The 72,089-nt window shown below is 35.6% G+C and overlaps 5 protein-coding genes and 1 long non-coding RNA gene across 7 annotated transcripts; 2 read left to right on the top strand and 4 right to left on the bottom strand.

Annotated features, from left to right (window-relative positions):
- Window positions 1-6,989: 6,989 nt before the first annotated feature.
- Window positions 6,990-10,104, bottom strand: LOC111892982 (probable pectin methylesterase CGR3). Of its 2 annotated transcripts, none has more exons than XM_023889058.3 (8): window positions 9,921-10,104; window positions 9,110-9,252; window positions 8,968-9,007; window positions 8,817-8,858; window positions 8,346-8,720; window positions 7,792-7,847; window positions 7,504-7,692; window positions 6,990-7,172 (listed from the first exon to the last, which is right to left on the bottom strand). In XM_023889058.3, exons 2-7 carry the CDS (start codon window positions 9,230-9,232, stop codon window positions 7,540-7,542), a joined length of 789 nt encoding a protein of 262 aa, XP_023744826.1. In that variant the 5' UTR covers window positions 9,233-9,252; window positions 9,921-10,104; the 3' UTR covers window positions 6,990-7,172; window positions 7,504-7,539. The 2 variants fall into 2 exon arrangements, with proteins under 2 accessions (XP_023744826.1, XP_052623365.1); XM_052767405.1 differs by having other exon boundaries at window positions 6,990-7,175.
- A 2,321-nt stretch (window positions 10,105-12,425) lies between these two features.
- Window positions 12,426-15,207, top strand: LOC128128775 (uncharacterized). The gene is made up of 3 exons (XR_008226807.1): window positions 12,426-12,996; window positions 13,861-13,948; window positions 14,650-15,207. It is a non-coding gene; the product is annotated as an uncharacterized LOC128128775 (long non-coding RNA).
- A 15,332-nt stretch (window positions 15,208-30,539) lies between these two features.
- LOC111892978 (LL-diaminopimelate aminotransferase, chloroplastic) lies at window positions 30,540-33,915 on the top strand. Its single transcript, XM_023889055.1, has 10 exons — window positions 30,540-30,728; window positions 30,870-30,946; window positions 31,196-31,263; window positions 31,391-31,507; window positions 31,705-31,767; window positions 31,933-32,037; window positions 32,174-32,224; window positions 32,544-32,864; window positions 33,171-33,377; window positions 33,482-33,915. The coding sequence occupies exons 1-10, from the start codon at window positions 30,640-30,642 to the stop codon at window positions 33,773-33,775; spliced, it is 1,392 nt and encodes a 463-aa protein (XP_023744823.1). The 5' UTR covers window positions 30,540-30,639; the 3' UTR covers window positions 33,776-33,915.
- A 133-nt stretch (window positions 33,916-34,048) lies between these two features.
- Window positions 34,049-36,537, bottom strand: LOC111892977 (L-type lectin-domain containing receptor kinase IX.1). Its single transcript, XM_023889054.3, has one exon. It carries the CDS (start codon window positions 36,197-36,199, stop codon window positions 34,145-34,147), a length of 2,055 nt encoding a protein of 684 aa, XP_023744822.1. The 5' UTR covers window positions 36,200-36,537; the 3' UTR covers window positions 34,049-34,144.
- An 8,332-nt stretch (window positions 36,538-44,869) lies between these two features.
- Window positions 44,870-50,182, bottom strand: LOC111892994 (uncharacterized). The gene is made up of 8 exons (XM_023889071.3): window positions 49,553-50,182; window positions 49,342-49,467; window positions 49,067-49,246; window positions 48,742-48,969; window positions 47,519-48,655; window positions 47,070-47,363; window positions 46,531-46,960; window positions 44,870-45,933 (listed from the first exon to the last, which is right to left on the bottom strand). The coding sequence occupies exons 1-8, from the start codon at window positions 50,120-50,122 to the stop codon at window positions 45,089-45,091; spliced, it is 3,810 nt and encodes a 1,269-aa protein (XP_023744839.2). The 5' UTR covers window positions 50,123-50,182; the 3' UTR covers window positions 44,870-45,088.
- A 14,242-nt stretch (window positions 50,183-64,424) lies between these two features.
- On the bottom strand, window positions 64,425-68,689 carry LOC111892990 (heat shock 70 kDa protein, mitochondrial). Its single transcript, XM_023889068.3, has 6 exons — window positions 68,457-68,689; window positions 67,750-67,823; window positions 67,595-67,673; window positions 66,940-67,506; window positions 65,995-66,615; window positions 64,425-65,263 (listed from the first exon to the last, which is right to left on the bottom strand). Exons 1-6 carry the CDS (start codon window positions 68,529-68,531, stop codon window positions 64,631-64,633), a joined length of 2,049 nt encoding a protein of 682 aa, XP_023744836.1. The 5' UTR covers window positions 68,532-68,689; the 3' UTR covers window positions 64,425-64,630.
- Between the last annotated feature and the right edge of the window lie 3,400 nt (window positions 68,690-72,089).

Genomic DNA, 72,089 nt, shown 5'->3' on the forward strand with positions numbered 1-72,089 from the left:
TCCAAACCCACATGCTTTCTATGTAATTAATTTCCAGGCCTTTGAATCCCTCCTTTGCACAGACTGAATACAAATTAGGGAGCAATTGAACATCCCTAATACATCCCACAACAACACAGGAAGAATCCGGAATCACCAACAGATCTTGTACCTCCAAAGACACTTATGATCATAAGGCTTATTTATCACCTTCCCTTCACCATTTAGGATAGAAAAAAATGACTTTTTTTTCTTTAACCAACCCCTGTTTTCACTTCTCACGTTATTTGTATTCAAAGGTTTCCTTGTATGCACAAGAATCTTTTCTACTGGAATTTCATGACCATTCTAGTTAAACCTTGCAACATTCGCATACAAATGGAAATTTCCAGTCCACAACGATCTCATATTTTGAATTAAACGATCCTCATCTTGCACAAGTAAAAAATGAATAAAACCAAATCTTTGACCTTGTTCTAAATTTTCCTCGCAATATACACATCAGAAATCGCCCCATAAGGTTCACAAACCTTACACAACTCTTTCGTGCTAGTTGTATAAAGAAAGTTAGTCACATAAATTGAAACTGACATCGATTCCACCTTCTTCTGGTTAGACTTTACACTAGGTTTCTTAGATGATCCAAAAATCCATTGCCAATTTGTATGGTTCATCACTTTTGTCTTTGTCGTTACTCTTCATTAACATATAATCACTAACGGCGCTCAAAGCTCCTCCTTCTCGCCGGAAAAATTCAAGTTATCGACAGTCAACGAGAATCCCCCACAACGCTAGGGTTCTTACAAAATTTATGTAAGGGTGATAAATCGGGCAATCATGTCGTTTGCCTGACACGACACAATACAAATGTTTTATGTAACACGAACACAATACGACACGATGTTGTGTCTTTTTAGCTAAAACGAAAACAAACCGATAAAAATGACAAACACAACATAACATGACAAATATAACATAAAATAATAATTAGTTTATTTAATTAATATTCAATCATACATAACACGAAAAACATGAGAAGCAAATGCTAAATCGCGTTAATTTTGTGTCAAATTTTGAACACAAACACGATACGACATGACATTGTATTTTTTTACACTTGACACAAAAACAAATTCAAATTTCAGTTTTGTTATGTTGGAAAACACATGTGCATTCGTTTCCCATTTCCGCCGGTACAATGGAGGATTTTGTGGCAAAAATAAATGATTGGCTGAGAATGATTCCCCCATTCTCAACCTTTTTTTTTCTCAATTGAACTCTCTCATATATATATATATATATATATATATATATATATATATATATATATATATATATATATATATATATATATATATATATAATCTTTTGAGTAAATTACAATTTTAGTTCTTGTGGGTTGGTAAGATGTAACGTCCCGATTCGCAGGTATTGATTTGAATGAAAGTTTATTTGGTTTTAAGATCTACTCGACGACTTGGTTGCCCTACTCGTCGAGTAGCAGCAGGATGGGATCGCATGTTTAGTGGCTTACTCGCCGAGTCCATGAGGAAACTCGACGAGTAGGAGCTGGTAGAAGAAACCCTAGATCCCGGGGGTTTGCACCCTATTTAAGGAAGCATAAGCCTCCTTTGGCCTCTTTACAGTCCTTTGAGAGCTCAGAAAACCCTAATTCGTGTGGTGCTTCATCCTTGTGTGACTTGGGCTTTAGGAAGGAGGTTTTTGGAAAAGAAGAGCTTGGAGGGCAAGAGACTAGACGCAAGGAGGGCGTGGGAATCAGAAATCTACCTCAGTTAGCATCATTTGGAGGTATCAAGTCGTCACCTTTACTTCATTTTTCTTCTAGACCTCATTTGGTTGAGATTTAGGATTTTTATGGTTTGATTAAGAAGATAGTGTGGGATATGAGCTAGATCTGAAGTTGTAACTTCAGATTTGGACCCTTCTTAAGTTCTAGAGTCATAAAGCTCCGAGTTTGGTCATGTATGAAGCCTCCTTGAGTATGAAACCCCCATTGTGAACTTGGATTTGACATTAAGAGCCTTTTTAGCCATGCATGCACGTAATGTTTGCAACTTTATATGAAAAGCAGGCCTTAGAAGCTTGGATCTGTGATTTGGAGCCACTACATGGCTTAAAGGGGGTCTGTATGGCTTAAGGACTGAAGGAACTCGGCGAGTCGCAAGGTCGACTCGGCGAGTCATATGAAGATAGGCATTGACCCAAAAAGTTGGATGAACAACTCGGCGAATCCGATGAAGATTGCCATAGAACTCGACGAGTTGTATGAACAACTCGGCGAGTCGGTTGAGGTTTCCCCAATTTATGTATGCGTGGGTAACCGCTGAGTTGCAAGAAGGAAACTCGACGAGTGGCCTTAGAGTTCGATTGTAAACCTGTAACAACGTAAATTTAAAACAAATTTTTCATTTTTGAAAACATCAAAAACCATCATTTAATATTCCAAATTCAAACGTAAACAATGTTTCATAACAAAGCACATCCCAATGATCATGAAATAGTTTCCCAGACAATGTGTACGATCATGCCGGCACCTTCCCACGGTCCTCGCTAGTACCTGAAACACATAACACAACAACGGTAAGCATAAATGCTTAGTGAGTTCCCCAAAATACTACTTACGCACATACGCCCTTCCAGGCTCTGACCTTCCAGCCCATGTGTCTCAGGGGACTTCCGTCCCAGCTCGGTAAACCTTCCGGTCCTACCTTACGATACACATCACAATGCCTTCCGGCCCACAACATATATGCCTTCCAGCCCATATCAAGCATATCATACATGGCGTATATAAACGATTAACTTATCACATACAATGCATACAACTCGTAACATATCCGACCTTCCGGTCACACAATAAAACCCTTCTGAGTACAGTATAGTGAGAAAACTCACCTCGTGGAAAGTCTACGATCTCACGTACTCGCTATCTCCAAATCCTGACGACGACTCTACCTCGCCTAATCATAAAAATATCATTTAATAAACAAAGACTTCCACAACTAAAACTTCACCCCTTATCATCATCCCTCAGAGGGTAAAAGACCATTTTACCCTTCCCTGACCCAAAATCTCCATGTTGACCAAAACCCTAAAAGTCAACAAAAGTCAACCCTGTGAGTACGCAGGGCGTACTTCTTGATGTACGCGGGGCGTACATCGCCAACCCATGGATCGGGGTCTCCACCCAGTACGCTGCGCGTATTGGGAGTTACGCCCAGCGTAACCATCAGACTTTAGCATATGTCATTTCTAGTCTTAATCGATTAAGCCATTACTCCAACTTCTAGATCCGGCTCTGTTTATGCGTCTATACCCATAAAGTCGAGACCTTTAAGCCTTGGCATGGCTGTAAAGGCTCCCACACTTCATAACATCATTCTATTCCAACTCAAGGACCTAGATCTTATGCATGGTACAATATTCACGACCAAGATTACATTTTTATGAGTCTATAACTCAAATAGGCCAGAAATATTAAGGATCTAAGCTTATGGAGACCATTTGCTCAAAAAGTCTCTACCTTTGGGACTAAAACCCTAGAAAATGGTACTTGAAGCATATCACAAGAACTACAGGACAAGATCCGAACTTTTTACCTTATAATGAAGCTTCAACCTTTTCAAAGCTCAGATCCACACTTGAATACCACTTCTAGCCTTCCCAATGAGCTCCTCCTTTCCTTTGCTACCTTGAAAAGGGCACCATCAAGCTTAGAATACTCACAAATGGCCTAAGAACTGATGCACACTCTCTTTAGGGTTTCTTTCTGAGGGATGGTGGCTGAGAAGTCGAGCCACACATTCCTTTTATAGCCCTCCGAATGAATTAGGGTTTTTAGGTCTGGACCGGTTACGCCGCGCATACCTTGGGTACGCCCAGCGTACCTGAGGGTGAACGCGTCCAAATGAGGCGCGCGAGTACGCCCAGCGTACTCGCCTATCATGCAAACCCTAAATGGCAACATAACAAAGATGAAGGGCCAAAAAGAAGAATACCTGGATTTCGGGCTGTTACAAAACCGAAGGAACTCGACGAGTCACTCCGTGACTTAGCGAGTGGGCGAGTACTTCAAGGAACTCGGCGAGTAGTCGAAGGTACTCGGCAAGTTAGGGTCAACATGGATTGTTGACCTTGACTAATGACTTTGACTTTGACCAGGGGTTGATTAGTTGGCTTATGGGGTACCTTGAAAGGTTGGGAACTTATGGGTATGATTATATTATGGTAATAGGTGGTGGAGTTGTTGACAACGATCCGAGAGTTGGAGTTCATCTACCGAGTCGACATCTGCAAGGTGAGTTATCCTCACTATATCGATAGGGTCTACGGCACCAAGGTCGGCCCCTTTAGTTGTTATTGTTATGGTATGCTACATGTGGTTATGATCTGTTAGATCGGAATCAGGATAGACAGTATGTTATGCTCTTATGATCCATAGGGATTGGTATGTTAGTGACCTACTAGGTCGGTGCTCTAGTTACGAGAGATTTCTATGATTGATGATCAGATAGATATGTTTGATGTTTGTATATGCCAGGATATGATAGTTATGCACACATGGTTATTTGCTTGTTGGTTGGGTTGAGGCGGTCCTGCTTTGTGCTGAAGGCCAACATACCCTATGAGCGGTCCGGGGAGACTGTAGGCCCACATGGTGGACCAGTCATGCCGAAGGCTCGGGACAGGATCAAATAGACTGTAGGCCCTGCAGGGCGGTCCAGTCAGGCCGATGGCCCAGTATGCATGTTATTGATTGTCTGTTACTGACATGGTATTATCAGTGTGGTATTGGTATTTTGGGGGTAGCACACTAAGCCCTCGGGCTTACAGTTTTTAGTTTATTGTTTCAGGTACTTCAGGAGATCATGGCAAGGCGAAGGCGTGACCGTACTGCTCCTCATCCTTTTGATCTAATTATTGGGACACTCTGATGAATAATGATTTGAAAACATTTTGTAAAAATATATTTGGTTTTTATTTATGATTGGAAAAGTTTAAATTTTGCATAAATTTTTGGGATGTTACATAAGAATTGCACATTTGGTCCAACTTTTGAAATGTTGATATGTTGCATCCATGCGATTTTAACAAATTACATCCTCTTTCTCATCCATCTGTCTATATAAAATACTATTTTAACCTTTCCCTTCTAAAATTTTTTATATTTTTTGTTTTAGTTATTTATATTTTCTAATAATAAAATTCTTAATAAACCTCACCTCATTCACTTTTTTTTTTGCCACTGACTACCATTGCTACCTACCCGTTTTTTTTTTTCTTCTTCATTCTTTCTTCTTCCTCCTTGCAACACATACCATAGTAATCTCTTCTCTGTATATAATGAAACTTCTTCCAACACACACCCCAATCAAAACAAGATAGAGTATTTGAATGGAAGTAACAAAACCTCATATAGTTAATCCATAAGATAGGTTAACAAGAAACAACAATCGAAAGACCAAAATAATCCTAATCATAACCCATCACTAACATTCTTATTTATAGTTAATTAGTTAATGAAGAAAACCAAAAATCAATTTAGTGAGGATATTATAGGCTTTTTATATGGGACAGTGATGGTGGATTGTAATTTTTTGAAACCATACGGATGTGATTTATCAACCTTTTAAATAATGGACCAAACCTACTATTCCACCAAACCATAAGGATCATTTATGTAAGTTCCTCAAACTATTTTGTAAAATTTCTTATCTTAACTAATACATCTATCTCAAATGGAGTTCTAAACCATTCAAGAAGCTGTTCATAATGTTTTTCAGAACACTTCTTCAACTTAAAACGCTTCTCTAATAGGAAATCATTGTCTTCTTGATAATGTTTTCAATTTGTAATTTGATTTCCATTTGGGTTTTAAGGCTAATATGTAAACGGTAAACCTGCCAGAGACCTTAAACAACACTCACAAAATTCTTTACATGTACCATGAAGATAAAAACACATAGGAAGCAAAAGACATTATACATATGAAAAACACATACTAAGGGTGTTTTTTATTGCTAGATCATTAATTGAAGACAAAGCATCACTAACCTTATAAACATTACAAAGAACGTCAAGCACTAAATATGGGATAACCCACCACTACTTCCAAAAACCTAAAAGAGACTAAGGGGTTGTTTGGATTAGCTTATTAGTTTATTACTTATTAGCTTATTTGTGGTGGGAATAAACAATAAGCAATAAGCAAATGGGGAGATGCTTATTAAAATTAGCTTATTTAGTTTATTCTTAACACAATAAACTGATTTTTAAGGATTTTATCCAAACATTTAAACTTAGTTTATTGTGGTGGAAATAAACAATAAGCAATAAACACCCTTTTTTTTTTCCTATTCAAACACTCCCTAAATCAACAAGGTACTAAACTAATAGGACATAAACATGGGAAGACCTTAATGCATAGAAACCGGATGCATAGAGGTGTTGTACTTTCAATAGAATATATTATTTTTATCGTCACCTTTAACCAATATTATGTAAATATTATTTTACAAAATACAATGACCTCATTAGTATAAAACATAATTTTGTTTTTTTGGTTGATTATCATCAAAACAACGAAAGATGTATAGATACACCAAAATATCCATACTAGTCAAATAGGTCGATTTCAAATTGTTTGATCCAACCAAACTCGAATATTTTTGTATCACATTAGTTTTGTGTTTAGATGCAAGTCTGTTAATTCATCTTAGGTTGGTGTATTTTTTGTATAATGCCAATAATTTAGTCTTAATTATATATGTACGTTTATGATAGAAGTTTAAGCATTAAGAATTGATATGAAAAACATTTAATTTGTTTCTAGACTCGTCCATCACCAGTCACCAAATGGATTGTTGATTTCTACTATTGGTAGTCCTCTACACTAGGTTGGATTATGATTTTGGTAAACCATATTTCTTTGAGAAAATATACTATGTTGAGTTATGATTAGGAAACCATTATACATGGGAAAGAACACGTATAGAAATGCTTTTGGTATTACATATATAATGTGATACATGTTTTGTTTTCACAAAGAGACATGAAATACAATAAATGTTTTTCTTTTTCTTATACTTTTGATTGAGTTTCTTTTTCTTTTCTTTTTTGCTTTTGCTTTCTGTTTCTACTATCGATTCTTTTTTATCATATCTTCTTTCCTCCTGCTATTTGAGAAAAAAAAAATCAACCATCGAGAAACACAATTTAGACAAATAGCTATTGAGCATCTTACTCCAAATTACCATAACCAATTATGAGACTCGAACAAACTAGACTTGTTATACAATTGATTTAACGCAATACATTGAAACTAAAAACAGTCTAAAAATAATCATTTGTTCCAACAAAACAATATAACATGAAAATAAGAGTGTAATAATAATATACATCTTCTTCATAACAAAAATAAAAATTCCAAGTTGTAGAACATGGTGTTGTGTATGATTAATTGATTATGCATGGTATTTGAGGTATATAGTTTACCATTTTTACCTTTTCCATATTTCATATTTTCATCAAATATTGAATTCAATGGAGTGATTTGAGATGGAAAATTTGACACGTTGACTGGTATGCCTTCTTGGCTGCAGCCAATTCGAATTTTTTAGTAGCAACTTCATTTTCTTCTAATTTTGTCTGAACAAAAAACCTTATCCACCACGAAGAGCTTCTCAATTTCGCCTATTATAAATATATAAATTCATTTTTTAATATTCAATGTTTCTTTAAATTTCAAATTTGAAGTAATTGGGATCAAGTAAAATATAAAAGAAGACTTACAGGGCGACCAAATTTGGACATTTCAGCCACTTTCACTCTACGTTGACCAGGATAACCTTTATCAAAATAAAATCAACATTACTTTTAGACAAAATTACAAAAATGGTCCCTGTGGTTTGCCAAAAGTCACAAAGTTAGCCCCTGCTAAAAAAAATTTTGATGCAAATGGTCCTTGTGGTTTGCAAAACTTGCACAAATGGCCTTTTTTACTAACTCCATTAGTATTCAGCCATTAGGGACTGAATTTGTAAGGACATTTCGTCTTTTCAAGTATAAAGGGACTGAATTCATGACATTTGGTAAACCACAGGGACCATTTGCATCAAAAAAAGATGAAAATGCCCTTACAAATTCAGTCCCTAACAGCTAAATACTAACTGAGTTAGTAAAAAGGGCCACCTGTGCAAGTTTTGCAAACCACAAGGACCATTTGCATCAAAAAAAATTAGCAAGGGCTGACTTTGTGACTTTTGGCAAACCACAGGGACCATTTTTGTACTTGTGTGTTAGTTTTATATAAAATATAAGTATTCATAAGTGCTAAAAAAACTCACCAGAGAGAATAACAAATCCATCTGAGGATACTCTTGCTAATTCTGGAAGAGTTTTGTTGAGGTACCTTGGTGACAAATAGTCAAGAGCATCCGAAACAATAACAAGAGAAAATGATTTTGATTTATAAGGAAGAGGAAACTTAATATCAGCAACTCTAACAATCCCTTTTCTTATAAGGCTTTTGCAGTTTGCATCACTTTCATCTAAATCATAAGGTTCAAGACCCCATGCTTCTGTATCTTCTTCTTTCAATAATTTGGACACCACTGAACATGAATCGGGACCCACATGTAGAACTTTATGCATGCTGTCACCATATGCTTTTTTTAGATATGGTAATGCTTGATTAATCTCTGCTGAACATGAAACACCACCTGCATATTCAACATATGGGAAAATTCATAATCATTGAATAGCAAGTTAGCAAACATAAAGATAACTAATTGTTATTATTATCTTAAATGGTTTACCTTCAAGCCTACTTAGAGCTACTTTATCAATATTGCTTCCACCTGTTGTTACAAAGATAAGTTTGATATAAGTTTTTGGTTCATGGAGATAGGAGAAGAATAGAAGATAGAATTTTTTTTTTTTAGCCAAAAGAAATTTATATGTACTAACCTGAACCACTATAAACATAGCCAATTATGAGAAAAGCTCCCTGAAAGTTTTGAGAGAAGGAAAAGTCTCACTCAGTATTTGTTTTAAGAAAAGAAGAACATGAGTATACAATAGATGGAAAAGCTTTAAGAGGTGTGATTACCACAAGAACAAGGCCAATGGATAAGAAAGGGGAAGGGCGTGATTTTGGATTCAAGGATCCCATAAAGGGGATGCCAGTTCCATCACCCAAACGCCTTGATAAACTAGCTGGCCTCCTTGACATCTGTATATGTTGTGATTCACCTGCAGAAAAATGTTTAACTCGTTTTATTATGAATTGAATTGAGTTATCTGAACTGAAACAATGGTAACTTCGAATGATCAATGGATCCTATATCAGTGACAAATGGGGTGTTCCACAATTTTAATTCAATAGCTGAGATTTAGTATCCTAAATGGCTAAATCAATCCGTTAATTTTAATTGTTCTGTAGCTGACGAACATTTCACTAATCTAAACTAACACGGTCATTTCCAAAACATGCTGATGGATAATTTTACTCGGGATAAGTATCCAGTTAAAATAAGCGAGACTCAAAATCCTCTTCGAAGAAAAACGGGAGAACGAAAGTGTCCCGAACTAATACATTAAGCGACTTGACCACTTGGTATGAATGTATGACGAAAACCTAACGCGGCATTCTTCAAATCGTTATTAGCCCAGCAAAACAAGCAATCAACCAATTTTCGTTACCACTAAATACAAACAACATCAAATTCACTAGAATCGATCAAGTGAAAAGCATTATTCAACTGATTCTGTCATAATTCGTTGTTCATACTGGTATAGTCCTCAAAATTAACAAGCAGATAGTCAGCAATTGATTAAACAATTCATCGTAATGCGAGAAACAAACAAAAACCACAGTGCGCGAGTGATGATTAGAAAGAGAAAGAGAGTATGTGTGTAACCTGAATGAAGTCGGAGAGAGCTTGGAGCTTGGAGATCTTGAGTTGAGAGTAGTTATTTGGATCTAGATCTGTGTTTTTTTGCAGTAAAATTGTGCTAAAAATCAAGTGGGGTTGTATGTTACTTTATAATTATCTCTCTAGGATTCTCTCTCTCTATCTCTATCGCAAACTGTGATTAAGAAATGTATAAACTTGTACTGTAAATTTCTGCGATTTCTGGTGAAAATGACAGGTAAATGCGCACATCGCGCATGTTAGTAGGGACGGGAACCCGCGTTGTCGGTTTAGGCTTTCATTACGCGTTGAGCGAAATGGGCTTTTTCTTTTCTTTAAAGTTCCTATATTGGGCTGGACGCCTATCTAAGAACCCGGCCCATATATGTATCGAGTTTGAGTTGATGTTTGTTCTACTTATGAGGATGAACACGTATTTGTATAGATGAGAGGAAGAGAGGTCGTCCGTGCAGGAAGTGGATAGACAGTGTGATGCTAGACTTGAAAGACTTAGGTCTTTCTAGAGTACATAACATCTAACAGGAGGATGTGGATACATAGGATTAAGATAGTAGAGTAGTATAGGAATAGTTAAGACTTAGGAAGAGTCATTTAGGTTTAACATTTTCTTCTTCTTGTCTCCTGCCTATGTTTGTGCTAGTAGTCCTAGGATTCTACCTTCATTCCCTCTTTATTTGTTGTTATTAGCTAGTATTAAGCTCCATATGTATGTGCTAATGTTTTTTCCTTACTTTATTAGTTAGTATACTTTATATTAGGGGTGAGCATTGTCTGGTTTTTTAACCAAATCGAATCGTGCATCCAATGGTGGACGCAGAACATTTGAATAGCACTGACACTCATATTACGAAGACGTTACACCTAATAGAAAAAAAAAATACATTGCGGGGCCGAATCATAGTAGCGGCCTGGGACCCCCGGGCTCTACATAGGTCTGCCACTACGCACATTGCAAGGTGCAATTTCTATAAGGTAAAAGCCAATATTTTGTTCTGATGTGGTTTTGCGGTTTTGGTTCCATTGATTTCGATTTCAGTTTTTAATCAAAAAAATTAGCTAGTGCGGTTTTACGGTTATAATGGTGTGGATTTTCATGTCCAAACTTGATTTTTCAGTCGATTTTCCTTTATTTCCAGTAGAGAATCTCATTTAAATATACTTAATATGCATGTGAAATAGTTATATGTTATTTGGTAGATTCCAATCGAAATATACAAACTTCTTTATGATATTAGGATTTTGAGATTTGCATTATATGTTGCTCTGCAAAGGATTTCATTTGTAACACCCTGTTTTTATTTTTCGACATATAAAGATATAAAGTTTGTTTATAAAACACGAAGTAAAAATATATTACCTTTTAGCTAAAATAATCTAAATGAATGTTGTAGTAAACGTGAATACAAACATGTAGATATAAAGAAAGTCGAACATGGAGTTCGTACATGAAAGTTATGATTTTTTTAAGTTTTGGCGGATTTATAAATTTAATGGCACGCTTTAAGGAATCGTGACGCGAGGAGTTAATGCACCGACACCACCTACAGTCGTTTGCGTGCAAGAAATATCAAGGTAGGTATGTCTGTCTCGGAGTTCGCGGCGCGACACAAGAGAAAGCGCAACGCGAATGTTGGTTTCCCAGCCTATAAGTAGAGGTATCAAGCATCTTCCATTATTGCACCTCTTTTAACCTATTTATCCCTCTCGAGCTCTTGGTCCTTCGTGATTCGATTTCTTGTTCTGAAATATCGTTAGTAGAGCATTGAAAGTTTTGAAAGGATCCTTAAGAGAATGATCAAGTGTCGAAGTTACGTTCATCGTTTTCCGAGTTATTTATCAATTGGGTAAGTTACATTTTCACTTAAGTATAACTTAATATAGAGTATACCCATTTGTCGTTATTATGAACCCGTGTATTAGATTAATTGTAACGTCCCAAAATAAGGTACATTTATCACTGTAACACACTGTTTATTTATTAGATAAATAAATAAATTAATGATGGAATAATAGCCCTAAAATAAATAGTTATATATCAAAGGATGGTCTCGAGGAGTTAACTGTCATGATTTTAGAGGTTAGGGGTTAAAAGTGTCAGTTTCGGATTGGTTTCGTAAATATTATTGAAGACAGGGATTAAAGTGTAAGTTCCAGACTCAGTTTGTAAATATTTATAAAGGCAAGGGCTCCGTGATAATTATTGGGACTTAATTCAAAAGAAAAAGAGAAGAGAGGGTTGAAAATGTCATAATTGGGAATTAAGGGTTTAAAAAGATAAATTATGGATTAGTTTTGTAAAGATTTTAGAAGATAGGGGCTGCATTGTAAATCTTGGATCTGATTTGTAATATATTTAGTTGACAGGGGTTGGAAGGGTAAAATATGGGCTGAATTTGAAAAGGAATGTGAAGGGAGGGACTGTTTGTGACATTATGGGGAAAGGTTTAAAGGTATTGGGTATATATTGATCTAACCCTAACCCTAGTCGTCATTCTTACAGCCGCATCCCTCCATCCATAGAACCTCTCGCCGGCGGTCACTTCCACCCTTACAATTCTCGGCGCTGCGCCACCTTGTGGCTCCCCAATCGCCTCCTCCTTTCATTTCGTTTTTTCCGATCAGAGAATGGACAAACATGTAGATATAAAGAAAGTCGATGGATATCCTCTCCTCTCCATTCGGTTTTATTACTACGTCGTCTGTTGCCAACCGCCGGTGTGTCCGTCAGCCTCCTAGTCGCCATAGGAGTCGGAATAATCCGCCACGGTTTCGGATGTTGCTGCTGTGAACCGCCACTGCGCTGCAACCGGGAAGACACGGTCGGAGCTTCTTTGTGTCTCCTTCTTCTTTCGTTCTGCCACCTTGCGAACATCAAGCCGCCGCCTTAAGCCGCCGCTGTTACCACTCGCGTTGTTGCTGTCGTCGTCAGCCGCCACCAGGCGGGTGGCTGGGGTGTTTGTTACAATTAGAAACATGTGTTTGTGTTGTGCGTGACTTTGTTTGACCGGAAAAGCCACTGCCACCACCGTGACGTGGTGGTTGCCGCCGTGTACCACCATGGGTGGGTATATTTTCGTATATATGTGTTTGTAATTAGATTAGGGTGTACGTGTGTTGATCGGATGGGCTTTGTAACTGTAAAAATAATTGATTAATGAAAGAAAACCAAAAAGGTGGTGGCTGCCGCTACCGGCCGCCGTGTCGGGTGGCGGTGTGCTTAGTTGTGTTGGGATTGTTAGTTTGGGGATGTTTGGTCAAGGGACTAAAACCCTAATGGGCCTATTGGGCTAAGATGGGTTGGAAACCGTAATTAGGGTTTAGAAAACTCTAATATTGGATTTATGGGCTTGGACTTATTGAGACCCACTTGTGGGCCATTGGAATAATGGAATTGTGTGATTAAGCCCAATCACACCATATGACTTATTTAGAAGAATGATAGACTTAATGGATTAAGTCCTTAATGGGTTAAGTGAGAAACACTTAACCCTAATCGTCATTTTATGTGAAACCCTAATTTCACATGAGTGTATTGTTGGGCCTTCTATTGGGCCTTGATGATTGTCTTATTAATGGGCCATCCAAAGTCAAGCAAATGGACTAGAATACTTAATGGGCCTAGGGTAAGGCCCATGTAAGGGGTTTGGGCCCAATTTGTAAAATTGGGCCATAGATGGGCCATACTTTGGGCCTTAATGATTATATGATGTTGGGCCTTAGAATAAGACCATGTATAGGCCTGGGCCCAATTTGGATAATTGGGTCATGTGTTGGGCTTGATTCCTAATTGACTTTGGGCCTATGGATTGGGCATTGGGATTGAATGAGCCAAGCTTGGGGGTAATGTAGTAGTTATCCAAAGAATGTACTATTGGTTATGTGTTGGGACCCAATTATTAATTGGGTGATGTTTTGATATTGACAGATCGGGAATCTGTCATCCAGCAGTTGGGGTCGAGTCTGCGGGACTTCAGCAGTATGGGGTTGGGTTTACGGGACTTCAGCAGTGCAAGGTGAGTTACCTTCCAGTAGGAGTGGGTCTACGGCCATAATGCCGACCCACTAGTAGGAGTTATTTGTTAGATGATTGTCTTTATGATAATTATCTGGTGTGTTGTTATCTGATATACTTTATGTGCTAGGATGCTATGACATATGTGTTAGTAGTGGTAGGGGTGATATAGCTCATAGTTACCGGTTAAAAGATACCGAAGGGTTAGATAGTACCCATGCATGCCTAACAGTATGATCATGATATGTTATTATGTGGTAGTGGTAAGGGGTGAAATGGTCCCCGGTTACCGGTTAAAAGATACTGATGGTGGATACTGGTTGAAAGATACAGATGACGGATACTGGTTGAAAGATACCGATGGTGGATACCGGTTGAAAGATACCAAAGGGGGTATACAGAACCCATACAATGCTTATTTGTCTGTTTATGATGTTAGTATGTGATCAACATGTTTATGATGTTAGTATGTGACCAACATGTTTATGATGTTAGTATGTGATCAACATGTTTATGATGATAGTACGTGATCCAATGTTTATGATATATTACTATGCGATAGTGCTAGGGGTGAAATAGTCCCCGGTTACCGGTTGAAAGATACCGATGGTAGTTACCGGTTGAAAGATACCGATGGTATTATGTGGTATGATGGGGGAACTTACTAAGCTTCGTGCTTACGGTTTACAGTTTTGGTTTCAGGTGCTTTGTTTGCAAAGGAAAGGAGCCGACTTGATCGCAGCGCATCACACTGTGTTTTCCGCACACGAGATCCTTGGGATTATACTCTGATATGATTTCATAATATTATATTGTATTATTCGCACTTTGGGTTTATGTAATAACCTAATTAAAAATGATTTTTTTTGGCCTTGAATTTTGGGATGTTACAATCACTCTTGAATCTTTCCCAAAAGTATCAAATTAGTCCCTAAAAGAGAAAAGTTGGCAAGTTAGTACGTCGGACGTACACATGAGTACGCACAACATACTCATGCACCATGCAGAATTGCGGAGGCCAACTAGTACGTTGGGTGTACCAAGGGGTACGTTGGGCATACTAGGCTCATATGCAAAACCCTAATACTTCATTTAACCCTATATAAAGAACATTATGAATCTATTTCTAGCCACCCTTATCAGCCTCCAACCCTCTCTAAAATCCTAATCTCATGTGTTTGGATTATGTATGTGATTTTGCAAGATTTGAGTGATTCTTGGCTCTTGTAGTTGAAGAATAAGCTTAGAGAAGAATAAGAAAGTGCCATCAAGCTAGAGATCCAGAAACTTCCCATCATTGTACATCATTTTTAGGTATAAAGCTTATACCTTGGCTAGTGATCTTCTAGATCTCTTTAGTGTAGGATTTATGAGCTTAAGTCCCCAAGTTTGGACCTCTTTGAGTTTGGGACTCTCCAGGGAGTTTAGGTTGTCCTTTCATGCATCTTATGGCATTTTGGTTGATAAAAATGCTTGCTTGATCTTCCCTTTTGACTCATGCATGAGTAAAGTAGCTTGGAATGGATGAAATGATGTTTTAACCCCCCCATAGCCATGCAAAGGCTTAAAGCCCACGACTTTATGGAATAAGAAGCTTTAAATTAGTCAAATATAAAGTTAGGTTAAATGTCTTAACGGATTAAGACATTTAGTAAAGGATTTGGAGATCTGGGGAGTACGTTGTGCGTACTCCTGACTACGCGCAACGTAGTCTGGTTATTCCTCGTCACATGTTTGATCAGCTGTACGCCCAACGTTAGGTGTAGTACCCCCAACGTACTCACGGGGTGTTGACTTTTGTTGACTTTGACATTTGGTCAAAGTTTGGAGTTTTGGGGTCAAGGGAAGGGCAAAATGGTCCTTTTTGCCCTTAGTAGGTTTAACCGTGGCTTTGGACTCGTGAGTTGTTTGTGTTGGATTAGTGTCTAAGTCCATAACTATTTTGGTATGTACTTGACCTAATGGTGCATGGTCCTTTTGGGTTGCCTTCACCAAAGCAACTTGATTGGAGAAATGAATAAAGAGAGAGAGGATAATATGATTTATTAATATAATATATTAAAGGAGAAATCATATTTGTTTAATTAATATTGGTCAATAATTAATTGAGAATTGATTTTGTGATCAAGTGTAATTAATTAAACTAGAGGGGCTGATTTGTAATTATGTGATAGTTACAAAATAAGGTAAGGGTTATCTTATAAGTATGGTGAACGAATTTAAGGTTGGAAAGTCTTAGAATTCGAGTATGATAAGGATTCAAGGATTATCTTATTGGTTGCTTAATGGATAATCAACTAGATAAGGATAATGACTGAAACCCTATCTCTACACCTATATAAACAACCCCAAGGTCATGAATTCGAGTATCCCTTCCCAAGAAGTCCTAGATACGAATTCTAACCTCCCTCCTCTCTCCTTATACCTTCTCCACTTGCTTATGGTGTTTGTAAGCCATTAGAGGAGTGACACTTGTGACTCTCTGTTTTCCAAGGTCAATTCAAGGAGGAATTAGATTGTTATTGCTATATAACAATCAAGGTATGTTCTTAAACCTATTTACATGTGAATTCTGATTTCCATATGCTAGAATTAGGATTCAAAGTCTTGGATTCAAAGTATGTACAATAGAGAAACCTAGATCCGAGCTTTAGGATTTGTATGAGCACATAGGATGTCTTATGACCAAAACCCATCAGTGGTATCAGAGCCTTGACTGGTTTCTATTGTATTGATGCTTGATATGTTTAAAAAATTCGATTTTTGGTGTTCTGCTTGATGGACTCGGCGAGTCCCACTGTGGACTCGGCGAGTTGACCCTACTCGGCGAGTTACAGAGGGTGACTCGGCGAGTCGGTGCGTCAGACAGTGCTTATCTCGGGATTTCTTGCTGTTTTTGCATTGGGATAGTTACCTTATCATCTTAGATTAATATTAATCCGATTATATGATATATTTGACTATAATTTTAATCTAATTGAAGATATTTAACAATTAATAAGATAATTGTTTCCTTATAAGATAATTGATTAATTATTTTAAGTAAATTGATAAATTGTTTTGCAAGAAATCATCAAATATGGATAATTATGTGATTAAATGTTAATTTGAATTATTTGTTATTTGATCCTTGTTGTTGTGAAAAGTTTCATATTTGGCCCTTTAGGTTTTATAGTTTAAATTTGAACCCCAAAAGTTTTGTTGTTTTGAAATTTAAATAGTTGAAACCCTAATGTTTTGAAAAAGGTTTCAAAACTTGCCCTCAAGTTTTGGAATTTAAATTTTGATTAAATAGTTTAATTTTGATGCATATTTAAATTCTAAACCCTAATGTGTTGAAATGTTTCAAAACTTGCCCTCAAGTTTTGGAATTTAAAAGTTGATTAAAAGTTTAATTAGGAATGTTAAATTCTAAAACTCAAGTATAGTTTTGAAAAAGTTCAAATCACACCCTTATGGTTTTATTAACTAATTAAGGTGTTTAATTAAAGAGGTTTAATAAATCCATAAAAGTTTAGGTTTACAATTTAAGTAAATTAAAAGTATAATTGTTAAATTGAACTGCCTAATATTTTAAAAGTGTAAAATACACCCTATACTATATATAACATTAAAAGTCTAACATTATATATGAGTAAAGGTCAGTCTTACCGTTAGTAGGCCTCATTCACGAAGCTGGTCTATAAGGGGTGTTTAAGGAAATTGCCTATAAAATGGCGATTGAATGGGTATCCACTCTTACCCACCGCACTCTTGACCAGTGGAGAGTCGTTAGCCGAACGGGTAGGATAGGACGAAACCTTCCTTTATAAGAATAATGAATTATAAAAGTAACTAAATGTTTTTCAAAAATTCCCAATCTTAGTTACTTAGGCAAAAGTGAATTGATGCAATTCCATGAAATTACACTTTGTGCCCTTGCGAAGACGTTAGTGGAGCGTGTGTGGTTAACCGGCACACTAAATGGGTCTAAGCAAAGGTAGCAAAGGGTGACTCAATGTTTGTCATAGTTCGGTGGAGCGTGTGTGGTTTACCGGCACATCGAATAGGCGACTGTAACATGTGAGGGCACCATGTAAGTTTGCATGGTTATTCACACCCGCTTTGTGATCCTCGGCATCCCAGTCACAAACAAGAGGGGCATATCGAGATTTAAACATGCCATTGAAAGTTCAATGAATCTCAAAGGATCTAGGAGTTTTCATAGATTTAAAACTTAAATTTAATTTTCGTTTTTCATGGTGGAAATTAGTGAATCGTCATTCACTTACCTTCAAATATTCTGCAATTAGGGTTACGGCATCCCTCTCCCGAGTTGTAGAATATTGTGTTGGGTCCTAGCCTTGGAATTTCATTTGGGTGATTTACCAAGGACTCAATCAATCAACTAACTTGAATTCGCTTTTCTCCCGTATTGTAGATGTCAAAGTTTGACAACTATGGTATTCCCAAATCCCGTGGAACAAGCATTCCACATGAAGATGATATTCCACGATTCGATCAAGGATCAAGAAATCATGCTTCACTTCCTCCTCCTCCTCCAATTATTCTCCCTAACCTACAAGATTGTAAAATTGAAAGGTTCAATATCACTCAAGCCCTTTTGGCAAGTAAACATAAAGAAGGAAAGTCGGTGTGTGTACACATCCTAGGGATGAAGTCGCGCATTGATAGACTAAGAATGATGGGATCCGTTGTTAATGAAGAGATGGTTGTTGATTGGGTTCCTCAGTCACTTCCCAACTCATATAGTGAGTTCGAAAGAGAGTACTATATGACGAACCACAACGTGACCCTTATAGATCTCACCTATATGCTTATTGCTGCCGAATCAGCAATGGTTTGGCGCAATAGAAAAGCAAAGTTGATTGGTGAATCTGCCTTCAAGACCTCTATGGATATAGACAATGGCAATGAAAGACATGCAATGATCGAAAAGTTTGATCATAAGAGAAAGGCGATGTCCGAAGTAGTTCCATGTGTTATTCCAAAAGAGTCAATTTGCTTTTATTGCCAAGAGAAGGGGCATTGGAGACGAAGTTGCCCTAATTACCTAAGAGATCTAAGAGATGGGAGAGTCAAAGATATGACTGCGCTTTAGGTAAAAATCCACTATCTAACTCCATTAAGTTCCTATTCATTGATTCTTAATACATGATGTAATAAGATTACATTTGAGTGTTTTGAAAAGAAAGGAAGCTCGATAAGAGAGCAAGATGAATCTAACCACAAGAGATGGATCTCGATCGCATGGACTTGATGATTAGATTTTGAGCTTAGAAAGTTATGATAGAGTTGTTAGAAATTTTCTTTTGTACATAGTTTTCAATGGATTTTGCATTGTAAGGACAAATTTTTCCGCTGCTTTTATAAATAAAATAAATTTTGTTTGACTTATTTATTTATTTGTTTATTTCCTTACAATGAAATCGTTATGAAAAATTGATGTTCGAATATTTCTACAACGAATGGATATGATTCTTAGTTATGTTATTTATGGAAATGTCAAGAATTTACCAAATAGGGAGAGTTTCTCATCGCCCAAAGTTTCAATTGGACAGAAACTTGGAATCATGCAACGTGGATGCACGATGAATGAGAAACTTCGTATTTGGAAATTAGACTGATTCGTTGACAAAGTGTCAAGTGAAGGACTATGAGATCGAGCACACAAAGTTGCGTGTTGATCAAGTCCACCATAAGAGTAACAAAGATATTCGTCATGATTTACTAAAGGTTTAGTAAATATGATTATACTTACAAGATTAAGTGTAATTCTGAATTGATTAAAGGGTTTAGATCAATAGCAGAACGAATAAGAAGAATCAAGTAGGCAAAAGGATAAAAGTTTCTCCATTCTAAGAAGAAGGGAGAGTAGCTTTTATGTTATGTCTTAATGATTAAGAACCATATCTCAATTGATCCTCTAAGTGAGTCTTAGTACAATTGTATGTCTAAGAAGAGGAATCAAGAATTGAAGAAATGGTTAAATCAATAAGTCAATCATACTTCATTCCAATAACAAGTCTTAAAGTTAAGATTGTGACATTGAGTGAAAGGTATTAAGAAGGTTTGTAACTTTCATTAAATGTGGAAAGTTGTGATGTCTTGGATAAGACAAAGACCAACTAGGACCAATTTATGAAGTGTTTTGATAAAAGCTACACTAACTCTTGAATATTTGTTTGTCAAGAAATGGTTTTTGACAAGAGAATCTTATATGTCAAGGAGTCAGTGGGAGTCTTTATGGTCTTGAAAGGTTTCAAGAACAAATCAAATAAACCTTATCGATCATCACTAGCACACGAGTTGAGGTTTACAACCTATCGTGTTGACATTATTTTGATTCTGTGCCAATCCAATCGAGTTAATTATGCATGTGAGTTCTATGAGTTCTCATTTTGAACGCATAAAAGACAAAGCACCTTAATCAATGAAAGGTACATTGATAGGAAAGGGTGAGCTGCTTAACTACTTGGAAGACATGGTGGGCAGCTGTGCTACCATAAAGGCAAGAAATCGAGATCAAGAAAGTTCGATCCATAAGAGTTTGAATTTGTCGTAAACCTTGGTTTTGTCAAATTCACATGGATAGGAACAAATACACTGTTTAAATCTAAGTGTCATAAGATTTCCTCCTTCATGAAAATGATTGTGAGGAAATGCTTTCACTAAGACAGATTTTAAGAAGATAGTAATTGTAAAATTGCATTCTCGAATTCAATTATGGTTACGGCATCCCTTTCCATAATTTGAATTGTGAGGTTTGGCAATTAGTCTTAATTATTTAGACACACATATGAACTATCGAAGGCAAATGTGTATAATATCAAGAAACGTTGATAAAAGATTATCAAAGCACTAAGTATTAGAAACATGAACTTAAGAAATTCAATAAGCATTGTTTTCTGAAAGTTAAGATGTTTATGAATACATGTCGAAGCTAGTGGGAGCATAAGTGTTATGTTTTATAATAATCATCAAGATAGTGGGAGCATAAAAATTATGATTGTATGATTATTAAGGAAAGTATTGCAAGGTTAGCAATATTAATTATAGAAAACAAGAGTCATACTTTGCAAAGTCGCAATAGTTGAAGAGTTGTTTTGCTATAATTAAGGGAGAGAATATTATGCTTCATTTCAAATCTAAAGGTTTAGGTTGAGAAATGTTAATAAAATTTAGTCAAAGGTACAAAGTGTGTTCTTAAAATTTCGATTATGATTACGGCATCCCTCTTCACAATTCGAATTTTGAGAACATAGCAAATTAAACATTATGCGTCGTGTCCCATACGCTTCGGGTATAGGATCGATTGCAAATGCTTTAATGTTTGACCATTCTAAAATTTTCCAAATGTAGAGCGCATTTAGAGGGAAAAGGGACTAGAATTGGTTTTGACTAAAATAATTAAACAACTATCAAAGGACAATCCAAGTTCGACGAGGATTGGTCGCTTGTGAGTAGTTGGAAGTATAGTATTGGAAAATATGGAAATGTTTCCATATTGGATGAAACATATCGACATCATTACGAATAGATAAGATTCTTTTAAGAATGAGTTGTCATATGGAACATATGGAAGTGTGTCCATATTGGGAATTGAATATTGAGAAATCTATGACTAAGATTAGAAACTTCTATGCAAAAGGATGTTCAAAGAAAGTACTTTGAGTGAGAGACATCACATCTATGGAATTGTCTTGTAACAATCTCCGATAGAAGACTTTGTAATATCATTGACAATAGTCTTTGTGACTTTGGTGCAATGACATTACGAAAGGATAAGTTGCATAGAATGTTAGAATCTAGCATATTTTATAAGTAGCAAGAATTTGATATTCTTTCACTTATGAAAAGGATTTGGAGTTGTGAAATGAGAATGATTGGAAATGTGTTCAATGTGATCTATTTCACAAAGTAAGAACCATAGGTAAACATTGTGTGCATGCTAGGAGCATGGGATAAGTGTGTAATTCAAGTAAGAAGTTGATTACCCGAAACGACAAATAATGAGTAATCGATATGGTGATAAATAAAAGGAGTTTTATTTATACTCAAAGGTTTGAGGCCATATGGGATTAGTATTATTCTTGTGTTTCACATTTGCATGTTTTGACTTCCAGAATAATTGAGTTTATTAAGAATAATCGAATTATTCAAACGGGCCACAGTCGTTCATATGTTGGAAGTAGGTATGAATGAAGACTGTCGTGAATTGGTGTGTGGAATGTCTAGAAAAGTATTAGACATAAGCAAATGTTTGCTGCAACGTTCATGAGTGCTTATGAATGTGATTTGAGCATTGGATTAGACCCACGCTCACTTGGATCACTCCATGGATTGTATCACGAGTGATTGGTGAGACGATAACATCTTATATTCTTGAAACCGAGATGTGTGAGTTGTATCTTGCAAATCGGTTGCACATTGATAATATGTAAACGTACTAGTAACTTGGTGTTATAAAACATATTGTTGTGTGTGATTCGGTGCGTGAGTACAAGCAAGCATTGTATCAAAGTTTATCCGTTCCTTTTATCCAAAGTAGGATAAAAGCGATATCTTTGGGCCCCTCGATGGTTTAGTGATGACAAACGTAAATGCTCGGCCGGGCTAGGGCTAATTTGATCTGTTCAATTAGTCAGTCGTCATAAATCGGGAATCGAGATAGAGTACAAAGAGAATGATTTGAAATCGTTTCTCATATGATATCTAGAATGGAGGAATATATGATCCCTTATCTTAAGGACACGCGTATTTGATATGATCAGAGTTGACAGCGGCTTTGGAAAGCTACGATTGCAGATCGGGATCCGAAGTCATACGCAGAATAGTTGTTAGACTTATCCAAGTGGGAGACTGTTGGATTAGTGTTTAAGTCCATAACTATTTTGGTATGTACTTGACCCAATGGTGCATGGTCCTTTTGGGTTGCCTTCACCAAAGCAACTTGATTGGAGAAATGAATAAAGAGAGAGAGGATAATATGATTTATTAATATAATATATTAAAGGAGAAATCATATTTGTTTAATTAATATTGGTCAATAATTAATTGAGAATTGATTTTGTGATCAAGTGTAATTAATTAAACTAGAGGGGCTGATTTGTAATTATGTGATAGTTACAAAATAAGGTAAGGATTATCTTATAAGTATGGTGAACGAATTTAAGGTTGGAAAGTCTTAGAATTCGAGTATGATAAGGATTCAAGGATTATCTTATTGGTTGCTTAATGGATAATCAACTAGATAAGGATAATGACTGAAACCCTATCTCTACACCTATATAAACAACCCCAAGGTCATGAATTCGAGTATCCCTTCCCAAGAAGTCCTAGATACGAATTCTAACCTCCCTCCTCTCTCCTTATACCTTCTCCACTTGCTTATGGTGTTTGTAAGCCATTAGAGGAGTGACACTTGTGACTCTCTGCTTTCCAAGGTCAATTCAAGGAGGAATTAGATTGTTATTGCTATATAACAATCAAGGTATGTTCTTAAACCTATTTACATGTGAATTCTGATTTCCATATGCTAGAATTAGGATTCAAAGTCTTGGATTCAAAGTATGTACAATAGAGAAACCTAGATCCGAGCTTTAGGGTTTGTATGAGCACATAGGATGTCTTATGACCAAAACCCATCAGTTTGGACCTTAATTTTAATTAAGGATAATTATTTTTCTACAGTTCGGGTGCTATGCTTTCGTGTCATCAGTGTCAGGCGAGTCTCCTCATTTACTTTTACCTGTATGGTAGGCTAGCTGTAATATCTAGACCAACTGAGTCTAGCTGTTATATTATGTTATGTGATGATATTATAATTGTTTGTGACTGGGGCTGTTGATAGACAACTAGGGGTTACAGATAATCTTACGAGTGTGCTGTTAGCTCACTAGGACTACTGATAGTCCTAGTGTTGTAGATAATCCATAATTGTTTACTTATGTTGTGTTGTATGTGGTATCTTAGGGAACTCACTAAGCTTTGTGTTTAAAGTTGATGATTTGTATGTGGCAGGTACTTCGTAGGATCGCGGGAAGGCGAAGGTCTGATTGTACACATGCATTGGGATTTTACTATTGGGACATGATCTCTTATGTACTCTAATAACTATGATATTTGTGGTTTTGATATGGCTTGTAATTGATCTGATTGTGAAACCATGTTTTTGGAAGTTTTAAAAATGAAAAAATTCGTCTAAAATTCGAGGTGTTACATTAATCATTAATCTTAGCTATGAAGTGACTAATCTACTTATGGGAGCGGTGTTTGTGATAGATACGTTGGCCTGGTTGTTGGATTTCAGAAAGACTGTATGCCGAAATAATCATGCCTCCTGACTATCTTGACTGGCTAATCCTTATTTGATAGTCATTTCAATATTAAGGGGATTAGTGAAGAATATAGATATTAGTTACTAGATTTCCTTATATATTCATCAGTTATATTATTATATGTTGATATATGTTTGGTGTGTTTGCTCGCCAGTTAGATTGTTATGACTGTTTGAGTAATTGTTCATGTGAGTTTTCTTACTGTATTACTTATGACATAGTTTTTATAACATTATTGTATGCTTAGCTATACTCGTAGGCTATTATTTGTTTGCTTGCATGCTATGTTGGTTGAAATCACTACTAGAATAAAGGCTTTTAGTGACACGTGAATTATGACATGCATTAGATTTATGACATGCATAAGTAGGTGTCGTAAAAATGTCATATCTTATAAAATTTAAAGGATTTTGGACATGTATTCGCGTGTCCTAAAATTGGTTGTTGTTTTATATTTTTTAGGTAATGCACGTCCTTCCTTCTTAGTAGCTAAGGAGGAAACAAAATCCCAAAAAATTAAAAAGCCTGTCATCCTTTACCTTCGTTTCCACAACCTCTCGACCCTCACCGCCTCTTATGATCTCTCTTCCTTTCTCAATGATGACTTAAGAAAAAAGACTGATGAAAATTGCAGTTGTTACAAGAGAGAAAAAAATTGAACAAGTGTCATATCCAATCATAGCCTGGCTACCAAAAACTCAGAATAAGGGGACACAAACAATAGTCGACTCCAATAGTTTTTATCGTCGCTCTCGACGAGTATCGGAAGAATTTCTGGTCTTAATCAAGAACAACAAGAAGAGAGGTTGTCGAACGAAGCTGATCTTCCTATTCAACAAGTAAACCAAGGGTTTACTGTTTATGTCATCTTTGGGAGAATTCATCTCTAATTTTGAGATTTAGGATTTGATAACTCATCAAATAAGTTATCTTATTGTTATGCTTTGTTGTTGTGATTGTGGCCCGCAACTTTAAGTGATATTGTAATTCTAATTAACAAAAGTTGTTTGAGTTATAGTATAATATAGTTATAATTTATAGGAATTATTCATTGTATTAACTTATAGGAATGATTCATTTGTAACGTTTGAGATCCACGGTTTGATCAGAAAGAATGCCTTTAATGAATATACAATATCAATTAATGTAACTCATGAAGATGATGAAACATTTCAAGATGTTGAAAGGATTGTAACACTTGAAAGAATGGAACTTACAAATAGCATAATTGTTTATTTTATGCAATGGTTCGCGGTATCTTTCCCTCGCACTTCATACACATTTTAGTTTGGAATATATGTTAGTCTTTACTAGCTATGGTTACTATGATTTAACGTTTGTTCACTTATAAACAATCTTTAATATAATTCAATATGGTTTAAGAGATTCACATTTCGGATTAATTGAGTTTTTTAATATGAATTGTTTATTTTTCATTGAATTTGTTTGTCTTTGTTAATGTGAAGATCTTTCATTAAATCTACAAAAATGACTGGTATATCATGTGCTTCAATTCTCTTTACAAGTAACTCATGCTCTTCTTGAAAGTAGGTTTTCACCATTAATATTAAGTTTATAATAAGTTAAAACAAAATAACTTATCAAAAATGTTTATTATCAACGTCACATTGGCATAAAAGATATCTTTTAGTGTCCAAATATTAAAAAAAAAATGCTATTACCGGTATCAAGTCCAAAAAAAAAACACTAATAAACATTTTAAATAGAATAAAATTTCATAGATGGTCCTTAAATTTTTTCGCTTGTCCTTAAAATAATCCTTATGAAACCTTTTTGTATGGATAGTCCCTACAGAGTAAACTTTGCACACAAATGATTTCTACGTGGTTGTTTATTAGATTGATCAGTTAAATTGATTTTTATTTATTTATTTTATTTATTATTATTATTATTATTTTTTGTATCAGCATCATTTCTGCCATTCCTTAAGCATCATTTTTGAAATTTTATATAAGGACCATTTGTGAGATAATTAGCCTCTTATTATTTTTCTTTTTCTTTTTATAGTTTTGGCCCTCTTTTTTACTTTTTTTTTTTAATTCAAATTTCTTTTATTTATTTTGTTTTTAATTTTTTTCACAACTTTGTTATTAAATATTTTTAAAAGTTAAGATTTTAGTAATTAATTTTTATAACAATGTTTTACATGAAATCTTTTTATGAAATATATTTATTTTATGAAATATGTTTTTTTTACATGAAATGTAATATTTATATAAATAAAAAATTAAAACTTAGAATTTTTAATCATCATGTAAATATGTTTTATTTAATATATATATATATATATATATATATATATATATATATATATATATATATATATATATATATATATATATATATAATTGTCTAGACATTATCTAAAATATTCAAACTACAATACATTAATATTTTTGTTTTCTATTTTTTTATCTAAAAAAATTGAAGTATAAAAACATCATTTTATTACTTTTTAATTTTTATATGATCTAATTTTAAGATATATTTCTTCATTTATCTTATAAAAAATATTTATTTTTATGAAAAAATATGATATGTTATTATAAAAAATGCTATTATAGAAATAGCAATATGGTGATATTTTAGTTTAAAATTATGATTATGCGGTATTGATTTAAAGATAAAAATATATTTTGGTTTTCGTTTCGTCATATAAGTACGATAAATTTTATATTTGTTCGATATAAACTTTTGAAATTTAATTTTAAAAAATTATTTAGTTTTATCAAATTTCGAATACATTCCTTAATAAAGACATGAAATTTTGAAAAACTAAATTAAAGAACATTTGTTAGCTAATAGTTATCTACGCTGCTACATATACTAAGATAATTAACCATATGAATAATATAACATTAAGTACGCTTAATTCATTTTATTTAATGCTTAATTATCTTAGCATTTGTAGCAACGTAGTTACTTATTAGTTAACAAATGTGTTTTTTAATTTTGCTTTGAAAACTTTATGTCTTTATTAAGAAATATATTGTAACATCCCGGAATAGCAAGAGTAGAGTTGAAGGGCTAAAAGTGTTATTTGGGAAGGAGTGACTCGGCGAGTCCATGGATGGACTCGACGAGTAGAGTCGCGACTGGGTCGCGTGTTAAGCAGCCGACTCGGCGAGTCAGTAAGATGGACTCGGCGAGTAGGCGCTGAGTGGAGAAAACCCTAATCCTCGGGGTTGAGCCCTATTTAAAGAACATTATACCCTTCCCCTAGCCTCTTTATTCCCCTTTAAAGTCCAGAAACCCTAAAAAGTGCGATTGAAGAAGATTGGAGTGTATTTGGAGCATTTGAGGAGTTTTTTGAAGGAATTTTGTGAGATTGAAGGCTTGGGGCAAGGGGCTTTGCTTGGAATCGAATTTTATAGCAGTTGGGGTGTCCATTGGAGGTAGTATCTCGTTCTTGGACTGATTGTATGTTGTTTCTTCATTTTGGGGTTTGTTGGATCTTGTCTATGGATGCAATTGGAAGTCTAGAGGTTAGATCTGAGGTTGCTACCTCAGATCTGGAATGGAGAAGAATCAGAGAGCATGAAAGTCCCTATGTTGGAGTGTTTAGTGAAGCTTGCATGTCCCAAACCCTAGTTATAAGTGAATAAGGCCTAGATCTCTTTGACTTCACGTAAAGTTTGCCACTTTACGTGATGGATGAGTTGTATGAGGCTAAATCTATGTTTTGGATCAATTGCATGGCCTGGAATGCTTCTGAATGGATTCAGATCAGTGGTACTCGGCGAGTCACATAGGTGAGCTCGACGAGTTGCTTGAAGATGAACTGGGACTCGACGAGTGGGAAGAACAACTCGGCGAGTCGGATGAAGATAGCCTGGAACTCGGCGAGTTGTATGAACAACTCGGCGAGTGGGTTGATGATAGCCTTAGACTCGGCGAGTCTGTTCTTGGACTCGGCGAGTCTTGTCGAAGAGTCCCAATATTTTCTGGTCGAGTCGAGAATCGGCGAGTCAAGGGATGACTCGGTGAGTTGTATGCGAGTGGACTCAGAGTTGTTGAACTCGACGAGTCTCGGGGTGACTCGGCGAGTTAGGTCGCGAATTGAGTGAAGTTCTGATTATCGGAACTCGGCGAGTCATAGGGTTGACTCGGCGAGTAGGGTCAGTCAGGAGTTGACTTTGACCTTGTCTTTGACCAAGGGTTGACCAGTGGTTTCCAGGGGCATTTTGGTAATTGTTGATTGTTGTTTTGAGTTCAGTGCATTGGCGGTTGTCCAGCAGTGGAGATCGAATCAGTGATCGGGGCAGTTCGGGTTGTCTGTTCAGTCGGCAGTTTCGAGGTGAGTTATCCTCACTATATCAACAGGGTCTAAGGCACCAAGGCTGGCCCTTATCGGATTGAGATCCGGGTAGTTGTTGTTATGTTGTTGCTACGTTATGTTTGCATCCTGAGAGCTAGGATGGTATATAAAGACCTGTTTGAGATCAGTATCCGGAGGGATAGGGAGATGCTATGCTAGTGACCTGTTAGGTCGGTATCCTGGTTAGGAGGATGATATGCTATGCGATCTGTTTGATCTGCCTGTTGCCTGTGAATTGTTATATGATTTTATGTATATGTGCACATGGTTGTTTGGACTGGAGTTGGGTTGAGGCAGGTCCTGCTGCGTGCTGTAGGCCAAGATACCCAGGGCGGACCGGTTGTCCCGAAGGCCCAGTGAGCGGTCCGGATAGGCTGTAGGCCCCGAAAGGGCGGACCAGACGTGCCGAAGGCTCGGAGAGTGGACCAGATAGACTGAAGGCCCGGTGCGAGCGGACCAGTCATACTGTAGACTCAGAGAGTGGACCAGGTGGATTGAAGGCCCGGTACCGGGCGGACCAATCACACTGTAGACTCGATGGATGTGGATAGACTCAGAGGGTGGACCAGGTGGACTGTAGGCCGGTGCGGCGGACCAGTCACACAATAGACCCAAAATGCATGGCTGTTCTGTGATCGGATATGTTATGGCATGTTATACGTGTATGGTATTTGTGGTTGGTATTTTGGGGATATCTCACTAAGCTTTCGGGCTTACAGTTGTGGTTTCATGTTTGGATCGTGGCAAGGCGAAGGCGTGATCGTACCGCTCCTCATGATTTTGTAGTGTGTGATTCTGGGAACACGTTAAATGTTTTGTATTGAAAACCCTTTTTGTAATGAATTAATGGAATTGAGATGTTTTTGAAAAATTTAAAATTGGTTGTATTTTCGGTTGTTACATATATTCAAATTTTGCTAAAACTAAATGATTTTTTAAAATTAAATATCAAAAGTTATATCGAATCAATATAGATTTACCGTAATTATATTATGAAACTAAAACCGAAATATATTGTTATCTTTAACTTAAAACCGCATAATTATATTTTTAAAATAAAATAGCACCATACTATTATTTCTATAATAACGTGTGTTTTTTATAATAACACATTATATTTTTATAAAATAAATATATTTGTATAAGATAAATCATAAAAGTTACATTATGTAAAAATTAAAAAGTAATAAAATGATGTTTTTATATTTCAAATTTTTTTAGATTAAAAATAGAAAACGAAAATATTTAATTATGTATTGTAGTTTGAATATTTTAGATATGGTATAAATTAAAAAAATCATTTATATATTAAATAAAATATATTTACATGATGATTAAAATTTAAAAGTTATAATTTTTTATTTATATAAATATTTCATGTAAAAATAAATATATTTTATAAAAAGATTTCATGTAAAACAATGTTGTAAAAGTCTAATTTCTATAATCCTAAATTTTAGAAAAATATAAAATAACAAACTTGTAAAAAAAATTACTGAAATTTTTTAAAAGAAATGTAATTTTAAAAAAATAAAAAAAAGAGGGCTAAAAATATCAAAAGAAAAAAGTGAGAGACTAACATCCCAATAATTAACAAATGGTTTTTATACTTTAATTTTTTTTAGATAAGTCACAAAATGATAGAAATGATCTTTATTTATTTTTTTTTTTCAATTTAGCATATCTATGTAACATACATCCAAGTAATGATCATTTGTGTATCATGTTTGTTTCCGAGATCACACATACAAAAAAAAGATTTCATAAAAACTATTTAAAGACATACGGAAAAACTTAAAGGATCATTGTGATTTTTATTTATTTATTTATTAAATAAACAATATTTAGGAAATAGTCCAATGAACACCCTTGTGTAGTAAAAGAATTAGGCCAAGGACTAGTTGTGCAATTCCCTCAAAGATTAGAGAAGCTAGGGTTTCCTACCAACCATAAAAACGACTGCGCCTTTTAGTACAACTCCTGCTAGTCCAGTCCAATCATTTCCCGATCACAATGTCTGTTCTTCAGCATAATCACATAGCAGCTTCGCTCTCATCTTCGACATCCTCCTTCTTCGCTCAAAATGGCTTCGATGTTCTAAGGTATCCATCTATCTCCCTGTTTTGGTAACAGAATTGAGAACTACTCGATTAACAGCTGGCTGGTTTCGTTTTCCCACAAATTATTCGAAAGAACAGACACTACTCAATTTTTGTTCTAATTATCTATTTTTTTCACTGCAGAACTCAGATTGTTAGTGTACCTCCCAAAAAGGCAGGGGTTTGTAAATGTGTAGCTACTTCCCCTGCAGAACAGACTGGTAATTACACATTTTGTTAGTAATTTGTCGTTTTCAATTGTCAACACAATTTGAAGATACTTTTATCTATTCGGTGCTTCTGCATAATTGGAAAAATTCCTTACTGAATAAGTGATTTGAGGTGTATCAATTTTATATTGAACTTTTACCCATGTTTTGGAGGGAACTTATATATTTATACTTCTGATAACATTTCCATACTACCATCTGAAATCCAAATTTTTAATTCTCTTTGTTGCTCTTCTGCAGCTTACAAAACGAAAGTCTCCCGAAATGGGAACATTGCTAAACTTCAAGCTGGTTACCTCTTTCCAGAGGTCTGTAACATCACTGTCACATGTTACTTAGAGTTTCAAATGTGGATGTTAAACTTTGTTTTCTTAATTGGTTGTTACATTGCATTTGGAGATGAGATTCAAAGATTTTTCATGTTCTCAATTACAGATTGGTAGAAGGAAAGCTGCTCACATGTTGAAATACCCTGATGCACAAGTGATAAGCCTTGGTATTGGTGATACTACTGAGCCCATTCCAGATGTTATTACATCAGCCATGGCTAAGGTATGATCACATTTAACTGTAATTAACAATAAGCGCATATTAAAAAAATTTCTTAAATCAAAGTCCCCTCCTTTCTCAATGATATATCTTTTGTCCCATGTATAGTCCTTCTTCTATAAGTGTGACTAGAAAAGGGTAGTTTTGTCATTAAGTATATACACCCATAAACACAAATATTTTCATTTTCTGGTTGGCAGAGAGCTCTTGGTTTATCAACTGTTGAGGGTTACAGTGGATATGGAGCTGAACAAGGTGAAAAGGTACATATAATTCTTAGTATTTTTTTTATCATAGTTATGATTCTAAAGCAATAAACTATACATAGCTTGAATTGATGTAAAAACTCCAGTCATACACCTTTGACAAATTGACCTTAGTACATTACAACAATAGTTAATTAACATTTATGCCATTTATATGATCAGGAACTAAGAGCTCGACTTGCTTCAGCTTTTTATGCTAACCTTAGCATAGAGGAAGATGACATATTTGTATCTGATGGGGCTAAATCCGACATTTCTCGCCTTCAGGTTTGTGCTTGGTTTACAACATAACTTCTATATTTTTTTAACATTTTGTCCTTTTCTTCTTTATTAGTTCATTAACACAAAAGATAATATCATATCATTATTTACAGTTGACCCTCTACTTTTATTTTCATGGCAGGTCTTATTTGGGTCAAATGTGACAATGGCAGTTCAAGATCCATCATACCCAGTAAGCAATTCAATCTTATGCAATCATCAAGAACCAAACTAACAAAATGGTCCCTGTGCTTTCTAATTTCTATCATGTTTAGTCCAAAGTTCCAATCTTTTTTCAGTTTTGGCCCTTAATTCAAGGTTTCTTATCGATTTTGGTCCTTATTTCAAGTCTTCATATCAAGGTTCCATTCAATATCAATACAAAATCTTGAAATAAAGGAAAAAAATTGGAACTTTGGACTAAACATGGTAAAAACAAAAATAAAAGACAATCTTTTGTAATTTACTCTCAAGATGAAGAGTTAATTTGTGATATTCATTTCCTTTTGCAGGCTTATGTAGATTCAAGTGTGATTATGGGTCAAACAGGAGAATTCCAGAAAGATGTTGAGAAATTTGCAAATATTGAGTACATGAAATGCACACCAGAAAACGATTTCTTTCCTGATTTATCCAAAGTTTCACGAACAGACATTATATTTTTCTGTTCACCCAACAACCCAACTGGCTCAGCTGCATCAAGGGAACAACTTATTCAATTAGTAAAGTTTGCTAAAGACAATGGATCCATCATTGTTTATGACTCAGCATATGCCATGTATGTATCAGGCGACACCCCTAAATCCATCTTTGAAATCCCTGGAGCCAAAGAGGTAATCAAAATCAAAACTTTTAGATTAATTTACATTTTTCGTCCCTAAGTATAACTGATTCTTTCAATTTTGGTCCCCAAAATGTAATCTTGATCATTGTTTGAGATTTTGACTATATTTTTGGGATCAAATTCGCAAAATTCAGCCATACCCAGAGATGAAAACGGTAATTTTACTTGGAACATGGACCAAAAACGTTACAAGAACCTGAAATAAGGACCAAAGTTGAAAAAGTGAGCTATCCTTAGGGACCAAAAGTGTAATTTACTCAAACTTTTAAGTTTTAACATGTTGTTCATATTGCAGGTTGCAATTGAAACAGCTTCTTTTTCAAAATATGCTGGATTTACAGGAGTTCGTTTAGGGTGGACTGTAGTGCCAAAAGAGCTGAAATATTCAGATGGATTTCCTGTTGCAAAAGACTTCAACCGAATTGTTTGCACTGGCTTCAATGGAGCTTCAAACATTGCTCAATCTGGTGGACTTGCATGTCTTTCTCCTCAAGGTCTTGAGGTTAGTTTATAAACTTTATTTCATAAAAATATTAATTAGCATAATAAAAGACATAAATGAATATATGGAAAATGGAAAATGAATGAGTTTTATAATTGTTGTAGGCTATGCGTGAAGTGGTGGGATTCTACAAAGAAAACACACAAATTATAGTGGATACATTTACTTCACTAGGGTTTAAGGTATATGGAGGAAAAGATGCCCCGTATGTGTGGGTCCACTTCCCGGGTCAAAGCTCATGGGATGTTTTCAGTGAGATTCTTGAGAAGACTCATGTGGTGACGACACCTGGCAGTGGGTTTGGGCCCGCTGGTGAAGGGTTTGTTAGGGTTAGTGCTTTTGGACATAGGAACAACGTGTTGGAAGCTTGTAGGAGGTTCAAAGAGCTTTACAAGTAAAACAAAAATAAAACCAGGTTTTGTACTTCTTAACCTTTCGATCAATAATTTGCTTTCATGAATCATGATTTCTCATTTTCTATTGTATTAGTCTAACTTTCGAATTTTGATATGGAAAGATTGTTGTGGTTTTATGGATATTTGGATTGTACATTTTCATAACAGAAACTAAACCTTAATAAGAAAAGAAAAATGAAAGTACAATGTTGTTATCGGAAGAAACCAAAGTAGGATTTTGTAATAAACAAATAAATATAAGTACATTGCTATTTCTTACATTTTTAGCCCTTTTTCTAAAGAAAACAACACTTGAACAATAAAAAATAAACCTCCTGTTATGCACAATAAAAATCCATAAATAAACAGCGGTTACTTCGAGGAGTCTGTGTTATAGCCGTAGCTATAGTTTGAGACTGAGCTCTGTGTGTGTCTACTTTGTGTAAGATTCGGTTTTGAAAACGGGGTAAAGTAAGTTGGCACGGGCATCTTTAAGGGCAGTTCGGGCAGCGGGGACTGAAAATTAAGAACTTGAACCACTTGCCTCATTGAAGGTCGAAAACTACTATCGGGATGTGCACACCAAAGCCCAACAATCATCAAACATTCCATTTCCTGCTCATTGTAATCTCTATTAAGTCGTCGGTCAGCCGCTTCTAGAACCTTCCCCTGCCCGAAAAGTTCCCAAACCCATTCCACCATTCTCGTCTCACCTTTAGCAACCTTCAACTCCATCGGTTTCCTTCCACATGCTACTTCTAGTGCCACAACTCCAAAACTGTAAACATCGGTCTCCCGGCTAGCTTGACCGGTCATTACACACTCTGGAGCCATGTAGCCCATGGTCCCGGCTATAACCGTCGTTTGCGAGCCCTTCTCATGATCGACAAACCGGGCTAGCCCGAAGTCACCGAGCTTTGCATTGAAACTCGAATCCAACATCACGTTACTTGATTTGATGTCTCGGTGCACCACACATTGTTCCCACCCTGCATGCAGATAAAGTACTGCGGAGGCTAACCCTTGTGCAATTGTGTACCTCACGGGCCATGATAATAAGCTTTTCCCGTGAAATAGATGAGAGTCTAGGCTACCGTTTAGCATGAACTCGTATACAAGTACTAAATCTTTGTGTTCGTGACACCATCCAATGAGTTGGACTAGGTTACGATGGCGCAGACGACTAATGGTCCGAACCTCCGATGCGTACTCCTTTACCCCTTGGCTCGAACCACTTGATACTTTCTTGACTGCGATGTATGAATCCATTTCTTTGATAAACCCTCGATAAACCCCGCCGAAACCACCCTCCCCGAGCTTTTCTTGCTCCGAGAAATTGTTAGTGGCTCGGGCCAGTTCTTTGTACGAAAACTTTTTCGCTCCGATACCCTTTTCAAATTCGGTATCTAACACAAAAACGTCGTCTTCAGCTTCGTATCTTTTCTTCCTTCTCCATATAAAGAAACCGAGAACCAATCCTATTAGGATAACACTCCCAATCACCAAACCAACAAATACACCAGCCGGTTTGGAGCCAACCTTGGTCTCGGGCTTGGGAAAAGGATTCCCAAGACCCGGACTAACTAGGTTTGGATTGGGATCCATTGTATCCTCTCCGATACCAAGACTTGAACTAAAGTCCCATGTGAATATACTATGTATAGCAGAAGCATTCTCGGTCGCACCGGAGAATCCGAATTCGACCCACTCGGGTAAGTGGTCTCTTAGATCGACAGTGTAATAAATCCGTTGAGTCAGACGGGAACCACTTCGACCGAAACCGGTGAACGCAACACTAAGGTTATGCAAACTAGAATCATACCTAATCAATGCATCATATGTTTTCCCTTCCCTAACCCTACTCCGCCACGTCACATTCGTTACCGAATCCATCGACCCGATATCGATCCCGACATGTTCGTTCTTCGGGTCCCACGCGTTCTGAAAAACATCAAACTCAACCGCAACAAACTGCACGCCAGTTGAGTTCAACTCTTTGTCGGGCCCCGTGAGCCCGAGGCTTCCACTAGTGACATTTTCAGGAACAATGGAACCGTTTGGTGCGAGGAAAAACGTGAGTCCGTCACCATACTTGGAGCTATTGAGAGAGTTGATGGTGAAAGTGAACCGTGTCGAGAAGTCGGTTAGGTTTCGCGAGCCATGGTCCCAGAGGTGTAATGGCTCGGAGTACACGGCTCGACCGATGCTAGCCAACGCATGAATATCGCGTTGGTTTGTGGTGAGTTGGATCGCGTTGTTTGAAGGATACGCGTCTTTTTCGTACGTGATGTCGTCGTCGTTTGGACTGAAACCGGTTTTTTGGAAGGATAAAGCGGCGGCGTAAGGTGGTGGAAGGAGGAGGAGGAGGAGGATGGTGGTGGTGGTGGTAATGAGGAAAATAACTATAGGGCTGCTGAAAACAGCCATGGGTGGGTGAAGGTTGCGAGGTGGTGGTGGTTTAGACTTTTAAAGTATAAATCATTGGATTTGTAAGGTTTGGCAACTAACACTTGGCTAAGTCAACTCATGAGTCATGAACAGGACAGTGCTAGTTAAGCCGGCTGAAGCACAACTACAAAAGAATTGTAAGACTTATTATTATTATTATTATTATTATCATTATTGTTGTTATTATGATTATAATAATAATTATTATTATTATTGTGAAGCTATTTTTTTACTTATCTTGTATGGCGTCTATTAAAAAAAAAGATTTCGGAAAAATGGTATGCCAGATGATTTTTTCTCTTTTTGTTGAAATATTGAAAAATTGGTCAATTCAATTTATACATTATGAAAATAAGTAAAACCCAGTATTTAAAAATTCAAGCAGGTATCGTCTTTTATTTTTAAACTGTTTTTTCATAAAAATATCATATAGGATGACAATTGGAAGGCCCATACATTAAATAACAACGAACCAGATTCCAAAAGTAGATTGCTGTGAATGTTGTACTACATGCATTACCACTGGTACATCAAACTGATGACAAATAAGAGGGTCACACTCACATCAGAAATTATAAATGCATTAAAATTTCAATTATGGTTTTTATTTTCTTTTTCCAAACGCTAAATAATATTATTTCAAAATCAACTAAGTTACATAGTAAAAGTTATTTGTTCGTTTGTAAAAGTGAAATCTAAAGGTTCATTTCATATCGATTTCATTATTTTCATGGTATGCACCAATATTATGGACGCTAAAAAGTTAAAACTTCATTTTGAATATTTTATTAGCATAACGAATATTTACATAAGCCTCTTGAATGGTGCTTGTTTGCGACTGGTGAAATTGTGTTACATTGTTTGCTGAAATTTATTTAGAAAAATAGTAAGCTGTGTCATCTATAAGATACACATTAAACCTGATCCATTGCATCATATGGAGGTAAATCGTGTATCAATAGTAGTATTTTTGGTATGATAATCTTTAAACTCTGAATCGTTTGAATGCCATCATAGATTCATAGGGAACTTATTTAAGCATTTAACAACTTACAACATCCACAATTAGGATGATCTTTCACTAAACTTGATATTACACCACGAAATGAAAAGGTTTAAGTTCTCTCCACAATATATCAAATTTTTTAGAGCTTATTTTTTGGGTTAGCACAAAAATAAAAAGTTATGGAAATAAGTTTAATGTGAGGCCACTGGCATACACCGTCATCTCATGGGCTTGTGAGCTAACATGGCCTCGAGCCTCGCCTTCACACATGGTGCCTAAAGGGCGTTAGCCTTTACGATATCCGTGAGATATCCCTCATCTTGAAAAAAAAAGTAATTATTTTTTGGGCCAAGGACAAAAAACACGGGCAATTTTGTCATTTAATAGGCAGTTAATAGAACATATTAGATGGTTACAGCCTCACACACCGCAATTATAAGTTTTAGAAACCATGGAAGGAGTCATGTCAAAAGTTTGAAAGTTAGACTAAAAGTATAGATTAAGGACCAAAACTATAATTTACTCTTTTTCTATTAGTCTATTCATGTAATTAGCACGACATTATAATATTATCTTTACATGTCGTTACTTATAACAAACAATCCTTTTATGACAATCTAATAACGTGGATAACTACCTAAAGAATAGATGTGCAATTTTCAGATGAATTTGATTTAATATACTTTTTAGTAAAACCTAAATCAAACCGAGACAAGAAAAAGAAAACTTGTAACTTGGGTTTTTAGGTTTTGGGTTATTATTTTTTAAGTTCCATGGTTCAGTTTTGGATCTTTTTTTTTTTTTTTTTTTTTTTTTTTTTTTGGTTTTAAGGTTAAAAGCTTAGTATGTTAAATGCCATTTTTCATATAAAAAGTTTCTTTAACATCTTCAATCATTTTCCATTTTATGATGTTTTTTTTGGAACATTAAGAGTTTTTTTAGAAAACAAACTAGTGAGACACTATACAAGTCATAAATTACAAGTCAAATGTAACACCCGTATTCGCAAGTATGATTATCCAAGGTTAAATTTGTCATTTTTGCATTCTTATGTCCTATGTTGAGTGTAGGATAGTCCCCTATGTTGAGCGTAAGAGGAAGATGTCAGGTGGGGTATTAGTGACTTATGTTGAGTGTAGGTTGAGTTACGACGAGCATAGGTGCGCTGCACCAAAACCCTAATTATTGGGGTTGGGAACCCTATTTAAAGACTCTTAACTCATTGAGGGACTCTCCATGCTCAGCCTTCACCCTCTTATTCAATCATCTCGAAAGCCTAGCTACCTTGTGTGAGTTTTGAAGCCTTAGAGTGTTTTGTGTGATCTTTGAAGGAAGAATGTGTTTGTAGAACCAAGTGTGAAGTTTCAAGGTGTGTAGATCTGGGATTTGCAAGCCAACATCTATCTCTAGAAGGTATAAAGTTCCCATCTTGGTGTTCTTTCATGCTAGATATAGTTTAGTCATGGATTTATATGCTTTTTGTCCCATAATCATGGTCTTTGAGAGTATGAGTTACTCCAGATCGTTTAAAGGCAATTTCCAGATGTTTTTTCTTGGGGTTATTGAGTCATAAAATTGAGAACTTGGTCACTCTTATCCATCCATGCATGAGTTCTTGAGCAAAAGGTGGTATTAAGGACTTAAGGTTTTGATCTTGTTCTCTTTTTAGCCATGCAAATGGGTAAAGTCAGAGACTTTACCATTAAGACATTATTTGGGTTTAGATCTGAGAATTGGATGGTTGGTCCTTGTGTATTAAGAGTTTAATAGAAAGTTGGTGTATCAGCGGAGCTACGTTGAGCGTAGCTTTCTCTACGCTTAACATAGCCTGGTTTTTTCCTATTTTCCATCTGAAGCTCTACGCTGAGCATAGGTGTTGTGTTAATCGTAGCATCATGAGGTTGACTTTTGGTCAACGTTGTTGGGTTTAGTCTTGAAGGGGAAAATTGTTTTTTTTTCCAAGGAGGATTAGCTATGAATCAAGACTCTTTGAGTGGTGGTTATTATCTTAATTGTTTGTTAATTAGGGTTTTATTTTAGATATGTTTAGTGTGAGGAGTTCCAGTATCATCAGCTTGAGTGTAAGATTGTTTTGTCAGCAGATTGAGGTGGGTCTTTTCACTAAACTATGTAGGTTGCTAGATTGTCTCTGTGACTCTTGCATGAAAGACTATGGTTGGATCACAACACATGTATGAAGATTGTGGTTGGATCACAACACTTGTTTGTCTTTGTGACTTGCATGGAAGACCATGGTTGGATCATGGCAGAAAGGTTACAGTTGGGTTGTAATCTAAGAGTGATTGTAAGACTATGGTTGGATCATAGCATTCACGCAGGGATGGGCCCACCGATATGTATGATATGTGGTATTTTAGGAAACTAGTTAAGCTTTGTGCTTACGATTTTGTGGTTTAACATTTTCAGGTACATCTAGTTCCAAAGAGAATGGCTCGGCTTGACTGTACCGCATCCCTTGACGATTTTTCGTACTGATTATTATGATTCACACTGATGTTTGTGACACAATTTTTATCATGACTGATTTTGGAACATTTAATGTATGGTTTTGATGGCTTGAAAATGAAAATTTTTATTACTATTTTTGAAGATGTTACCCCAAACAAGGAGAACAACACCAAACTAACCAATCTAAACTAGGCTAGTTTGACTTACTTAACTCATTTAAATACCAAAACTTTGATGTCATCATTAACTTTTTGTTGCAAACACTTAGAATTTTTGAAAGTAATCATATTTCCCCCCTTCCAAACGTTTCATAAGGTAGAGTAAGTGAAAGCTAATCTCAACTTAGAGAAATGCTTGGTGACATCGCCTTTTCTGATCAGATTCTCGAGTTGCGATGGTGGTGACCATAAGCACGAACAACCTCGAACACCTTATTAATGATTAATTTTTAAGTCATTGTGATGTTTACAATTATTAGATAATTTTATAAACCGTTTACAATTGTGTAAATTATATATCAAACATATGATAATCTATATATAACATGTAACAAAATGTATGGAAAAAAAATACAAACTACAACTTTTAGCAACATGAAAATACAAAAACATCTATTATAACATTTGTGTGTGTGTATATATATATATATATATATATATATATATATATATATACACACGCACACACACACACAAATAATAAAAAGTTATGAAAAATGAACACTACAACTTCTAGTAACAAAAAAACACTAAAATATCTATTATAATTTTATATTAACTCTTCATATTTAAATTACAAATCTCTTTAAATACATGAATGTTTTTTAAGAGCAAAACCTTACAACCTTATAAATGAAAGGAAAATAAAAAGTTATTAGTGATTACTAATTAATAACCATATGTTAAAACCTCTTTAGTTGTAACTAATAAATATATATAAACTAGGCGAATATCTGCGCGTTGCGCAGAAGCATCTATATAGCTGAAATCTTTACAAATATATGTTTTTTTTTAAATATAACAATAATAGTGTTAAATTTGATATAATAATTCGTATACTAAGTTGATATAATATATTGACAATTTTGAATTATATGTTAATATATATACATCTATTAAAAACTACTTAATCTTAATCTTTTAAATGACCTCTACCTGCGGGTGACTTATGAATAAAATTAAATATAATAAATAGTTTAATGTTATTTATAGTTGTCGTAACTATTTTTATTGTAAGTTATTTTAATATACTTATTTGAAAGCTTTTAACGATTATAAAAATATCTTTAGAAAATATTTTAGTTAAATTGATATTACAATTTAGTTTTTGCATTTAGCACTACAATTTATCACTTTTAACTATTCACAAAATATTCTTTGGATTTTTTAAGTGGAACTGGAATTTATATTAAAGTTGACACTGTTATGTTATATTTAAATTAACAATTTAAGTATATTGTCCAAACTGTTCAAAAATTGTAGTTTTAAACTGAGAATGGTTTACATACAACAACATATTAAATATAATAAATTATGTATAATATGTTAAAAGTTAAAGACATAATTTTATAAGTAGAAGTAAAAATAATATTTAATATTGAAATTTAGTTTATTTATGATTATATTTTAGGTTTGATGTTCATTTAACTTTATTAACCAACTTCAATCATTATTAGAAAGACACTACAATTTATCACTTTTAACTACTTACAAAATATTCTTTAGGCTGTTTAAGTTAAACTAAAATTTATATTTAAGTTGATCCTGTAAGGTTATAGTTAAATGAGTAATTTAAGTATTTTATAGAAAATGTTCAAAAGTTGTAGCTTCAAAATGGTAATGGTTTACATACAACAATATATTAGACCTAATAAATTAAGTGTAATATGTTAAAAGTTAAAAACATAATTTTATAAGTATAAGAAAATATATTCTTTTAGTATTGAAATTTAGTTTATATATGATTACACTTTAGTTTTTATATTTATTTAACCATATTAACCAACTTATAATCATTATTAGAAAGAAATTGAAAAGTCATGGGAGTTTCAAATGAATGTGGTGAAAGGAAAAAAAAAAGAATAGGAGTTTAAAATGCATGTGGTGCAAGGAAAAATGTTAGTTTATAAAAAAAGAAATTAAGTGTAATATGTTAAAAGTTAAAAACATCTATTATAACATTTGTATTAATATATATATATATATATATATATATATATATATATATATATATATACACACACACACACACACACACACATACATGACAAATAATAAAAAGTTATGAAAAATAAACACTACAACTTCTAGTAACAAAAAAACACTAAAATATCTATTATAACATTTATATTAACTCTTTATATTTAAATTACAAATTTCTTCGAATACATGAATGTTTTTTAAGAGCAAAACCTTACAACTTTATAAATGAAAGGAAAATAAAAAACTATTAGTGATTACTAATTAATAACCATATGTCAATAACTCTTGAGTTGTAACTATTAAAATATATATAAATTAGAAAACTTTTGAGTTGTAGTGTAGGTTTCAAATGAATGTGGTGTTTAGAAATATGTATTTATTATTATTATTACTAGGTGAATGTCCGCGCGTTGCGTAGAAGCATTTATATAGCTGAAATCTTTACAAATATATGCTTTTTTTAAATATAACAAAAATGTTGTTGTTAAATTTGATATAATATTTCGTATACTAAGTTGATATAATATATTGACTATTTTGAATTATATGTTAATATCTGCATCTATTAAAACTGCATAATCTCAATCTTTTTGAATGATCTCTACCCGCGGGTGACTCATGAATAAAATTAAATATAAGATATTTTTAGTGATATCTATAGTTGATGTTGTTAATTAATTTTTTAAAATTTATTTGCTTAACGTTTTAATTTCTATCATTGTAATTATTTAAAACATCATTTTTTTTTTATTTTAAAGGTAGCAATATAGTCATTTATATAGAGTTATTTTCAACTATTTTTATTGTAAGTTATTTTAATAAACTTATTTGAAAGCTTTTAACGATTATAAAAATATCTTTAGACAATATTTTAGTTAAATTAGTGGCCCAAGCCCTAGTTTTCGGGATTTGGTCTCCATTTAAGAGCTCTAACTTCTACGATTTACCTATTTGGCATCCCCCATCCTCCAGAAACCTTAATCTAAAACCTTAGCCTCCTAGCCTCATTTTTGGGTGTTTTTGTGCATTGTTGTGCAGCTTGAAGAAGAAGTAAGCCATTTTGGTGCCAAGGGAAGCAATATCCACACAAATTTCTACCTTCTAATCACCTTCTAGACTTTGGTGAGAATTAAAATTCATATCTTATTATGTTTCATCCATGGATCTTTTATGTAGTGGGGTTTTATAGCATTTTGGTTAAGTTTGGTCCCTTTTGCTTGGAGTTTGGAAAACTCCAGGCTTTTGAGTTGCTGTTTGAATGTTTCTGGACTTACTAGGATGAACAGAGAGTAAGCTTGAACTCTCTTTGAACAATGCTAATGGATCTAGCCATTTTTGGTCATGTTTTAGATCTAGGGTTAGGGTTGAGCTTGTTAGAGGCCTTTACATGGATAAAGTTGGAAATTTTATCCATTAAGGTCATTGAATGATTTATGGAAAGTTTGAGCCTCTGGCTAGATGGGTAAAGTGCTTATCAAGAAGGTTATTAAGCCAGTAGGATGTGACAGTGACATGCCTCTAATTGATTACGACACGTCTCATGAACCAAATCTTGACTAACGGTCACGATGATTCTACCTATTGACCGTTGACTTTTTTACCAGGTCAAACTTTGGTGAGTTAGAGGATTTGAATAAGGTTTGGCCTCGGTTGGATGATTAGGTGGTTTGTGTTAGTTGTTCATTGCGGAGGCTATGGTTGTGATTCTTTTGTTACACTCGAGTGAACTTTCTCACTATATTTCGTATGAAAATAGATATTACTTGTAAGATAGGATGTAGATATTGTTATGTATGCTTATACAAGTAGACTAGATTAATCTTTTGTATGTTTGTTGTTTGCTTGATTGTATGTTGCTTTTTTGTATCATGTTTGAGAGGTTGATGATGGAACGACGTTAGGCTATGAGTCTAAATACTCATAGTCGTTGACGGAACGAGGCTATGAGTCAGCTATTGAGTAATGTTTGAGGGTTGATGACGGAATGACACTAGGCTGCGAGTCAACTGTTAATGGCGAAATGACAATAGGTTACAAACCATTTGTTTGTATGCATTGTATATGTATTGTTGTATGTGGTATCTTAGGGAACTCACTAAGTTTTATGTTTATCTGTAATTTACAAATATTTTTTCATGTTGTTCTAGCGATCAAGGCAAGGCGCGACATGATGTACACTCAGATCGTTGGGTTTTTATGATGTAGACGTCCACTGATTCTATATTAATACTCTGTTTTTTAAACTATGTTTCATAGTGTTGAACAAATCTATTTTTATATTATTTGTGGAACGGAGTTTGACATTATATTATATTCTAATAATGAAAATTTTAGTTTGAAATTTGAAACATTACATATAATTTTTTTTAACAGCACAACTTTTGTTAAATAGGGCACACCTTATGTAAATGCCCACATGATACTCTTTGGATTAACTAATGATATATATACGCCATGGAAGTTTATCTTGTAGTATTTAACAACATTAAAAAATCATGTACATTCAATACAAACAGTTAATATGCAAAAATATTTAAAAAACTGTGGATAACCTAAGTTTAACTTATGTCGCTAAACAAAATGCATTACAGAACTAGTACACATTTCAACTTGTGATTACGCAAAATCCATTAAACCAGTTTAACTAGAAACGTTAACAACTTCCATTTCATTTGGTTTAATTCTTGTCTAACAACCAAAACTTCTAGATTCATCTTTCGTCTAGTAGATGTTCATGTCATTTCCCTCCTATGCCATGTAAGCAAGCATCAACATATATCCCAGTCATCATGGTAGGTTTTGAATAGTTGCGAGGAGTTCAATGACAAAACATATAAAAAACGACTTGATATGTAATAATAAAAAAAGAAGAGGGTCACAGCATACTACCCTATCAAGCCATATTATTCTTTTGTTTATTAAACTATCAATTGTAGTCCCTTTATATACATACACTCAATATATTCAAGGGTATTTAAAAAGTTGAAAAATGTAATCAATGAGGATATTCTTGTTCATTGGTACATGAAAATAATATTCAAAAGTTTATAAAATTAAAAGCTCTAATAAAACTAAGCAACTGCAAACATTCGTATAGTGATTCCAGAATAAAACAAACATATTCAAAATTTTATGAAGCTCTAAAGTCTCACACTTTAGCTTCATCTCCAACTCTTTTTCAAGAACCCTACGCTAAACTTGTTGTTTCTTCAAATCAAGAAACACTTTACCAATTTGCCCCTCACACGCCACACAAACTTCCGGATCCAAAGACTCAAGAAACTTAGCAGATAACTTTAAATTAGTGAAAATTGTAAATAATTTCCCACAAAACTTTCTGACTTCCGCCCTTTTGGATTGCTTTTCAGGCATATTCATCACCAATTCCTTAATCAAAACACAAATTTCAGACATATGTTTACTCACCATCTTCTTTCCAACATCGCTTCCTTCAATGTTCAAAGGCTTCAAAATCTCCAACACCAAATCCAGCCCTTCAACTCTCCGAAATTTCGATTTCGCCCCTCCACATTTCTCAACTAAAAACCCAAAAAAACGTCTCCCGATCCACGCCCACCTCCTGAAAATCTCCTTCAAGAAATTCAACTTGAGCATCGAGTTTTTCCCATCGAAATAACGGGTTAAAGCCCCTTTGAAGATCTCAAACACTTTCTCCAATTCATCTTCCTTGAAGCTTCTAGAATCAATGATCTTCAAGATCCAGTAGATTGAATTCTGGGCGAGATTCACAATCTTTCTATAACGTTGAAACGAAGCTGATTGTTTCTTTTTTGATGGAGTGATTGCTGATTTCTTCTTTTTGAAAGGTTTTGATGCCAATTTTAGATTCTTTTCAAGTAGAGGCTCGAGAAGTGATAGCTGAACAGATTCGTCTTTTGGATAATGTTTTGCTTTGAAGATTTTGTGTTCCATGATTTTACAGATCCTGTCACCTAGCTGTTCACTTCCTTCAGTTGTATTGGGGTTCACGAATGCTTGTGCAAGATTTGTGAACACCTTCAATACTTGTTGTTTACCTGCATGATATGATATGATGTTAAATTAGATTAATTTACATTTTTGGTCCCTGAGTATAGCTGGTTTTTGAAAACTCTTGTCTTGAAAGGAGGTGTTCTCTTGCAAATTTTTTGAGGTTTTTGGGGTCAAATTTGCAAAAATCAGCTATAGACCAAAATAGTAATTTTACTAGGATCGGGGATGAAAACCTCAAATAAAGACTAAAATTGTTACAATAGCCCCAAATTTAGACCAGAATTGCAAAAGAACATTTTTTTGGGACGAAAACCAAAATTGCAAAATCAGCTTATACTCAAGGTGGACCAAAATCGTTACAAGAACATCAAATAAGGACCAAAATTGCAAAAGTTGGCTATACTCAGGTACCAAAATTTGAAAAACCATCCAAAATCGTTACAAGAACCTCAAATAAGGACGAAAATTACAAGAGAATTTTTTGGGACCAGAATTGCAAATGACAGCTATACTCTGGGACCAACATTGTGACAACAAGCAAAAACGCAAGAGAATTTTTTGGCTATAGTCAAGGACCAAAACTATAAGAAAACACCTTTAGGGACTAAAAATGTAACATATTATAAAAGTAAAAAACTTGCCTTGATTCTCATGGAGGTAGATTTCAAGCAAGGAAAGAACACGGAGTTTGAAAAGAACAAGCTGAGAATGAGCAGTTTCCCCTCCCGCTTGGTTTCGTTTCTCTTTAAAGATCTGAGCCAGATACGAATCCATTCTAAACATGGCTTCATCGTCCATTCCACCGTCGGAATCGGAATCAGAATCTCCTTTTCCGGCGGAATCAGCGATTCCCTCAGACTCTTCGGATTGGTCATCAGCAACTTCACCACCGGTTTCGGCTTCATCGGAATCTTCAGCTTCTTCGATTGCTAGAAGATCATCGTCATCAGTGTCATCATCATTTTCAGTATCGGAATCTTGACGCCTTGCGGGTTTTAAATCTTTTTTTATAACTTTTAACATTCGGAGTAAACCATCGTCTGTCACATCATCACTGTAGTATTTGAAAACCTACAAAAGGTAAGTGGAAAAATGTCAACAATGGAAACTTGAAAATTCTATTTCAACTTCTATTTGCTTATTATGAACAAATCAATACAAGTATGTTGATTGATTATACCTGTTCAATGGAAGATCGCATGGGAGCTGATGATTGAGGAAGCAATGATAAGAGTGTATCAACAAATACATCCATTAACACAGGTGCATCATCACCATCTGCATCTGCTTCATCTTCTCCAGATGAATCAAGAAGATCGGGTGATGGGAAGAATTTTTTGCAGCAAATTATGATTTCAGAAGCAGCTTCAAAGAATTCCCCTGGTCTGAGTAGGATTTGGAGCAGCAATTGGATGAGTAAGTACCTCAATGCATGCAATCTGTGAGCATCTGCACTCATCCCACAATTCCTTTCCTGAAATTGTTCAAACTCTCTTTTAAATGCAATATAATGAAAGGTTTAACTTGAAGTATAATGTTGTAAACAAAAAGAAATGGAAGCAGGATGATGTGATATACAAATAAATGAAAGTAAATTGTTATTTCTTTGTGAAAGTAGGAGTGAATTACCTCTTTGGAAAGCCAATTTTCCATGGCTTGCAATTTCTTGAAAGCCTTTTCATCTTCATCACTCAATGACCTAAAGAGAGATACAGATGGAATGTTGCGCAAAACACTGAGAAATTTCATGAAATAAGAACCAAGATCATTAGCTTCTTTCCCACTTGTAACTGTATGAGGCCATTCTCCTTTTTGGGCATTGGCCAAAAGTAATTGCAGCTGTTCAATACACATCCTGCAAAGAGAACTTGAAGTTGCTGCTTTTGGCCATCTAAACTTCTGATCCAACTCAAATGAAGTCACTTCAGTCCCTAAAGATGAAGAGAACAACCCCTGAACAGCTAAAAACTTCAAGATTTCTTTCTGAACACCAAACTTTCCTTCACCTTCAGGCAGCTCGTTTGAATCCTCAGTCTTATCAAGCTTTGCATGTTTTAAAACACTTGGAAGAGAGTCCACAACCCAACTTTTGAGAAAATCTGAAGTGACATCTTTCTCTTCAATTGAACCGATTTCTGAATTATCATCAGTTGTTTGACTTTGGTCAGATGGTTCTTCTAAAGGTCGCACATCAAGAAACATGTCGATTAGATTTTTAATGAAAAGCATACAGCCAGGTTCAGTAGTGAAACCTGACATTAGATCTTTTACAGTTTTAGTCCTTGTAATGCAGTCGAATTTCCCGTTGCTGTGTTTTTGTAGAGCCATGGTGACAGCCACCCGTTTTCCATCATCATTGCTGACCCAATCTGACAGCTTTTCAAGAAAGTATTGTGCAAATTTGTAAAGCCATGAATCCTTTGTGGAAAGTATGTCAATTAGACATTGGACAATCTTGTAGGATAAAACAATGGGTATGCAAGAAACAGGGAGTCTTGGTAGAACAAGAAGCAAAACATCAAACACCAAGTGTTTTCGATCATGAGAGGATAAAAGAAGTGACCCTTCGATTATAACATCCCAGAAATTTTGTAGGTTTTTTTGTAGATCTTCTTCATAAGAACTCGATTTGGGTTTCTTTTTGTGCTTCTTTGTAGAGTTTAATCCTGTTGATGAATCAGTGCCTTCTGGGACAACATCAGGTAAAAGAATATTCACTAAAACAGGCCACACTCCATGAACTCGAGGCTGACAAAATGTTGACTCCTGCAAACCCACAATAAAAACTTCAAAAATTACAACTTTAACCCTCGAACTGATGCAAAAACCATGAAACCATTAAAAAAGATCACCTTTAGGCAATTTGAAAGAATGGATAGATGTTCAGGAGAGAACATTGAGCTAGAACTGTATGGATTTGGCAAAAGGTTCCCGAATGATCTGTTGTCATCAGATAGTTTTTCTCTTAGTTTAAGAGCTAGAAGTAATGCATCAGGATTTCCAGCTTCTGTGGCTCCTTCAAACCATTCATGGAGACCAGGAGCATCAAGAACTTGCTTCAAGACAACTTTAACAGGCAACTGCAATCCATATATATACATTCATTTCACACAGATCATGAAAGGGTATTAATGGAATGATAAAAAAAATTGTTTTATCCCATCAATTATTAAGTACCTTTTCAACTAACTGCAGGATAACAATAACAGCAGGCTCCTGGAGATAACGTTTCTTGGTGGCTAGTGTAATAACAGCACCAGTGAATTCCTTAATATACTCGCTTTCCTGAATCAGTCTTCCTGATCTTGCAAGAGCACCATAAGCAAACAAACGACCTAAAAGACAATCTTTGATTTCCTGTATGACATAAAGAAATACACAAACATTTAGAAAGAGAATAAATAAGTCATCAGTCATGTTCAAAAAAAGTTAAAAAGAGATTACAATCCCACCTGTCCCTTCATAGAAGAAGAGACTTCCAATAAGTCAACTATTAGTTTCAGCAAAGAGTCCAATGCAATATCAGAAACTGCACCAACTAACATAGTCAAGCCCAATGCAAACCCTTGTCTTGCACACTGAAAAAGAATAACCAAATAAGCACCTGCTAGTAAAGACAACAATGGTCATATAAGTAAAATCAAATTGAGGAAGCACACACACCTCTCTTGATGAGGACACACCACGAACAAGCCTTCTGACAGCATATCTTAAGGAAGGTGCACAGTTATTCAATCCATCGTCTTTCTCAGCTTCCAATTTCAACCCACCATCAACATCTTCCTTCTTCTCAAGCATATTATAAGCCTTCTGAACCACCTGCAACTCCATCACCAATCTCTCTGCAGCAGCTTCCCTTACCAAACCATCGGCAGATCCCAAATCCTTAAACACGCCTATATGAAACTCAGGCAAACTGTTACTTGTTCTACTCTTCTTAACTTCTTTGACCTCCAAATTTGCTAGAATTGGCTTCACTTCAGCGTTATCACCTGATGTAGCGCGGTGTTTTTCTTTATCTAATGCTTTTCGTTTTTTCTTCCTCTCCATTGGTTTAACACCATTGGAGCTGTTATCGTTATTATTTGATTTTTCTATCTCCTCTTCGTTCTTCTTCACCTTTTTCATCTTCTTTTTCAAATGCTCACTCGAAACTTTGCTATCAGAGCTTGTATTGCTCTTCTGGATATCTATTTCTTCTACACTATCAGAGCTCCTTTTCTTACTACCCATTGATGTCAACGAAGGAAGGTGCCCTAGTTTCTGGTATGGTATCGGCAATGACGAAGAGTTTGGAACGCTATAAACCCGCCGCTTATGTTAGTTCTTTATAGAAAGTTATACTTGCACCCCTTCTATTTTGGATAAATTTCAATTCAACATTTCGACCTAGTTTTGTTGAAACGAATGTCCAACAAGAAGAACCTTGATATGTTTGAAGCAATGTTGTCAAGATCGGTTTCTTATTTAGGATATTTTTTGGGTTTGTAAGATCGGGATCGGGATCTTAAGATCCCACAAAATAAAATATAATTTTAATTTATAACTTTTAATCATGAAAAATATTTCAAACATTTAATTTTTCGTTCAAAAGTTATAAAAACTTCAAAATATTAATCATAAGTCACAATACAAAATGATAAATGGTAAATTGGTAAAGGGTAAAAGACATAAAGTGGTAAAAAAAATTCTTTTGCAAAAAATAAAAAAATAAAAAATAAAAAATAAAAATCAAGGTAGGATCGGATCGGATCTCGATCCTACCTGCGATCTGACCCCAAATACGATCCTTTTACGATCAGGATCGCGATTTTGACAACCATTGTTTAAAGTATATAATTTGATGTAACATTTATAAATAGTTGATACTGGCCTACCGGACATATTCTTGAAAATTGATTAGAATAATGTAAATCTAACTCCTACGAATGAATGTGAATATGTTAGACACGTGAATAGATAGAGATAGAATGCAACATCATTTTATGTGTTTTAATTTTAAGGTGTTGAATTTTCATTTAAAAAATTATTAAATAAATAACTATTTAATTTGAATGGCCTTTTGTGAAAGATAAAGAAATTCTAGTCAATTCTTTGTCTAAACAACTAACAGATGAAATGATAAAGTGTATAAATGAACATTTTGATTGTGATTGTAATGGATATACTTAGAGGCTAATAAAAAATGTCAGTCATGACTTAGAGAAGGCATGGGGTTAATATAACATTTAAACCATAAATTACTAGTATTGATATGTGAATTTAGGGTTTGATGATTCTTCAATTGAGGGGACGAAGGGGGAGAAATGTGATGGAGGCTAGAATCATGTCATGATAATCCCTTATAAAAAACCAATGATTTAAGATATTTTAGTATATATCAAATACTAGCATTGATGTTACAATGTGATTTGATCCATGTCCTGATCATCTTTTATAGAAAATATCCATTAAAATAGCATTTTGAGGTGTGTCCTTGTGTGTGTGAAGATTTGTTTTTAAAACTCAAAAACAAATACGTTAAAATTAAAATGGTTTCTAAAACTCGACCGACCAGGTTTTCTAACTTAGGAAAAATAAGTTAGTTGACATGTGTTGCCATTTTGACATGGTTGGTTTTCTAATTTGATTAGCTTTTTTTATAAGTATTAAAATATAATTAGTACCTAAACATATGTTTGATGACACTTAGGTGCTTTGAAAACAAGTATAGTGGTTTAAAAAGTAAAATATTATTCTTAGGATTTCTTCACTGCAAAGCACTTAGATTTTCCAAGCATTCGTCCTTTAAAACAAATGTGTTTTTGAGTTTTTGTATATATATCATTGTGTTTTATGGTATATCTCTAATTCGAGGATGCATGTGCATGAATTTGCTCCATCTCTCTTTCAATTCTCTCACGCAAAAGGATTGTTAGATATGTTGTAGGGAAATATAGGGTTTGTGGTGGAGATCTGGATACCAACTTGGATTGTGATATCACTTTCCGAACTGATATTTCTACCCTATGTCTGGTTACAATAACTTCAGTCTAGGATAATCCAAGTAGACACTTACGATTCTAGGCACAGAAATCATAAGCCAATATGCTAGAGGATTTTGTGAAAGTATGATGAAAACGAGAGCTTAAGATCGTAACCATCTTTTGAAGAGGAAGAACTGTTTATATATTAAACGAGTTTAGGGTTTCATTAGGGTTGGGTCGTCATTAGTTGCTTTGGAAGCAAGTAATGTTAATCCGGATTTAATGAGGGTTTAGGGTTACCGTTTCGTTAGTTTTACCATAATCACCCTCAATAAATTGAATTTTCCACTATGTTCCCATATGTAAATTTAGGTGAGGTTTTGGGGCACTACTATAACGACCCAAAAATCACGACTAAAAATTTCTTTTAAAACATTACTAAAACTGGATTTATAAAACGTATCATAAATCAAACATAACTTTCGAGTATTAAATTCAAAACATAATATCATTATCAGAGTCAACCATTCCCAGGCTAACTGACTATGGTGTGTGCTCTGCAATCTTCCCGAGCTCCTCTTTTGAAAACCGAGTACCTGAAACCAAAACTAAAAACCGTAAGCACGAAGCTTAGTGAGCTCCCCCAATCTACCACATACCACACAAAAACATATAAAAGCACATATTGGGCCTTGCCCACTGCATCGGACCGAAGTCCGGACTAACTGGGGCCTTGCCCCCTGCATCGGACCGAAGTCCGAAAACTGACTGGGACCTTGTCCCCTGCATCGGACCGAAGTCCGGAAACTGACTGGGACCTTGTCCCCTGCATCGGACCGAAGTCCGGACTAACTGGGGCCTTGCCCCCTGCATCGGACCGAAGTCCGGACTAACTGGGACCTTGTCCCCTGCATCGGACCGAAGTCCGGGCTAACTGGGGCCTTGCCCCCTGCATCGGACCGAAGTCCGGACTAACTGGGACCTTGCCCCCTGCATCGGACCAAAGTCCGGACTAACTGGGACCTTGTCCCCTGCATCGGACCGAAGTCCGGGCTAACTGAACAGAACATAACATAAACATATCAACTAGCATGAACACACGTATACTGCATACTACATCGGGCCGTAGCCCGGAACACATAACACATAAATACTGTCTGAGCCACGAAGGCATCAAACATACTAACTACTGCATCAGATCAAAATCCGAAAACTACTGCTAGCTAAACAGGCCGGCATTGTGGCCTTAGACCCGTTCCTACTGAAAGGAAACTCACCTAAGACTGCTGAACTGATGCTGCTAATCCTCTTGACTGCTACTTGACCTCTGACTCTGAACTGCTGCTCCACTAACTCTTCGAGCTTCAAAAGCCAATATAACACTTAGTCCAACTGACCTCCAAAGGTCACTAGGTTAACCCTACTCGCCGAGTTTACCTACTGACTCGCCGAGTTCATACGCTCAGGGTCTTTCTTATTCGCGACTTGACTCGCCGAGTCCAACTAGTTCCAAGTCCTGTCCTGTCCAACTCGCTGAGTCACCACCCGACTCACTGATTCGAGTCTCAACTCGAAGGGTTCAGGGTTTCGCGATCTGACTCGCCGAGTCCAAGAACATACTCGTCGAGTCCTAGACAATCTTCAACCAACTCGTCGGGTTGTTCGTCCAACTCGCCGAGTCCATGCCTAACTTCAACCGACTCGACGAGCTGTTCATCCTACTCGTCGAGTTCCTCCTCATCTTCAAGCTACTCGCCGAGTCCACTCGAAGGACTCGCCGAGTCTATCCAGTCCTCAATCCATGCAGTGGCTTTTCGAGCCAAACAGAGCTTCCAACTCATAGATCCATACTTCTAGGGCCTATCCCCCACGTAAAGTGGCAAACTTTACGTGTAGGTTAAGAGATCTAGGCTCAAAACACACTAAACTAGGGTTTAAGGCAAACATACTTCTTCAACATACCAAAGGCTGATACTTTAGGGGATTCAAGACCAAAACCAACATGGATCTGAGGTAGCAACCTCAGATCTGAACCTCCAGCTCGAATTGGTTACATATCATACCAATAATGACCAAAACTCACACATAAGAATAGATCTAGATGCAAAGGGAGTCCAAGCAACAGCTTATTACCTCCAATTGGTCTTAAATGACTCCTCAATCCCAGATCTGCAGTCCCTTCTTGCACCTCCAAGGTCTTTCTTCCTCCTCCAAGCTTTAGTGCACTCTTCAAGGCAAGATCTAGCTCAAAAACGGATATGGCGGCTAGGGTTTGGTGTTCTGGGGTAAAGAGGCAGTAAAGGGACCCTAGGAAGGAGATTGAGACGCTTAAATAGGCTCCAAGTCCCGGATTTAGGGTTTTCCTCGATCAGACCCAACTTGTCGAGTCTCCTTGGCCGACTCGCCGAGTCGGTCGCTTTCACCACAACCTGGATCCCGCTCGGACTCGCCGAGTCCCTCCATGGACTCGCCGAGTCTCCCCTAAACTTGAGGTTTTTCTTTCTTTTCTTGGCTTTCCAAAATTTGGGGTGTTACAACTACCCCAAACCCCGCGGGGGCGCTGCCCCTCGACCCCGCCCGCTGACCTACCAGGGACTCTGTCCCTTGGACCCTGCAAGAGGCGCTTCCCCTTTGGAAACCCCGGATCTAGGGGTGCTGCCCCCGGACCCCCGACTAGTCGTCGAACCGACTTCTAATTCGATCTTATACATGCGTCCATTTCACACAACCCCGTACATATATTAGAGTACAAGTTATGAAGCCCATTAGCTTACATATTAGTTCCAGTTACTTAAAATGACATGGTGACACTAAAATCACAAACATATGTTCTCATACTCTCTTTTAAGTCATTATTAGGATTGATTTAAAGATTAAGAAATTTTAACTAGCATCATAGTCAAGTTTAGTTATTGTTGGTGTTTCCATATAAGGAGTTCTACTATACATACTACATTAACATTCAAGTCTCATTTGAGGCCTAAAGAACTACAAAAGTTGTTAATTTTTTTCCCTTTTATAATTGTGTTTTCTTTCCAATCTTAGCAAAAATGATCATTTGGTGAGAATAAAACTAGTTTAAGTTAAAATGCTTATGTTGTTAATGTTGAGTTTTTTAAACTAATTTTTGAATAAAAATTCAATAGGTTCACTCCATCCTAGTCTCGGTTTAAACGAACTAGAAGTATTACTTCAAACTACTGTATAATGGGAAACAGTGTAACAAACAAATTTGTTTTAATGATATTGCGTTTAACACATGCTTCAACAACCTTAACATTTTCTGTTCTTTCATTCATTACCGTTATGTTTTGCTAACAACGATTCTCATTAATCTTTTTACAGGGATTTGATCATAGGAAGATCGTGTGGTGACCAAAGAAGATTGAAAAGGAGTGCAAGAAGAATTATGTCAAAAGAGAAGTACCCCCCCCCCCCCCCCCCCCACCAACAGAGAATTAAAATAATAATAATAATAATAATAATAATAATAATAATAAATAATAATCTAAAAATTCATGTTAACGCCATGTTAGAAACTCATGGATAAAAGGTGGGTAAAAATGTCTATAAGCCATGCTACATAAGCTTCTAACATACTAAACATGTTATAGTATGTCTCAATGGTTAAATAGAAAAGCAAATGACAATTTAAGGGCTTAATTAGCATGTTTTGAACTTAGATGGGTGATGTTTTTGTAACATGAATGATCAATTAAGTCAAAACTTCAAAAAATTACATTATTTTCATAAAGTTCACATATACAAAAAAAGAATGAAAATCTGCTTACATGTAAGCCTTGGTACGAAGGTGCCTGTTGGGTCAAAAAATATGGTTTATACCTTACTTTTCTAGGCAAATGTATTTTTCTGTAATATTTTTGGAGTTTACGGCCGTAAACCCATTTACGACCCATGTCCACCAAGCCCATGTTCCCCTTGTATAAATATAGGTGTTAGGGTGTGAGGAACGGATTGATGAACACAAAGAGAGTTGAGGGCCTAGGAAGAGAGAAACTAGAGAGCATTTTGTGTGTGTGAATCTTTTGTATCTAAAACTTTAATTCTAATCAATTCATACAGAGATTCATATTATTCTTCTTCTCCTTCTCTTCTATTTGATCTGACATCATCCGTTTGATTGAGATTCCGCACCATCAAACGGATCTGACTGATACACAGGCAAATTAGGGACTTACAATTGGTATCGGAGCTTGGTTGTATCAGTCAATTTTCTCAGATTTAGAGCATTATTTGATCTTATTTTCGAAATATTTTTGTGTTCTTGGATAGATCTCTGGAAAATAAGGGGGGTTTGTTCTTCGTGTTTTTCATAAAAAAGAGTTTTTGATCGAGTTTTTGAGCAAAAAAGGGCAAAAATCACTGTTTTTGGTCGTAACCTACGAGGGGGTCGCGAGGGGGTGGCGGCCAGCAGGTAGGGTTTCCAAGGAGTTCACGGCCCGAGGTTTGCGGCCTCGGCTCGGAGTATACGGCTCAGCAGTTTGCGGCTCGGTGTCGCACGTTTTCGGCTTCTGAGTTCTCGGCCTCGCAAGAACCAGCCTCGCTTTGCACATATAAAAAAATCAGAAGCGCATTTGGAGGTGTCGGGTTTCAAACCCGCGATGTAACAACGGAAATTTTAAAACAAATTTTTCATTTCTAAAAATGTATTTTCATTCAAAACAAGGCATAAATATCCAACGTATCATGTCATAATACAAATCATATAAATCCCAAGATCATAAGTCCTCCATCAGTGTGTACGGATCACGTCGGCGCCTTCCCACGGTCCTCGCTAGTACCTGAAACACATACACAACAACTGTAAGCATAAATGCTTAGTGAGTTCCCAAAATACAACTTACGCACATGCGCCTTTCCAGGCCCTGACCTTCCGGTCCATGTGTCTCAGGGGACTTCCGTCCCTGCTGGGTAAACCTTCCGGTCCTACCCACGCCAACCTTACGGTCCACATTACAAAGCCTTCCGGCCCATAACATAATGCCTTCCGGCCCATATCAAGCATATCATACATAACACATATAACAACTAACTTATCACATATAGCACATATGTCTCATACCATATCCGACCTTCCGGTCACACAGTTAAAACCCTTCCGGGTACAGTATAGTGAGAAGACTCACCTTGTGAATATCGATAGTTAGCAAATCCCGCAATCACTCGTGCTCGATCCTCCGAGCTACAATCTCCCTATAACATCATACGTCTCTTATTAACACTTTTACCACTAAGGTTGACTACCCTTTTTAAGTCAACACTAGTCAACTCTTGGTCAACGGTCAACGGTCAACTTTGACCGGACTCGGCGAGTACACTAAGGCGACTCGGCGAGTCTAGACGTTTTCACCAACTCTCTAGGATTCCCTTTTGACACGTCGAGTACTCCCCCTGACTCGACGAGTTCCACCTGGAAGAATCGCGGGGCCACCCCGACTCAACTCGCCGAGTCTCAAGAACAACTCGGCGAGTCCCAGTTCGACTCAGTCCACCTATCAACCCTCTCTAACTCGCCCTGACTCGCTGAGTCAACCCATAACTCGGCAGGGCCATTCTAAGGGCAATCTTCAAGCTACTCGCCGAGTCTGTTCGTCGGACTCGGTGAGTCCATGCCATGCAACCACTCAAACTTGCTTCTAAGGTCAGATCTGCTCCAACAATTCATAGATCTGGCCTTCCTAGACTGATTCATCACGTAAAGTCCTTATCTTGGTGTTCATAACACACCCCATGGCTCATAAATGGTATTTTGACCTAAGGCATAAGGATTCCAATCCAAAACCTCCATTGATTCACAAAAAGCTTGGGCAAAGGGACACTCTGGACCTCCAAGGGTCCAGATCTATGGTCTAAATCGCTTAAGGGACCAAGGGAGTACCAGATCTAGCCACAAAAGGGCTCAATAAGCCCTAAATCAATGTAAACATCAACATAGAAGAGGATAGCTCGAAGATATTACCACAATAGTGATGTTCTGGACTCCAAACTCTCAGAAAATGGCTCTTCTTGCTTTCCCTTAGCTGATCCTCCCTTTCCCTTGCAAGATGACACCTCCAAGATCAATAATAGCCTTCTACTTTGCTCCAAACGCTCACACTCGATTAGGGTTTCCCTCAAGGGACTGGTGAGCACAAATGACGGCCATAAGGCCCTTTAAATAGGTCCCAAACCCGAGAAATTAGGGTTTCATTAAACAGCACGGACTCGCCGAGTCCAGACGCGAACCCGCGTCCAGAATCGCGATTCTACTCGGTGAGTCTGAGCTCCAACTCGCCGAGTCCCCTCCCAAAACATCAAAATTGAAAGCATAAAAGATACTTGAAAATCCGGGCTGTTACACGCGACCTCCTGCTCAACAATTCAGCGCCTTATCCAACTCGGCTACCTGATCACTTGTTCCTTTCCTTCGAAATTTAAACTATAACCCGTCTTTCTCGCAGCAAGTTTTCCTATTTTGACACTTTTAACCCAAAATTCAATTCCTTTTTAATTTTAAATTCATTTTCATCCAAAATTTAAAAAAAAATTATATAAAAAAATAAAAAATAATAATAATAAATAAATAAAAATAAATTAAATTAAAATTAATAAATAAAATTATATTTTAATTTTTGACTTTTATTTTTTAACTTTTGACTTTAAATTTTGACTTTGACTTCCTAGTTTGATCTTTGACTTTAAACTTTGACTTTTTCGTTTAACTTTTAAATGTTCAAATATAGCTTTTTCGGTTTGACTTTCAAGTTTGACTTTTTCAAATTTGACTTTTGAGTTTGACTTTTAAGTTTTATTTTTGCTTCTAGTTGTGTTTTTTAATTGATTTTAAGGTTTACGAGGGAGTTGAAAACATGAAAGAGAGTCATCAGGATATGTTAAGACAAAATTTCAACATTTTTGATTATATCCCTGGAGAAACCCTCGAAGCTCAGTTGCAACGATTTACCACACTCACTACTGAAATGAATATAGTTGGGATCTTCTTGACCAAATCTGAGGATAAACAATAAGCTATTGAATTTACTTCCAAAATCGTGGGATATGAACGTGGCGGTCATCAAGAAGACAAAAGATCTCAATCGTCTTAGTCTAGCTGATATAATTGAATAAATTGACGCTTTGAAGTGTGGAAAAACAATGAATTCTACAAAACTCCCGGTCAATGAAGTTTCATGTTCTCATTCATGTGAAGTTTCATGTACACTATCTAGTAAAGATACGATTAAATTTCTTCGGGATCAAATTGATTTATTAAAAAGAGAAGTTGAGGACCTGAGATGTGAAGGATATCAACTCAGGAAAGGATAGAAACCCCTGAAGACTGAATTAGAAGCAAAAATCAAGGGCTTTAGGAAACTTCAGGAAGAGTATAGCAACAAGTGTGAAAATTATGATTATATTAAGAGACAACTTGCTATTTTAACTGAAGAACTTGAGACATTGAAAATTAAATGTGGAAAAACAGATGTCAGTTTCAAAAATTATACTGCGTCAAGTCAGACAGTCGAGTCCTTATTTGAAACCCAATTAAAATTTAAAGATAATCAAAACAAGGGTCTAGGGTATGATAGTGTTCCTCCACCTTTCAATCATAACTACACATCCATCCCTATGACACAGGAAGAAATTGACAGGGAGGCACATCTTCAATATGGAAAACCAGCTGGATTTGTGTCAGGAGGTATTCAAGTTGAAAATACTAATGCTTCTACTTTATGTGTAGGTAAAGTAGCAAAAGATGAGAACAAGGAGAACACTGCTGAACATACCAATGACTCCTTAAACTCAAAATCTGTTGCTTCGAATTCTGTTACTCCTAACAAACTTGTCATTGAGAAATACAAGCCACCAATTCCAGCGCAACAAAATGCTTGCTGCAAGTGTGCTTGTGGGAAAAGCAAGAGAAAAGGCAAAGATACGCCACCAGGGGCAGGAAGAAATAACTTTGCAGTGAAGAAAAAGACATGTTTTCACTATGGAACACCTGGACACATTGTCATAAATTGTCCTAATTGCGCATATGTTGCTTACTATGCACAAGAGTGGCAGAACGCGCCAAGAGGGAGATACTCCAACATAAATCTCTCAAGGTCACGTTCAGACCATGGTGACTGGAACGCGCAGAAGGCCAAGAATCAAACCCACAAGGCAAAGAATCTGAATCCCAATGGCAAAAAGGAAATGCCGGCCAAGAAGTCCAATCCAAGAGATGCTCCAGTGAAACAAAGACCGGTTAGGTCAAAGTCATATCAACGGCCGACATCAAGTTCAAAAGCAAGTACTGAGCCACCCATAGGATCGAAAAAGAAATGGGTTAAACCCAACTACAAATGGGTTCCAAAGGCTCACTCTCCCAAATCTCCTAATGCTTTTAATATTTCATCGTCTTCTGTTTGTGATAAGCAGGATATGTCATGGGAGAGAGTACCCTACATTGATGACAAAGGTTGACCCAGTTTCAAAATGGACTGAGTTCCAAAGACCAACTGATTCCGCTCTGTGCTGGAGCAGCTATGGAGACATATCATTAGACTTCCGTTTGTTGGTAGTGGTTGTTCCAGGCACATGATAGGAGGCATCTCTCAACTATACAACACTCGGAACATTGCTTGAGAGTATGTGTCCTTTTGCGGGAAGGGAAGAAAGGAAGGGATCACTCATGGGGTTAGTTCTTAATGATATGAAGAATTTTCGGATCTGTTCTGAGATTATGCTTGCTGTTCTCAGACCTTCTGAATGCAGATTCAATCGGTGAATTATGGTTTGCGTTTTTTTCTCTATACTCCTGAGTTTTTTTCTTAAGCTGATTCGCTTTAAAGAATAATTTTTGTTTTAGGATAGTTTAAATTTGCGCATTTATTTTCGTTTCTCTCCTATGCACAAATTTAGGGGGAGAAATAAAAACAAAACAAAAATTAGAAGATTTTAATTTAAAAAAAATCCAAAAACATTAGAAAATCAAAATACGGTGTTAATGGAATGTGCTTGCAGGAGATATTTTGGGAAATGAAATTAGCAAGTGATAACGGGCAGTCTGAATCGGCGTAACGTACCTAAGTTGAATCGTTTACGCTCTGTGTTCGATGCGCTGGTAGGCACGAAAGATTTTAAATGGACTTGACTAGGGAGAGTTGAACCTAATGAATTTAAGGACTTGACAAACTTTGACCTAGTTAGATCCGTCTAACCTGATTTCACGACGTTCGGATAGGTTGAGCAGGGAGATATACATGGGAATCTACCGGTCACATCAAATAACCCGTATCTAGAACTGTGGATTCACTTTTCCTCAATGTGCGGATTTTGTCCTTAATTTCGGTTAGATGGGGCGACTGGTAAATTCCGATAAATTAGGTCTGTAGAAAATCGTTTTCTTTCTTCTTTCTGTTAGTCATATGTTGTCTCCTTTGCGTGACTTCCAATCCAACCTGGTACACAACATATGCAACTCTATTTCTCTGCAGGTTATGTATATGAAATTCCTCTTATCTGTTAGCCATATGTTGTCTCCTTTGCGTGACTTCCAATCTGACCTGGTACACAGCATATGCAACCTTCTACTTCTCAATCCCTCTAAAACAATAAGTAATAGAATTCTGAATCTATCCTCTCTCTGAATGATTGTCTGCTCACCCGATGTAAGGAGTACTTTGGAAGTTCTTGATGGTTGGGGCAAATCAGGAAGCGGGAAACACGTTCTAGTACACTTAAAATTGAACACATACAGATTGTCTGTAGATCTCGCTGCTCAATTTAGGTTGACAACAATATCCCTAGTTGTAGTCAGTTAAATGGTCATAAGAAAATTTTATTTAAGAATTAGGGCCAATCATGATAATAAAGTTACAATTAGATATATGTATGTATCATGTCAGTGGTAAATTGTCCAAAATTGTCAGAAATATTTTGTGTTTACGTGGACCACAATACTGGCGATCGATCAGACGAAGATGTGAAGATAAGAGTACCGACAAGTGGAATAAAGTTGTCTAACAACTTTGATCCCAAATCACTCTTAAAGTTAGTTATTGTTTTTGTTTTTGTTAAGTTTGTTCATAGTGTTCTTCTAATTTAAATAAGGGGGGAATTTAAAAAAAAAATCATAAAATTCAAAATAAAAAATAGTGTTATTTCTGTTTTATTTCCTTTTCAGAAAAATCAAAAATCCAAAAATATTTTTGTTTTTGTTTTATTTCTTTTTCAGAAAATATAAAAAATCCAAAAATATTTTTGTTTTTGTTTTAATTTGTGTGCTAAGTTTTCTTTTAGTTTTGTTTTGTCTTGAAAAGTGATTTTAGGTATAGATAAGACTCACGGAGTTTGTGTCGAAGATTTCTGAGCCAAGGCTTCGTCCGTGAGCATCGAAGAATTCTCATTCGAAGGAGCAAGAAATGAAGATTATTCTTTCGACATTCAATCCTTCAACCCCAGAAGCAAGGTGAAGCAGAAATTGAAGATTATGTGACATATTGCATTGAAGCTTCCTCAATCAGTTTGTTGCTATCGTTGTACCTGCTAAAGTGATCCAAAAGATTTGTTATCTCTGAAGTTCTCTCTGAAGATTCTCAAGCTGAAAGCTCTATCTTTCAAGAGTCAGTACATCAAGCCTCCTCACCCGACGTGCGTTCAAAGCCAAATTCTAAAGAAAAGCCCAACCGCTCAAGATGAAGTCATTTACTGAAGATTCATCAAATTTATCTTTAAGCTATGAAGTCATCGAAGATAAACGGCGAAGCCAATCTCCAACTGAAGATTAACAAGAAAAGCCAGCTGCTTTTTAGGGGGAGCTTGTTAGGTAATTTAAGAAAAGAAAGCTATAAACCAAGGGGGAGATTGTTGGGTCAAAAATATGGTTTATACTTTACTTTTGTAGGCAAATGTATTTTTCTATAATATTTTTGGAGTTTACGGTTGAGTTTACGGCCGTAAACAGGTTTTCGGTCGTAAACTCATTTACGGCCCATGTTCCCCTTGTATAAATATAGGTGTTAGGGTGTGAGGAACGGATTGATGAACACGAAGAGAGTTGACGGCCTAGGAAGAGAGAAACTAGAGTGCATTTTGTGTGTGTGAATCTTTTGTATCTGGAACTTTAATTCTAATCAATTCATACAGAGATTCATATTATTCTTCTTCTCTTTCTCTTCTATTTGATCTGACATCATCCGTTTGATTGAGATTCTGCACCATCAAACAGATCTGACTGATACACAGGCAAATTAAGGACTTACAGTGCCTTACCATTTTATATAATCTTTTACATGAAAACAAATGTTTTTACTTCTTTAGACCTTTTGGAATATAAATCGTAGACGGGGTTTGTGGCCATGACCCACAATGACATTTCAACATGATCATGCATGCCATCTCGGTTGCATCGTGGTGGTCGTGGTGTGATGGATTATAGTCATCATCACATTTGTAAACACCCAATGAGAAGAGAGCAACGAACATTTTTCTTAAAAGAATCAAATTAAAAAAAAAATTCATATTCATCTATATATCACTCAACTTTCACATATAAACCTCACTCTCTTTTATACTTTTTAACACAACAAAGTTGGTTTTTTTTTAAATATGATTCATATGACGACGAGTTTATCGCAACGTTCTTTAATGTTCAAACATTTTCAATGGGGATAGCATGAAAACAGCATGAATGTCGACGAATAATTTTATCTTTTAAATTGTGTATTTTTTGAAACTTTTATTCTATGTAATTTTAGAAATATTTGAATGTTCAATATTTATTTTCTATGTTTGTTTTTTTATTTGCTTAATTTTTGATGTTTTTAAAATTTATGCAATTTAATATATTTATTTTAATTAAAAATTTAGCATCTTCTCATTTAATTTTCATTTAAATTTTAATTAAAAAAATGATGTGAATTGTTGGTATGCCAAACTTATATGGATTTTGTATGGTGACTAGGTGACACTCACATAGAATCCCATATATTTGTAGTAGTGATAGGTATACCACATGATTGTATAACATAATTCACATGATTTTAGGTCTGACATAATGGTCAGAACTTAGAACTATATATTTGTTGTTCTTAGTATGTCGGGTATATTATGCACAACGTTTGTTTGTGGTCGGGTAGTCATGACCATGCACATTATCACCACCTTCATGTAGTGTAGCCTGCCGACTTGGAAGTTCTCCACCCTTCTTTGTTATGCAATAAGGTTTTTTTTTTTTCTTTTTTTATCGTTCGAAATTTATGAGGGTATTTGGGAATGCTTATTTAAAATGATAAATATTTTTTAAACTTATTAGATTATTTTAAAATGATAAATATATTTTAAACTTATTAGATTATTAATTTATAGCACCCAAATTTTTTTTGACAAGTTAATGAGGAATAACTTGTGAAACCGCTACAAGTGATTTTAGAAAAAAATCTATATCCAAACAATAGTTTAGCTTATACCGATCTTAAACTAGCAGTAGATTAAAAAGCTCCATAAATAAGCTTAGCCATAGCCAAACACCGGAGGATAATTCAAGACAAAAGTCGATGCATATCTAATCAAAGCTATAGTAATACAGGAAAAGACAATTTTGCCCTTCTAGATAAATAAATAAATTAAAACGATATTAATTTTTTTGTTTGCGTGATGGATGCCATTCAATGACACCAATACAACTACATCAAAAAAGCGTTAAACATTTCCCATGATTATTTCTACCACAACCCACTCACCTTAAGTTTTTAGTTACAAAAAAACATCTAATAATAATTCATCCCCTCTACTTCTTCACCTCCTCATATTCCGCCTCCGGCGCCTGACCACCACCCTGTGACCCCGAATCACCACCACCACCACCACCACCGCCACCCCCACCTTGCATATGCTGACCAATCTTCGACTGCGCCTTATTTGCGGCATCAATCTTGGCCTGAATCTCCGCCGCATCCTCACCACCAGCCGCCTTCCTGAGGTCCGCCACCGCCGCCTCGATCTCCGCCACCACATCCGCCGGAAGCTTCTCCTTATACTCGTTCAAATTCTTCTCGACACTATAGATAGTTGTATCCGCATTGTTCTTGGCATCAATGAGTGTTTTTCTTTCGGCGTCCTTTTGGGCATGGAGTTCAGCATCTTTGACCATTTTTTCAATCTCGGAATCGGAAAGACCACCCGAGGACCTAATGGTAATTTGTTGTTCTTTTCCGGTGGATTTGTCTTTGGCCGAGACTGTGACTATGCCATTGGCATCGATGTCGAATGTGACTTCGACTTGTGGCATTCCACGTGGGGCCGGAGGGATTCCCATGAGCTCGAATTCCCCTAAAAGTTTGTTGTCGGATGCCATTTCACGTTCTCCTTGGAGGACTTTGATTCCCACTTGCGTTTGGTTGTCAGCCGCTGTGGAGAACACCTGTCGATAGAACCGGAATGGAATTCGTCAGCGGAATTGGAATCTAGGGAAAGTGGATTCCAACGGAACGGGAATTCGAGATTCCGTTCCATGGTGTGTTTGGTTTCACTTGCTGAATAGATAGGTGGAAGGAACTCGATTCCGTTCTTTTTTCATTAAAAGACCAAAATACCCCTGTTTCTATATGTTTAAACAAATAATTACGTATAAAGATCGACTACAAGGGTATTTTGGTCTTTTAACTCCTTCCAAGTGGTGTGTTTGGTAAATACCCTTGTTCCATGGATAGGTGGAAGAAATTCAATTCCATTCTTTTTAATCAAAAGACCAAAATACCCTTGTTCTATATAATTAAACAAATAGTTACGTATAAAGATTGATTACAAGGGTACTTTGGTCTTTTAATTCCTTCCAAACCGAACGCTCCCTATCACATGTTTGGTTAGCTAGAAACGAAAAGGAGTGACTTTAATAATAAAAATCAAAGATTTTATAATTTACTTGTAAATAAATAACAAGGATATTTTGGTCTTACTTTTTTTTAATATATAAGAAGGGTAATTTTTTTTTTTTTTGTCTTTTAATAATAAAGGAAGAATGAAATTAAAATTCCTTCTACCCATTTATACAAATGGTGTGAGAAATCCAAAACATGCCAGGAATGGAATCTTGAATTCCAATTCCAAAACAAAACACAGTCTCAGAGAAATGAAATGTTAAGATGAATTTACCTGACTTTTCTTTGTTGGAATTGTGGTGTTTCTACCAATGAGTTTGGTGAAAATCCCACCAAGTGTCTCAATACCAAGAGAAAGAGGAGTGACATCAAGAAGAAGCAACTCTTTCACATCACCTCTCAGAATTCCACCTTGAATTGCTGCTCCCATGGCAACTGCTTCATCAGGATTCACTCCTTTACTTGGAGTCTTCCCAAAGATTTCAGTAACAACCTCCTGAACTTTAGGGACACGTGTCATTCCACCAACCAGAAGAACTTCATCAACCTCTTTTGTTGTGATTCCAGCATCCTTCACACAGTTTTTGCATGGATTCCTTGTTCTTTCAATCAAATGGTTAACCAAAGCTTCAAATTTGGACCTTGTCAGTGTGATATTCAAATGTTTAGCACCAGATGCATCTGCTGTGATGAATGGAAGGTTGATGTCTGTTTGGGTTGTGGAAGAGAGCTCAATCTTGGCTTTCTCAGCTGCTTCCCTTAGTCTTTGAAGGGCAAGACGGTCTTTTGACAGGTCAATTCCTTCTGTTCTTTTGAACTCACTCACAAGAAACTCCAGCATTGTGTTATCAAAGTCCTCTCCTCCAAGGAATGTATCCCCATTCGTTGCTTTAACCTGTATGATAAAAAAAAAAAAAAAAAAAAAAAAAAGTTTCAATTTTGGTCCCTGAGCTCGTTCAAAAACTCCCATTTTGATCCCAAATAGTTTACTCTAGCAATTTTGGTGCCCATTTTCAGTTGTTGTAACGATTTTACTCCCTGAGTTTGTTCATAATTTGTATTTTTGATAGTTTTCTCTTGCAATTTTGGTGTTTGTTAGGACCAAAATCGTTGCAGCAGGTAACAAAATTGCAAGAAGAAATTATATTTGACCAAAAGTGAACTGGCGCATTGATTTTACTAGAGAATAACAAAAGGGTATTGTTGTAAAATTGCATACCTCAAAGACACCATTTGAAATCTCCAAAATGGAAACATCAAAGGTACCACCACCAAGATCAAACACAGCAATAAGACCCTCTTTGTTATTCAATCCATAGGAAAGAGCAGCAGCTGTTGGCTCATTGATGATTCTTTCCACATCAAGTCCAGCAATTCTTCCAGCATCTTTAGTTGCTTGTCTTTGGGCATCATTGAAATAAGCTGGAACAGTAATAACAGCTTTATTGATTGTCTTTCCAAGATACGCTTCAGCTGTTTCCTTCATTTTAGTGAGAACAAATGCACCAATTTGGCTTGGAGAATACTTTTGTCCATTGGCTTCAACCCAAGCATCTCCATTTGGAGCCTTGACAATCTTGTAAGGAACCATTCCCATTTCCTTTTGTGTTTGAGAGTCATCAAATCTTCTTCCTATTAATCTTTTCGTACCAAATACAGTGTTGGTTGGGTTGGTTACTGCTTGACGTTTGGCTGGAGTGCCTACAATTAGCTCGCCTTTTTGATTGAATGCTACAACTGATGGAGTTGTTCTTGAGCCTTCAGAATTCTCAATGACTTTTGCAGACTACATATAAAGGAAACAACAATCAGAGTTTTATCTTTTAGCACAACTATGAATGGGATTTGAAAAGATGAAGTATTATGGATCTTACCTTTCCTTCCATAACTGCAACACATGAGTTTGTGGTACCCAAATCAATCCCAATAACTTCATTTCCTAGAGGTCTTGAGCTGCATCAGAAATAAATATTAGCTAGAATTATTTAGCAAGTAAAAGCAGAATTAGTAACAGGGAGAATCTAGTTACCTGAAAGGTCTGGAAAGTATCCCCATCTTCTGACTCAAATGTGACCCAACCCATGATTGTTTGGCTCCACCTAACTGCACAAGCATTAATATAGATTACATTAAATTAATAGTCTCTTATGGGTTGATTGGCAAAAAATCAGGTATTGCAGAGATCTTTCTTTATCTAGCTAGCGACAAAAAAATTAAACTTTACACGAAATTCAAATATAGAAGACACCAAAATAACTTTCTACATAATGTTGGATTCTTTACAACCAATAATCTAAACAAAGATGTGTCATCCATAAGCTCATCTCATAAGCCAAAAATGTCATCCAAATGAATTAGATAATTGATTTAAGAAAACAGAATAAACACGTATTTTGCCTCAATAGATAATACACACGCAAAGATCCTCACAATATGTAATTAGATCAAAAGAAAGCACAAACAGCACGAAGATCACAATTCATATACAAAGTAAAAAGTTTGAATAACAAAATATATCCAATAAACAAATAGCTCGACCATATAAGACGTGTATAAAACAAATACGATAGAAAAAGAGACGCGTGATTCAGAAACACCAAAACAGAATGTTCATGTCGAGCCTCTGGATTTTTTTGCTTCAACCAACCGACTACAACACCCAAAATTATAGAAGCAATAGAAAATAATCGCAGATCAAATGGATTAAAGCAGGAAATTGAAGCGAGAAGTACATACGGATTTGAAGGCGGATAAAGACGCAGATGAGAGGTCTCTTCGACGAAGAGATCTTAGCAACGCGGTGGTCGCCATATAACACCGGACAATGAAGCAAAGAGACGATCGATTCGATGAAGTGAAGTTCAGAAATCAGAGGTTTAGATGAAGGAAGGGTTTAGGGTTTTCGTAGAGAAGTGATATAAAAAGGGGGGCAGAATTTTCTAGCGAGTGTTGTGGGGAGGGCTTGGTCTGCGTGGAGGTGGCGTTATCTAGTTTTTTCTTATTTCCTTCTATTTTATTTTTTTAGATTTCTAGATTAATCATATATAAAATATTGGTGGAGATCCTAAAATAATGAGACTCATGTATTATACCAGTGTGTGTCTATATATATATATATATATATATATATATATATATATATATATATATATATATATATATATATATATATATATATGTGGAGATCCTAAAATAATGAGACTCATGTACTATACCAGTGTGTGTCTATATATATATATATATATATATATATATATATATATATATATATATATATATATATATATATAGAGAGAGAGAGAGAGAGAGAGGAAAAGTGAATATACCCTTAAGGGTATATAAGCCTAGGTATCCAAACTCACCATAATACGTAGTTTTGTTTGATATATATTCATTATAATGTTCTTAAACTTCAATCATTAACTTGATTAACTTTCAAGATTTTCAAATTTTCACTATTATTTTCCTCTTACATCACATCTTTTTTACGAACACCCATTAAGCTATATATATTGTAGTTGAAATTGAAAATTATGTAAGAGGGAGATACATATGAAATTTATAAAAATCTTTGAAATAAATCAAGTTAAAAGTTGAATTATAAGAACATTAAACAATTACAATGGATATAAATGATTCAAAACGACGTAGTATGGTGAATTTAGGTACGTAAGCTTATATACCTTTAAGGGTATATTCACTTTTCCCTATATATATATATATATATATATATATATATATATATATATATATATATATATATATATATATATATATATATATATATATATATATATATATATATGGAAAAAATGAATATACCTTGAGGGTATATAAGATTAGGTACCCAAATAACTATCCGACGTCGTTTGAAGTAAACGAGGCCTTACATTCTTCCTCATACTTTATCCCATATCATTTGATAGAACTCAAAAACGGAATCCATCATGAAATACTCTCTTCCACTCCTATTACGAAGATGGGTGTTTGTTGTGACTCCTTCGATTCTTCTCAACTTACTGAATCACGAAGAATCATCTTATGTACATTGGAAGTTTTTGTTATCATCGTAGTGTTCTTAATTTGTTCTAGTTAATTAAGCAAAGTGGGTTTATTTCAATTGGTTCCGGCAGACAAGGCTTACACCCTAACGACCGAAGGAGTGAACGACTTCCATTCGTCAGCAAGAAATCAAACGACTTCCTTTTCTCAAGACAACCAACTGTTTGATTTCTTCTCCCAAATTTTTCTTCCAAATTTTCCGATTTAATTTGAAGCTCGCATTCAGAAACCTAGAACTTGAAATTTGTTTGATTTGTTATTGCTGGAAGTTTGATCTTTGAAGAATTGAGACTAATTCACGTGGAGTCAAAATTGATTTTTTATGTGAAGTTGTGATTTGTGAATCTCACATGGTTTTTCATTTGCAACCATATTAAAAGAAGTCCACCAAGTGTTCGACAAAATGTCATCTCCTATAATAACACTGTTTTTTCATTTTTTATATGAATCAAATTGTATGTTTTCCTCTATATTCGAAAGTTAAGTTGTACCCTTTTCTTCTATGGTATTGGTGTTGGATTAAAAGTGAATGCACAAACTCATCTTGCTCCTGTGTTAGCAACTGCAGTCAAGGTAATAACCAATAAAAAGCTCACGAGGGAGAGCTTTTTCAATAGTGTAGTGTCTAGTGGGATCTATAGTTTACAACCAATAAAAATACTAAACCAAGAGTTTAATTAATCACTTTGTTGGGGCCATATGCATCTTTTATTATTTATAATTTATGAAAAAAAGCTTCATAATTATTTTTCCTATTATGTAGGTATTTTGAGCTTTTAATTTTGTTGACATTGCATAATATTTCCATTTTTCATACTTCAACATTTTTCCGTTGTATATATATGAAGAAGACGAATGTCAATTGAACTAATAGATTGTTACGTGGTGAAAGATGCAGCTGAGTTGTCTTCATATTTACCTTTCCAGGGATTCCTACTATAAGTCCCAGTAGAAGCTTTGATTAGGGACTATCATGTTACGCGAATCCCCAATGAAGGTGGCGAAAAGCGAAGCACGGATGTACAAACACCATTGTATGTTGATATAAGTTTTATTGTTTTAATGAATTTTGAGTGTAAAACTAACTTTCCAGATCTTTTAATGAAACGTCAATCATTAAATTTCCAGATTTCCTAGTTGGTTGTATGAAGTGTTTGGTAAATAACATTGTGAATAATGATGGGGCTCTTTCCCAATGATAACATTTTACTTTCATTTTAAACACATAACATCGTTAACTTTCCTTTTTAACCAATAAACCAACATACTTTTGTTTTTTTCACAAAATAGTTCATACTTTCCTTTTATCACAAAGTAGAATCAAAATTTCTTTTTTTTTTTTTTTTTGACAAAATAGCCTCATACTTTTTTTTCACAAAATAGTCTCACAATTTTTTTTCACATAATAGCATAATACTTTTGTTTTTTCACAAAATAGCCTCAAAATTTTGTTTTTTTTTTTGTCACAAAATAGCCTCAAATTTTCGATTGTTTTTTTCACAAAATAACCTCATATTTTCGTGAGTTAAAAATGAAAGTATGAAGCTATTGTGGGTTAAAAACAAAAGTATGATGCTATTGTAGGTGAAAAACAAAAATATAACACAATTGTGGCTGAAAAACAAAAATATTATGCTATTGTGGGTTAAAAGCGTAAGTATGATAAGTACATTGCTATTTCAACCCAATCCACCAAAAAAAATGTTTTCTATACACTGTCAACTTATACATTTCGTCTAAAAAACGATAAAAATTGTGTCTTAAATAATACATGATTACATAATTCAATACAATCTTCAGCTTCTTTGGTGTCTCCGTGCAACCCAAGATCTTTCAATGTTAATCACCCGCACAAAATAAATTGGGTTAAATAAAACTGAATTGCTTTAATTTTCAAATAATTACAAACACTAACGCAAGTCATTAAAAGATGAGCACAATTTTCCTTCTTATTGTTAATGCTTTAGTCTTTAATACAATGTAAAGAATGGTTGTACAAAAGCTATAGTATGATCAACATTCCAAACCCTTGTAACGAGAATTTTCATTTTTCATCCATTTGACCTACTGTGAGAAACACTTGGTAAAGATACTAACATTGATGGATTTCAAAACAGTGGTAAAAATATTGACATATATCTAACCGTGTAAATGATCTTTAAGTTATCTGTAACACTCTAAAAATTCCAACCAATTTAACTTTTCCAAAAACAACCCAGTTTCATTAAGTTATTACAAAAAGGTTTTCAATACATTTATTATCAGAGTCTTCCCAGAACCATATCATAAAAACATAATCATGAGGAG

The sequence above is a fragment of the Lactuca sativa genome, chromosome 9, assembly GCF_002870075.4.
Source record: "Lactuca sativa cultivar Salinas chromosome 9, Lsat_Salinas_v11, whole genome shotgun sequence".
In the NCBI taxonomy this organism is placed as follows: Eukaryota; Viridiplantae; Streptophyta; class Magnoliopsida; order Asterales; family Asteraceae; genus Lactuca; species Lactuca sativa.

Bases quoted from the DNA above. Each gene is read 5' to 3' on its own strand.
- LOC111892982 (XM_023889058.3), bottom strand. From the start codon at position 9,232: ATGTCAAGGAGGCCAGCTAGTTTATCAAGGCGTTTGGGTGATGGAACT. The intron at 8,859-8,967 runs GTTAGTACATAT...TTGTAACAACAG, and splicing joins CTATGTTTATAGTGGTTCAG to GTGGAAGCAATATTGATAAA. The intron at 7,848-8,345 runs GTGAGTTTTTTT...ATTTTGATAAAG, and splicing joins TGGATTTGTTATTCTCTCTG to GTTATCCTGGTCAACGTAGA.
- LOC111892978 (XM_023889055.1), top strand. From the start codon at position 30,640: ATGTCTGTTCTTCAGCATAATCACATAGCAGCTTCGCTCTCATCTTCG. The intron at 31,508-31,704 runs GTATGATCACAT...TCTGGTTGGCAG, and splicing joins TTACATCAGCCATGGCTAAG to AGAGCTCTTGGTTTATCAAC. The intron at 31,768-31,932 runs GTACATATAATT...TTATATGATCAG, and splicing joins GAGCTGAACAAGGTGAAAAG to GAACTAAGAGCTCGACTTGC.
- LOC111892977 (XM_023889054.3), bottom strand. From the start codon at position 36,199: ATGGCTGTTTTCAGCAGCCCTATAGTTATTTTCCTCATTACCACCACC.
- LOC111892994 (XM_023889071.3), bottom strand. From the start codon at position 50,122: ATGGGTAGTAAGAAAAGGAGCTCTGATAGTGTAGAAGAAATAGATATC. The intron at 46,961-47,069 runs GTATAATCAATC...TACCTTTTGTAG, and splicing joins TGCGATCTTCCATTGAACAG to GTTTTCAAATACTACAGTGA. The intron at 45,934-46,530 runs GCAAGTTTTTTA...CATATCATGCAG, and splicing joins CTACCTCCATGAGAATCAAG to GTAAACAACAAGTATTGAAG.
- LOC111892990 (XM_023889068.3), bottom strand. From the start codon at position 68,531: ATGGCGACCACCGCGTTGCTAAGATCTCTTCGTCGAAGAGACCTCTCA. The intron at 67,674-67,749 runs GTAACTAGATTC...TTTCTGATGCAG, and splicing joins ATACTTTCCAGACCTTTCAG to CTCAAGACCTCTAGGAAATG. The intron at 65,264-65,994 runs GTAAATTCATCT...TTCTATCGACAG, and splicing joins TTCCAACAAAGAAAAGTCAG to GTGTTCTCCACAGCGGCTGA.